Genomic DNA, 72089 nt, shown 5'->3' on the forward strand with positions numbered 1-72089 from the left:
CTCAATAAGTATTCCTTTCCACAATTTGAATTACATAGTATGTCAGTAAAGTACAATAAAAATTTTATATAATATTATATTTTATACAAATCATTAATAAATGTTTCTTTTATTAATTTTCATGAATAGTTTCCCAGATCTTACTAAATCTACGACTGTTAATATCTTAATATATATCAAATAAACCTACACAGAAAATAAAACGATAACATTTTAAGCATATTATTTTAGGTTTATCTCAAATTTTGTCACGAATATCTTATTCATAATTTGACCCTTTAAACGTATGAAACACGAATATCAAATGAGATATTCCTTAACAAATAATACCTGTAACATTTTTCAGAAAAAGCAATATTTTACGTTCACCTCGCAAGATAGAGCCTGTCACAGTCAGTACGGCCCACTCATTAGAATTCAGACAATGTAGGAAACTCCTAAAGGTTTCGAAAAGTTAAATTGAGACCACTTCTAGCTGTCGCCGACCTTTATCACTAGCTATTTCTAATTTATGAAAATTATTAAAATACTTCAAGTCTGTAACATTTTTTCAACGAGTAATGAAAATATTATAAATTATACAACTTAAAATTTATAGTATCCCTGATTAGAATTAAGAATTTGCTTAAAATCTATTCACTAATTTGACTGTGATTTAATGAACAATTGTATAATACACGCAATTTTAAGCGAAGGTTGCGGATTCAAACCTACACAGGCACTAAATTTTCATATGCTTAATATGTGTTTGTAATTCATCTCGTGTCTACAGTGAAGTAAACATCGTATACAAACTTACATATTAACGCAAATCTGCGACAAGTGTGTCTACCAACCCGAACCGGAGCAGCGTGATCATAGAAGCTCCAATCGTTCACCTCAAAAAGTGGTAAGTAGCCCAGTAGTGTTACTTTGTTTATTTAAACCTCTTAAGTTTCATGTTGGTTGAAAATTTCTTTTGTTAAATCGAGCTCACGTCACGATACCCGGTATTAAAACTATACAATGGGCCGTTGTATTGTTCGTCCGCTTGCAACATGCCAGTCATTTTATTGGTAATCAATAAGTTCACTATTCGTTTGTTGCCGAAGTACTTTATATCGTGTAACGACATCGCTATGGCAATTTACCTTTTTCAGTTATATTAAGCACTGCCAAATTGCGTCGACTATATTATTGTTCTCTGACGTAGTGACATTTTTTTTTCGATCGTTGCTTTATTTTTATATGTAAAATATTTAATAAAGTTATGGACATTTATACATAATTTGGAAAGCGAATTGTTCGTAAAATTGTATTTTAGCACAAGAGCTAATCATAGTAGACTACAGAGCCTCATTGGTCTGATGACCGGGGTTCGAATCAAGGTTTATTACAAGGTTTATTGTTATCGCATCTGGGTAGGTACCACCCGCTCATCATATGTTCTACCGCCAAAATAGCAATATTTTGGAGTAGTTTGTTCTCAAATGAGTGAATCAGAACGCAAAAACAAGGCACATAATATTTAACTTAATTTTAAATAGATACAAAAGATTAAATAGATACGAAAAATCTGGTCGTCATTTAAAAAACGTTTATGCCAGTTATTAAATTATTTTTTTATTCAAGTAAAAAATAAAATCATAGAATTTCGTTTAAGAAATAAACGTTTATAATAGTTCTTTTACGTGAGCTTGGCACTTAAACACACGTGAGTAGAAAGAGCAGCAGTGAATAGGGGGCATGACGGGGTAGGAGAGGTTTTACCCCCAAGGCGCGCCAAAAGATATTTCATATAAAAAAATACAATATACATAGCTCAGAATACAGACCTGGCATAGAGATGTCACAGTCGACTGTAATTATACATCAAAAATTACTTTACGAACATTATAAACAGTTTTCCTTCATTACTTTCTTAGTAGATAACGTCAAATTCAAGCTACTTACACAGCAGTTACCGACCACGGTTACATGCCTCAAAGAAAACTATAATTCTTATCTTGATAAAACGTATTTCAACCCACAAAAGCCGTAAACGCGATATCAGTTGAACATTTCATACTCAACCAAGTCGTAAGAGAATCGAGAGCGTTTCGAATACGATTCGTATTTGAATACGTAATATAAAACGTCTGGTGTTCGATGCATTGCTATGCATCCCATAGCCCGCAATCCTGATAAGCAAACACGAGAACCAAATGAAACAAATATATATTTGAAGTCGCATATTTACGGTAAAGTAAAATTTAAATTTATTTAGTTAAGGGATAGATCAAACTATATTCAAAAAGACCGCACTTCGTTGGTTGTCAATTCCACCAAAGATAAATCAGTAGTTACCCTGAGTGAAATGAATAATCAGCTTTATACAATTAAATGTAAATGTCCTCTTTATCCGCTGGAAGAACTCGTTTACCACGAGTTATGTAAGACTAACCGGCAACTACGAGTAAGTGCCAGAATACCCAGTACCCACTAATAACCATGGGCATCCTCTCCGTCACTTTGAAGGGTGCACGGGATCCCTTTTGAATACAACCATGTCCCGACGGTCGGCCTGTGGGTCTACAATCTAGAGTAGTTCCCGGAGTACAAAGAACCACTCTCGTCGCTTACGGCAATGGATGAAGGTGCGCATAACGCTGACGCCTTCGCTCCGGTCTTCTTCGATGGAGCGAGTCAGCAGAGTCACTCTTTCGACGCCGGTCCGCGTTCTCCTTCTGCAATATGTCGTTTACGCAAAGAAACCATCTCCTTCCAGCACCTCCTACGTCTGAGTATTCCATTTATAACGGTTGGCGGCGAGAGATCTCCGCCGATATTGGCCACCAGGGAATAGCGCTAGGGGTCCTAAGCATCACGATCCATCAGTGAGTGGTGCGCCCTGAAATGTGTGTTTTTTATTTTGAAATTAATGAATACGAACTCTACGCTTTTTATCATTTATCTAATCTTGTATTGTGTAAAAGGTATAAAAATCACAAATTACTATCGCTTTAATGAGTGAGCCGGTGTACAAAGGACAAAATATTATAAATAACGCTTCGACGGTATACGGAAGGTTTTATTTTCCTTTAGTCAATGTTACGGGCCATTTATTAGTCAGAATTTCTGGTATGAATATGAAAAAAACTGAAAATACACAACAAGAAAAGAAATAAAAAATAAAATTCTACAGAAAAGTACGTGATATTTTTCTATTTATTAACATTGTAACTACGTTTGTTATATAAAGCCTAAGAAAAAAATAACGGAAGCTTTGCTGAATTGCTCCTTAAAGGAGTCTTAATCCTTATAGAAAACATTTTTTTTTATTTTTTTATTTTCATACTTTTTTTTTTCACCGAGCGCCAGTGGCTCGTTATAAATAAAACCTATAATAATTTCAATATCATAAAGTATGTAATCGTATATTTTAGATAGCTTCGTGACAAAATGACTTTAACGCCAATTGCAATCAAGCTAATATAACTTCTATATACTTATCTTCGATTCAATCTAGTTGCCGATAATATGTACCATTAACATTACAAATAGCAGTTACATATCATGTCATATTACTGTATTATTATTAGCAGTATTGACGGATCGTCTCGTTTCCGTATCGTTACGTATAAAAGAAAAAACCATTTACTTATCATCCGTATTTATCAAATGGGCCGACGACACGCATACAAATTTCGGCCTTAGCGACTTTTTTTTTTAAAAAACAATGCTGAGACCCCTTGCTGATTCTTTGTAATAAAATTTGTTTGTAGAAATATTCATTAAGCAGGATTTGCAAAGTAATACTTTTGTACATTTTTTTTTTCATTGAAAGACAAATAAATTATAAATTGTTTACAGAATAAGATTTGTGTCATCGGTATTTCAATAGAATTAAACGATCAACACACAAATGACATGTCTAAGATACATACTAGAAAAAGCGATTTCGTGAGATTTTAGTTCATATTTAAAAACTATGAATTGATAAATTGTCAAGACATCATTGTATATTTTTCAAAACGGATATTGACGTTAAGTTTTCTTTCATTAATATTTGAAATGCCAAATGTGTACAAGGTACCGAATGGTACCATTTGATCGGATAGAATGGTAATAATTTGATATAATGAAAACTTTTTTTTAATTTGTTTTTTTTTATATTGCTTTTTATTCTTTTTCAGTTTTACTCTTGACATTAATTTTAAATTATGTTCTACCGATTGTCGCCTTAGCCGCTTCGCTCTCTGTTTAGGGGTTGGTCGTCATGTTTTAAGTATCAAAACTAGCCGATTCCTATTCCTTTGGGTTGAAACTTGCTTAATACTAAATTTCATCAAATTCACTTCAGTCATTTGGCCCAGAAAGCGTAACAGGTTTTGCTTTCGCATTTATAATATTAATATACATATATTTAATTATTTATATTTTTGTGGATATCAATAAAATCATGTAATTTAAAAAAGAATTTATTTATTTATTTATTTAGAACTACCAACAAAAGATACAATAATTCGTGTACAGCAGTAATTTTTAGTAATACATTTCAATTGTTCTTTTACTTACAGGCAATTACAGCATGCAATTTGTTATAGGTAATCATCGACTAACAGAGTTACATTAATAAAAATAATAGATATTAAATTGCGTAAAAAAACAAAAAAATCATGTTTACTATATATAGGATTTTTCTTAATTTATGTAAAAAATAAAAAATTTATTTCTAAAGGAGTAGATACTATCATGCAAGATGTTTAGTTCATTTATACATACATATTCATAGATACCAGTCGATAAATCGTTATACGTCCTAACTAGTCTGTTCATTGGTGAATTTTTTCCTAGGTTAGTTAGGTAGAATAATTAACTAATATGTATATTTAACGTAAAAGTCTAATTTTATTACATGATAACTTTTTATGTCGGTTTATAAAAATAAATAAATAATTGGTAAGAGATAACTTTCGCCAATAAATTGCTTATATTGCTGAAACTTAAAACCTCATTATACCAATAATATACTGCCAATCAAGAGCTATTATACTTTCTTTGTCTTAATGACATGTTGGCTGCCTCGGAGACCGACAGACAGAAACACAGATATACAAATTGATCACATGTACATACATTTGGTGCTAAATGAGAGATCAGTAGATGGTACTCCTCTCCCTTTGAATTAGGCCTGCACAAAGGTCTTCCTATGGTGAAAATGACACTATAATCTATCAAAATAATAATTGACAGTAGTCTATGTTCTCACAGTGCCGCGTCATCGCAATCCATTACATAGATATACTTGAAGCGAAGTAAGTAAGTGCCCGTCCTGAAAAATTTTTTTTAATATATATTTTTTGCATATAAATACAGTTAATTAATTCATTTAAATTATAACTATTTTATTTTGAATAATTATTATTTGTTTCGCATCGATCCCAATTAAAAAATATTTACACTTGTCCAGTTTATAATAACAATATAATCTTCATAAAGTTACAGGAGAAATAGTTTGCAATGAATATAAATAATGGACGAATTTTCTGATTAAACGAAACGAAATACAGATAAGTAAAGTTTTAATTGCGAACAGTTACATTTTTGTAAAATCTTTTTCTGATTACAGTACTTATAAACAGCAAGTGTTATACGGAAATATACAACTTGTAATCGTCGCCCGCTACTTCACTAGCATAGTAGTGATGGGTGATCAAGTGATCCAAAAAAAAGTAGCCTTTGTCTTTGGGGTTCAAGCTTGGTTCATATCGAATTTCATCAAATTCTGTTTATTGGTTTAGCCGTGATCTTTCAGAGCAACAAGCAGACAGACGGACAAAGTCACTTTCGCATTTACAATACTAGTACAGATAAGGTAATAAAATTATTTTTAATAAATAAAAATGAATGTAATCTGTATATGTGTCGTCCTTCACGTGTTGGAAACACAGTGTTGGAAACTATTACCGGATTATGACGAAATAAATAAGTTTCTTTTTTTTAAATTTATTTAAGTTTTGATTTTTCATTTTATCTATATATGCACAATATGTTTACATATAGTATTGATCCCTACATTTGACTATTGTAATTGACTAAGTTTATTTTTTATTTCATTACGTTTCGGTTTAAGTGATTGTTTATTTATGTGGAGGGTTTATGATAAAAGTATTTTTTTAACATAAACCCTCCACATGGGAATCCGGAGCGGGTAACAATAATATATATAAAAGATTTAAAAATACAATGAAAACAATAAAATGAAGTTAAACAAACCCCATACAAATAAACGATTGAAAATACAATCATTCCATTGCTCCTTTCCATAATCCGTCTTTGTCGTTGTACCGAGAATTTTGGTGCTGTCACCTCTCTGAACTGCCGGAAATTAAATGAATATATACAAATTCATTATCAATATATCAATATATCAATTACATGTGCTTAATTTTCTTTTTTTGACGACCTCCGTGGTCGAGTAGTGTGTACACCCGCTTTCATGGGTACGCCACTCCAAGTTCCCGGGTTCGATCCCCGGCCGAGTCGATGTAGAAAAAGTTCATTAGTTTTCTATGTTGTCTTGGGTCTGGGTGTTTGTGGTACCGTCGTTACTTCTGATTTCCATAACACAAGTGCTTTAGCTACTTACATTGGGATCAGAGTAATGTATGTGATGTTGTCCAATATTTATTTATTTATTTAAAAAAATTGTTTATAATTCATCTCGTGCTCGGCGGTGAAGGAAAACATCGTGAGGAAACCTGCATGTGTCTAATTTCAACGAAATTCTGCCACATGTGTATTCCACCAACCCGCATTGGAGCAGCGTGGTGGAATATGCTCCATACCTTCTCCTCAACGGGAGAGGAGGCCTTAGCCCAGCAGTGGGAAATTTACAAGCTGATTATTTATACAAATTCAAGTTAAAATTATGAGTACCTACACATCATGACCTCTTGGAAAAATAGCAAGAATGATAACCGTTGTTCTACAAATTAGATTTTCTAGACAAAGAAAGAATCACAGGCGGAAATAAAAGGCTATAGATATTAATAGATTACTTTTACTAATAATTGTCTGTAAAAAAGTACATTTTTTTTTTTGTTGACTAAGTATTTATTTTCCATAGTGGTGGTCACCACCACTTGCTTATATCATAAAAAAAGACTCGTCAGAACATGAAAATCACTCAGACGTAATTAAGACCGTAGAGGTTGTATATCGGATGAATGATTACACACATTTCCCCTCATTCTAACATTAGTAAGTAGGCGTTAGAAAGAAAAACACAGCACTGTGTTACTATACAAGTACTATTAAAGTAAGTAGCATTCTGTTTTGCTATACGTTTTACAAGTAAGAGGATTAAAATATTTATTAAATATATTTTACGATATATTTAAATTGAAGTGCGCTATTGGCCAGTAGCTTGCAATGATATTCGGTAGGTCGATGACCGCTTATGGACTTAACGTATTATATACGAGTATATTGACAATCACTACCTGTCGCGGCTTTAAATTATGCGACTTGGAATAACTAAAACAATATATTTCAGTGCTTTTGCATAACCCTAAAAATATTTTTAGGATGATCGACTACTGCTCAAAACCAACATTTCGTAAAATCCCTAAAATCTCATGAAACCCACTCAATGTGTCTTAGCATAACTATGCTGTTCGAATCTAGTCTTAAGTCTTTTACAGTAAGCTATACCTTGACAGCCTATTGATCAGGAGTGTGCCTTCTAAATGAATACATATTATATATTGTGAGATGAATTTTCGTAATCTGTGAGATTGCAACTACATTATAAAAACCGTTTTTAATACATTTGTTTCTGAAAAACCCTCTGCGATTATTTATGATTTATATTAGTTAAATAAATGTTAGACTTAAAATCGACTCTTATGAATTTTATCATGACATTGATATATAATAATAAATTACAAAATGATTTCTTGTAATCGGTCTCTTGAAAACGACTACAAAACCAATGTACATAAAATTTATAGGTACTAAACGATGCAACGCGTTACGGAGAAGGTTTTAGTATACAATGCTATTAAATAAGTAGCTCGCTTCAGTTTCACCCTCTGCACGTATATAGACTATTGACGTGATAAACATAAATTGAGCTAAAATTATATTTAGTGATTTTTAACAAGTTCACATGAATTCTTAAGACCCATTGTTATAAATTAACTTCACTAGCGCTTTAAAATTGATCTCATTAAAAGTTTGAAGGTTGGAATGAGTCACACGTATGCTGTAGGGTTATTTTTTACAGGCACAAGGAACATAACATCTTAGCTCCCAAGGTTCGTGGTACATTGGCGATGTCAGGAATGTTTAATTATTAATATTTTTTATAGCACCATTGTCTATGGGTAGTGATGACCACTTACTTCAAATGGCCCATTGGATCGTCCGCCTACTTATAACATAAAAAAAAAACACGTAACATATTACTCAGAAAGCTGCATACAATACAAAATCAGGCAAGCATTGCATCTTTAGATTTTGATACTGAGTACAATGAGTTTGTCTGTATTGTTAAACTGTTCCAACTCAAATTTAATTATGTACAAGTATTTTATCAACTTTAGCATTATCCAGATATCCAAGCTTATTATAATTAATTAATTTTATAAACCTTTTAAATTTACGATATGAATTGCAACAATAAATTTAGTTTTTAAGCGTTTTTATTCAAGATTTATTGCGTCAGCTATGAAACGAAGTTCGAAATTCAAATGGCCAATATATTTGCTATAATTAATTGTAGGTTTTCTTAGAAGATTTATCACCTTAGGCGTTGAAGTCACAGACATTTATTAACATGATTTGTCTCTCGTATATTTAGATCAGACAGAAGAATTGACGATGAGTCAGCTCTGACTATACCGATTACCACTATGAGATATTTATACATTCAATGTATTGTCAATTAGGCAACCACGTGATCTAAGATTTTAGACAGGCGATCATTTTAATAACTATCAAAACAATTCACTCAATATCGATAAATAAGGACTCATTATTTTTTTTATTGTGTAATAAAAACTAATTAAGTTCAATCCGATAGATTAGAGAGTAGTCAAGTTAGTAAAGATATTATATATTGTGAAAACATTTTCAAATCTGAAATATTTTAATCGATTTTTAGAACATGACATAATATTACCTTACCTTACGTTTATTAGTATAGATAATATATCTATCTATTTTATGTCGAAATATTACGAAAGTAAAATAGAATTTTCGTAACATTTTATACGATATTATTAAGCTTTTAACTTTTATATCAATTATAATAAATGATACATACATTTCAGGTATGTAAAATATGGAATTTTTCGCTTCAATTGAAAGCAAAATTTCAATTCATATCTTTCACAATGACATTCAATAATGGGGCCCACATTCACCATTGTAGACATGAAAATAGACTTGGTCGTTTTGTAGCTGCGAAGAGCTCGTTTCGGACTAATTCTTTTTAAATTTTCGAAATTTTCATTTCAAATTTCGAATGTGAAATTTTCGGTTGGAATTTTTACCAAGAATTTCGTTTGTTAATAATATTTTATAAACACGCTTACTTTTAATATACTTTTCAGAGATTTTCATTTCATTTTATTAATTAAATATTTAATTATCAGATTTTTTCTAGGTAACTATTAAGTTACATTTAATTACATTATATAGTTCAGCTTTAGTCGTTTTCATTACATAAAAAGTTATAAAGCAAAATCCTATACTGCTGGGCTAAGACCTCCTCTCTTATTTAGGAGAAGGTTTGAAGTTGAATCCAATGCGGAATCTTGGAACACCTGTATCAGATGTTTTCGATCACTGCAGAGCACGAGATGAATTCTACACACAGATTAACCACATGAAGTGGTGCTGGCCCAGGTTTATGCCTGCAGTTTTCGATTCACGTGTTCTATTTGCCATCTCAAATCGTGTATTTAAAATCGTTTCAATTCATTTAGAACCCTAAAAAATTTAAATATTTCTTTAAGGCTTTATTAAATGTTTGAGTAATAAATTGAGTAAAGGCATCTGATATAAGTATACCGTAATTGTAAGCGGTATGTTACATTATATTCTACCGTTACTATAAAAATTGTGTCACAACCTGCGGTAGGTTTTTCGGAGGTCTCAATTACAGGTGAACCGTTTACGAAAACAACATTATTAATGAAGATTTGTTTAAAAAGTTTATATCAGTGGAATAGGTCATTTAAGTTTAGTATGTGGTCAAATCTATCTTATCGAATATTCTAAGACCACACACCAACACTTATTATTATTGTCTATGGGTAGTGGTAACTACTTTACAAACCAGGTGGGCAAATCATAAAAAAATATGGTACCATACCATGGATTAATTTATTTTCAGTCACAAGGTGGGACTTAAGGTGGGCATAAATAATTCTGATCTACATAACATAATTATACTAGTAATCCGCTTCGACTTCGTATATGTGCAATTTATTTGTAAAATAATATTATATAAAAATAATTTATACCTTATAGTTCTTAAGAGTATTATAGCTTTCTACCGATGACATATTTTTTTAGAACGGGTCTATAGTTAGATAATCTTAAATACAAACAAACAAAATTTACTTCTTTATAGTATCGGTATAGATATATTGTATATATGTACCAATAGCCCCGAGATTGTGTTTCGTGACGAAACTTAGTAGCCAAAGACAATATTCAACTTCAACAATTCACGTGTTCTCTCGGAATATATCATGAAACAAAATACAGAACATAGTTGTATAATTTGTATTTATTTATTTGGTACCAAATATGCTTTGAAACATTTGGCTTAATATTTATGTCGCCTCGAATTAACCCTATGATAACAAATACGTTCGAATTGATCATAAAATATATTTCTCTCTAAATGTAAACGCAATACATCAAATTTATTGATAACATTTTGTAACGGGTAAAAGTGCGTACTTTTGTTTCAGATATTGGTTGCCCTGATTAATGTTAGTACATCATAGTCATAGCTTAATAAAATATATATTTTTTTATGATATAGGTAGGCGGACGAGCAAATGGGCCACCTGATGGTAAGTGGTCACCGCCGCCCATAGACAATGGCGTTGTAAGAAATATTAACCATTCCTTACATCACGTAAGATGTTACGTCCCTTGTGCCTATAGTTACACAACGATACTGAGTACAGCTGTTTGGCGGTAGAATATCTGATGAGTGGGTGGTACCTACCCAGACGGGCTTGCACAAAGCCCTACCACCAAGTAAATAATATAGTATAATAATAGTTACAGATCATTTCGTCTGGACAATGACGTCATAGTCAATTTAAGTAATTTATCGTAAGTTATATTTAGCAGTTTCTCTATAAGTGGGCTGTGGAGGGCAGTGGTCAAAATTCGACCATAACGGTAGTGAATAATGAAAATTTGAGTAAAATTTATTATATGCTTTTTTATTGATAGACCGAAAACGAAAAATAAAATCGAATATCGACTGACCTATAGAAGTAAAAGTTGGTGAACTAATTTGTCTTTGTTTATTTATATATTGACTAGCTGTCGCCCGCGGCTTTGCTCGCGTGGAAGTTGAATATATTTACAGATTAACTTAAAATATTACGTTAATTTAAGACCTCTTCGTATACCATATTTGTGTGTATTTCACCCCTAGGCTAGAATATCCAGAAACGCTTAAATACGTATTTTCTATTCTTTCTTCTTCTAACTTCCAAAATGACGTACTTCCATACAAACTTTCAATCCTTATTTCACCCCCTTAGGGGTAGAATTTTCAAAATTACTTCCTTAGTGGGTGATTACTCAATAAAACGTTCTTACTTACCACATTTCATAGCTCTGACTTTAATAGTTTACGCTCGGCGATGATAAGTCAGGACATTTTATTTTATAAGTCCTGATTTCAGTAACATTCATTTATTGATATATTTGTTCAACAGTATTATAAAAAAATGGGGATTACGTTTTTATTTATTCGATAGGTACTACCCTACCTACCTAATGTAGGTAGGGTAGGTAGGGTAGGGGGCAACGTGACTTCAACGGCGGCAACCCCTTGACAGCTTGATCGCCTTCCATTCCATGTTACATCCACACACGGGTCCCGGACAGGGGAAATAAATAGATATTTTATTACTTTACGCATTTCTCAACCCCGTTCCGGTGCCTGGAACGCTAGTGCGCCCTAACACACTGAATGCCCGCTAAAAATCTAGCGATACCCGATCCGTTTCTTCGAAGGGGCGTCACGGGATCGCTTCGCAAGTTTTGCGTTAAATCTGTCGGAGATATGATTCAACGTCATCATATATCATCAATGTTTATATTTTCGCTGTATTTTGCCTAACGTAGATATACACCACCAATTTTCTGTATAGGTATTGTTTTCTCAAGGTATTTTAATAAAAAATAGTCTTTAAAATTTTTGTATGTACTTTAACTTTTTACAGTTTTTTTCTATGTTTAAGTTATTGTATTTTTTAAAATATGTCATTATTGTTTTATATTTGGTTAATAAATAATAAAATAAAAAACAGTAGTTATTGACAGACCGTTGGTAATTAGAATAGAATAGGATTATTATATATTCATAATCGAGTCTTATCTTTCAATTTTTTTTATACTCAAAGAAGAGTTCCGCTGGCTCAGTGATTAATCTCTTCACCGAGAAAGCGCACGCACGTGTGATTCTACATCTGCTTAAATTATTTTTATAATTTATCTCATGTCTGGTGAAGCTAATCAGACGATGATTAGCTTCATAGCACCAACGCGTGTCGGATGAAAATTGCCACATTTGAATCCGCTCCATCCGCTTCAGTGCAACGTGGTCTCCACTGAGCTTCAAACCTCCACAAAAGACGAGATGGGCTTAGCACAGCAGTTACATTATTAGGCTAATAATATTAATATATCAAAGCCAATATATAATCCTGAAAAAACTGAAAACAAGAGATGCGACATCTATTTTTGCGTTTTTAATAGTTTTAAAAAAAGTTTCCAAACCTTTCGTAGAAGGTGCTTCTCTTTACAATAAGCAACCAAATTATAAGGGTATTTGTTTCATCATAGTCCAAATTTTCGTCGCTAGGTGGCGTTGAAATGTAATATTAAAATAATTAATACTGAACGAATATTTTTTCTATAAATACTACAATTATTACATGGAAATAAATATTGATGATGATCAATTCAATAATAGTAAGAGATATCCAGTGTATTTTAAATTCATAACACTCATCAGTGAAGGTACCATAAGAGGAATCACTATTTATTTAATCATAATTTAGTTTATACTGTATGGCCCTGTGACGGAAAAAAATCAGACTGTGTTGTGCAGAAATGTTCAAGCCAGAAACTAAGCCGATAAAAAATAACCGTTTTTTTTTTGTACAATTCTTGTATATTAAAAGAGAATATTGTAATCGGACAGTCACTAAAACATTTAAATAATTATCAACGGACACTGATTATATCTAAGTTTCAGTTATATATGAACAAAATATTATGAAATTCATCGAGAATGCAACTGACAGTTACAAACTTGTTACCACCGTGACAACCCAAGATAGATGCCCCTTTCTTTTACTATATCTCAAAGGTGACGTCACATCCTTTACCAGGTCATTCGGTTTTCGTTCCTGCAAGCCCCCCGGTGTTGCAGATGTCCATGGGCGGTGGTAGTCACTTTCCATCAGGTGAGCCTCCTGCTCGTTTGCCTACTATAAAAAAAAAGGTGGTAGGGCTTTGTGCAAGCCCGTCTGGGTAGGTACCACCCACTCGTCAGATATTCTACCGCCAAACAGCTGCACTCAGTATTGTTGTGTTCCGGTTTGAAGGGTGAGTGAGCCAGTGTAACTACAGGCACAAGGGACATAACATCTTAGTTCCCGAGGTTGGTGGCGCATTGGTGATGTAAGGGTTAATATTTGTTACATCGCCATTGTTTATGGGCGGTAGTGACCACTTACCAACAGATGGCCTATTTGGTCGTCCGCCTACCGATATCATAACAAAAAACAACTTCACTCCCTATTTCCATTGAATCTTAAACCAATGATCATCTTTTCGAAATCCGGTGAATATCACAGAATTTTCACGTGCTTAATTTGTTTTCTTAATGAATCTCGAGTTTGATCGTAACCTACAGGTGTCGTATGTAAATCTAGAAACTGTTTCCATCAAACGATATTGGGGCAGCGAAGTTGAATAAGCTCCCTTCCTTCTTCTTAAAATGGGAGTAGCCCAGTCGTGGAACATTTACAAACTCATACAATATAAATTTTAATCCTATTAATAAAAAAAATGATGTATTGTGTACATTATTTAAAAAAAGAACTAAGATTAAAATAAAACAATCTTTATATAAAAATCACAGTCGTTTATTATTATTTTTAAATACTGGTAATTAAGATTGACATAGAGAATAATTACCAAAATCTTTAGCATAATGAAAGGTATTTTAAAATTTCTAATTAAAAACTAGAATGTAAATTGAGTAGATATGTACGCCCGCCAACACATTGCTATCTGTCAAAATTACATTAGAATATTACATCGAAATATTACAACTCAAAAATATAATAATACGATAAATAACTATGAAACCATATTTAATTATCTTCACCAAAAACTTTGAGATCATCAATCATCACCACCTGTATTATGCTTAATAGTAACAGCAATTGTACCCCTCACACTAGCCCAGCCTAATCTATTGAAGTCTAGAACCTTCTATAAGCAAATCTATAACCTTCATTCTCCTTTTATACAAAATAAAATATTTTTAATTATGAAAAAATATTGCAATACTTTCAATTAAAAACAAATATAGAAAAATAATAAATTCAACTGGACGTTGTCGATTTTACCAAAATCATTTTTTTGATATATTATATTAACCTATATTATATGACCACACAGAATCCAAACATCATATCACCACCAGCAACAAAACGCAATTTTGACAGATAAGCAAGTGACACACCATCGAATTATCACAAGCGTACGGATACGAGTAGAAAAGCCTACATTGTGATGTCAAAAATACAAATTAAATCAAGGTAATATCATTAAGTAACTTAAAATTAAGTCATGGGCCCGATCTAGAAAAATCTTAACCTAAATTTACGTACAAACACTAAAATCGACTGAGTCGAACCGCGTCCTATAAAGCTATATAATTCGAAAACTATATTAAATCTACTTTAACAACTAGACATTTGCGCCGGCGCGTAAAACTTCAACAATCGACGAAGCTAATAGATCCTAATACTTCGAGACAATCTTCCAACTTCGGTAACGCCAAACAGAACACGTCGGGCCGTCGCTAACCGCGGGTAAATGGAAAATAATTCATATCACCGACAAAATATAAGCGCGATTTGTGCCGCCCTACTGCATCATCTTCAATTTGAACCTTAGAACTAGATAGGAGATCACTCGGATGAATACGAAGAAAGCGCTCAATGCGCCGACGTCGACCCAGAAGTTGGAGTGGTCCATCGTCATCTCCTTGAGGAACAGGCTCGGGGTCCGGAAGTGGCAGTAGGCCTCCGAGCAGTGTAGCTTCTCTCTGCCGAAGCCGTACACCGACAGCATGGCACCCTCGAAGCCGTAGCGCACGTAGCTGAGGTACGTCAACCACTGCAAGTAGCTGGGGATTGCGTTGAAGTTGACGAAGAAACCAGAGAACAGCACGACGGGAATGGTGGTAACGGGCCCCAGGTATACGCCCGTCTCGATCTTCATGGCGGCGCCGATGAGCAGCCCCAGGGACTGCGCCACCAGCGCCGTCAGGATGTTAATGGTCGTGAACATTAGCACCCGGTCCGTCTGCATCGGTTGGCCCGTCATGAAGTACACTATTATCACGTACACCCCGCTGAAGACTATCTGTTGAAAAAAAAATGTATCTATCTTATATCTTAAACTTTTTTCCAGCTGAACATAAATACGTGCATAAACTTAGGTACTCTATTCGAACAGTAGATATCATGTAATTTACAGTATATAGTTACAATTTTTATATATAAAACCATCTTTACGTCAAAGATCGCGCGAGTAATATATAAAAAGAAAACATTTTGCAAACCGTGCACCGCCATATCTATAGGTATAGGTTGTATGGTAACAATATTTTTAAGTCGTTTGATTTAAGGTTAAGTAAAGGTTTCCTCCAAATCTTTTTGTCTTATACTATAAGATGTGAGTCGATATTCAGTCAAACATCACAATGCTATAATTAAAAGGAAGACGGGTAAATGATCCACGTTCAACAGTCCTCAAATAGACATGGCATTACAAGAAATATTAACTATTCTAAAACACCGTGGAATAACTAATGAGTGGTCTGACACCGGTAAAAATATCGCAAAACGTAAGCAATGGCGTGTCAATGTTGCTACAGAAGGTCACTTCCTCTTCTAGTCAAGACCGACACTGGTATCGATACTTCCTTTCAGCCTTTTAACGATAAGCAAGATAGTTTAGATTCAAAAAGAGAATTCCGAGTAATTTTCCCAGATTTAAACAGCAATCCTTTGATCGATCGGCTGTTTTATCTCAATTGTTTTATTAAAACCTACTAATTAAAATTGTGAAATTAAATAATAAACGTATATTTCGATGCTTATAACCCAATCGCACAAAAACGGCTAGACGGATTTGGAAGAAATTGGGAATAAAGATATCTTTGACCTTGACTTTACATACATAATACATATAACTGGTCTAAAATGCAAGCGAAATACCAGTCGAGTGCTAGTAAACGAAATAAAAAATACCTGAAACGGTAGATCCGCCATAGTCTTCGCAAAATAGAACGCTTTCAACGAGTACCAATAATTTAAATGCTCTCTCACAAACACACTCATCTCAGTTGGGACTGAAACAAAACAGATATATTAAGGTAAAAAAAAAACATATTATACATATAAGTGTCATTATTTTGTCATGTCATGTCAAAGACCAACAAATTGTTATTAAACATTGCATAAAATAAGCGTAACATTGCATAAAAGCTTGGTGGTAATTAATTCGGTACCCGCAAAACAGGCTTGCCTAGCGCGGGGGCCACGGAATGTTTTGTGACTATGTTAATTTTTCATGTCAATAAATTTATTTTTATTTATTTTAATACACTTAAACCAAATGTTACTAATATTTACACTAACGATTAGAAGTAATCTGTCGTGCCAGTGGCGCATAAGTATTGATTCATTATAAATTTGTATAGTAGTTGTTTTTTAGTAACAAATATTTTCAAATTTTATAACTTACATGTAAGAATTGTAGGCATCATAGCCGTGAACATAGTGAACATCACAGTAAAGAATATACATCCAGCGTTACTCATAACTTTAGCAGCATCTTGTCCAATATCGTAGTACAGAAATCCAATCAACAAGCCAACAACAGTATGCGAACATAACCTTAAATGCGTCAACATTTGATCTCGTAAAATACTTCGGAAAGTTCTTTTCAATAAGATCCAAAATTGCTTCCATCCTGACGTCGGAAAGCCGGTATTTTGTGGCTTCTTCGTGAAACTCTCGCTTGAATCGAGGAGAGAAGTAGTACAAGTGACGGGCGCTAAGTTCGTTGAATTCGGTAGAGCATTTTGTTTCTCAGTGTTGAGGGTCGGTTCTGACATATCTATCACAGTGCACGTTGGTTTGTCTGAAAGTATTAAGAATAAGTTATCAGTTACCTACACGTTCAAATTTCGATCATTATCTGAATAAAGTATAGATATCACCACACCAAAAAGCTGAGTAGTTTTCTATCATATCTAAATGTGTATAAATCAAATAATACAGATTACACGCCTTTCTATCCGAGATTTTCTGGCTTCCTTCTATTGACGTTGCATTTTCCATAGTAAAATTTCACTTAGTATCAAAATTCCTTTATGACAAAGCTGGTTACAATGAATATCCCTTACCAATAACTATCTCAAGTGCTTCCTTCTTAATATTGTTCTTGCTTTGATTGTTATAGTTGCAGTTCTGAGGCACGGAGGATGAGGAAGAAGACGTCGATGACTGTCCTCTGCCACAGTTGCCCTTATTCACAGCCATCACCAGTTTGTGCACCCAGTCGCCGTGTTCACCCGTTGCTACTTCCATCACTAAGCAGATGAGATAAAAACTTAATACCACTTTGTATCTATATTTGTTCCATATATATATCTGATATGAATAATTTCAGATGACATTTTTTATGTATTTTAGCAATTTATCTTCTTTAGTGTAATTTTATTCGAACTCTTTAAGCAAAAAAATGAAGCTAATAATAGCCTTGGAACTTAACGATAAAACCTTTAAAGGTATGGTTAGTGTCATTTAACTTAAGATACGGTACAAATTTAATCCACCTAATCAGCTTAGGGATCGAATTGCATAAACTCCTAAGTGTTCAGGAAACCCTTTTCTCCCTTGGATCAAATGTCGACTTAATAATAATACAAAAGAGAAATACTCACCATAGTCAGCAGGATTGTGGTAACTTGGACAATGTAATCCCATAGATGATAAAAACGGCACTAAGCTAGTCACTGAACCTTGATATATACATTGACCTTCAGCCAATGTGTATAGAAAGTCAAACATTTCGAAGAGCCTCGCGGACGGTTGATGGATGGTACATATGATTGTTCTTCCACCTCTTGCAAGAGATTTTAACAGAGATATACATTGAAAACATGATGAACTATCCAATCCAGATGTGGGCTCGTCGAAAAACATGACTGGCGGGTTGTTAACTAGCTCTAAAGCTATAGACAGACGTTTCTTTTGTCCTCCTGATAGATTTATTGTTCGCGTGTCACCAGCTTCTACAAGACTCAGCATTTCTAATATTTCGTTGATGACTATTTTCTTTGCGGTAACAGTCATATCTTTACCGAGTTTTAAATTTGCTGAGACATTCATCGCTTCCTTCACGGTGAGATGTGGTAGGAGACAGTCGTCTTGCATTATGTAACAAGACAATTTGCGAAACCGTCTGAGATTCCTCTCTTTGCCATTTATAAGTATTGAACCGCTGACGTTTGACGTTCTGAAAAATGTATTAAAATTAATTGATTGATTTGTTTATTTATAATATATTATTTTCTTTTTCATTTTTGTAGAAATATCTATTACATATAATAAAATTTGAGTCTATGTTTGTAATATTAAATTAACCGCTTTTTACTAAATGCATATTTTACTAATGTATGTATACACATTACATATACCAAAATAACATATTTAAAAAAATATATCTGTCGGTCTGTTTGTTCCGGAATTCCGTTTGGAACGGCTGTACCGATTTTGACAGGTCTTTCACTGGCAGATAGCCGATGTAATAAGGAGTAACTTAGGCTACAACAATAACTTTTTTGTTAAATTCAAACGAAATTAAATTCTTATTATTAGCCAACACTTGATCCGTCTTTTTAGTTCCGATTACTACAACTATGATTACAATAGAACAGACTATTTACCAGCAGATGGATATTTACTTTATTCAAAGTTTATAATTTCAGTTTATTATTTTGTTTTATTAAAAACGTTATTTAAAAAGTATTATACGTTTTTGTGAAACGATATATAACTATAGCAAAAAAAGGCCAACTGTACTATAATATTTAAAATTGAATCCATCCAGTAAGATTTTGTAAAATCATATATCTGGAATTTTTCTTAAATGTAGATACGACTTATCTGCTAGGACATAATATTTTAATTTACTTTTAAAACTTATTAAATATTAAATGAACTTATATTATAATAAGATTCGTTTTTTATATAACCTTCAAGTAAAAATTTAACCTTTAAATATACATTTCGTGACAAAAGGTTATTATATAAATTCTTACAAAATCTGTCCATTACATTTCTGCTGAATAGCGACAGCGTTTGCGTTTACGAATTGGAGTAACCCTTAGTCGAATATACCTCATTAAATAATATTTCAGATTGGCATCAGTCCAAATATTTTACATTCCGTTATAGTTCGTGAGTAAATATTTCAGGGCATGCTTTGAATGATTTAGATATTTTTCATTGAATTGCGGGCTTATGAATTATTAATCTGAAGATCGTGGGCTCAAATAACCAGATATATGCATTGAGCAACACGCACTAGATCGGCGCGGTGAAATAAGCTTCTTAAAAAAGGAGGACTTTGGGTTTGGATCATTTTCACGTTACTTTACTTATGTACATATGAGTTACATTTGACTTTATTTAATTATGTATTCTTAATTCTATCTACAAATTAATATTGGATAAATAAATAATTATTCCTCTAAAAACTAACCAAATCTTTTAGTGAATTACCACAAAAATATAATAACCCATTTTAAAGTTACCAAAAAATATGCGAAACGGCAAAGAGGCACTACTTCATTGTAACGATCTCTGAACGTAATATTCGGCGGAATAAATTTTCAGAAGGCATTTTGTGGAGTATGGAAAAATATCGTACTAAATGTAACTACGCCAATATAAAGTTGAAAGCCTTTTGTGTTCAAACCATTGTAAGAACGGAATGCAGTTCATGCGTTGATAAAAATGCAAATATTTGTTAAGTGGTATACTGTCTCATTTTCAAATTATGGCAACTTCGGACAACATTAAAGCATAGCCAACTGTGAGAGAATGTTTAGAGTGTGTGTACTCTTTAATTCTTTACCATTTCCATCCGATGAAGATTCCAATCGGTGTGAAAAGGAAGTGTAATTAAGAATATATCAAATAAACACGAACTTCATTTTTTTTTAATTTTCGAACCAGTAAATTTGTATGATATTTATACATAAACGAAGATGCCAGGACATTTACTGGAGATCTGTTGCCGAGGCATTTGGCAACAAGACTACCGTTGTGGAATAAACACTAAATTGAACGGGTTTTTAAGCAACAGTGGGATATTAACTTCGGGCTTTTAATTTAATTCAACTAACTTAATAATAAGCTTTATGGAATGAAATAGAAAATTACTGTAGGAACTTATTCAATTTGGAATTTCAACATAAGTATTTATCTTTAAATAACGTAAACTGTGAGAAGTTAATAGTTTCTCGCGTGGTAGTCTTATAATTAAAATTGTTTTAAAGCACTGGAATTAATTCACCGTTAAAGCGCATAAATGTACTGTTGGATAAAATATTATATAAAATATTTGTGATGGTTAGAACTCGTACCTTTACCGTTATTTACTAATTATTATAAAGATTTTGTCAATTTGACAGATATAGACGTTAAAAGAGCATTAAGTATAAATGGCATACGTATCCTTTAACGAGATTTCTTCCATAACACCAAAGAAGGCCAAAATTGTCGGATAAATAAAAATATAAGCGCGTATAATCATATAAAATTAAATTAATCCTGTGTGCCAGTAATTTTAAGTGGGTAGTGGGCACCGTCCTTAATTGGACACATTAAACAACTATTAATTTCAGAAGATTTTACATTATTTACGTTTGTTTCGAAATGTTTATTACTCATTCTTAAATTCTCAAGGATTAATAGATACTACTATAGCCCGTCACTGTAGACGGATTAATAGATACTAACTGTAATATTATGGACATCTTATGAATTTAAATTAACATTGCCACTTACTTGTATCCAGCTAATATATTCATGAGGGTACTCTTGCCAGCACCAGATGGCCCCATGATGGCCGTCAACTCACTCGAGCGGAAAGTACCATTGATGCACTTTAATAAGGCTTTGTACCCTCTCTTTCTGCCCTCACTGACGGAATATGATAAATCTGAAAACTCGATGTCTACCGGCGGACGTTTCGGTAAATGAGTGAGGGATGCCATTGGTTTCTTCTGATCTCCATAGCCATTAGGTATCTTTGGTACCAATCCAGTCATGGCAGCTCCAGCGCCGCCGTTGCACAGATTTATTTGAGATCCTCTGCAAATAAAAAAATACCGAATTATTTTTTGCTTATAACAATAACTTAGGAGGACTGCAAACAAATTTCATAACGGCTATTATCAAGCTAGTCTCCAGCTACTTGCAACACAGCACAGCACAAGTGCATAAACAAACACCGGTGCACTCTCTGTTGGAAAGAGTTCGGGCTATTTTTCTACTATAAAAGACGTGAAATTCTCTTGAAAACCAATCCTACAATAAAAACAATATATAATTTAATATAGTTATTTATTCCTGTTCAATAAATGTTTGACATAAAATTTTCAACGTTTAAGCTTACAGGATATAAATAATTCAACTAACCTATGCTAAATGCGAATATATATTGTAAAACAGTAATTTCTAAAGGAAAATAGATTTACCTAATGGTGATGGGTTATGAGGACCGAGATAGCCTATAGATAATAGAACATAAATACTAGAACACTTGAATCTTAGCCGAAGAATGCGGGTTAAAGTTCGGGCAAGCACCACTGACTTTTAATTTTTGTTTACAATTCATGGCGCTCGGCGGTGAAGGAAAATATTCATGAGTCGGATTAAAATCTGAGTATGTTCTACGGTAATGGATCAATAAATGTCGAAGGTTTTTAATCTCAAACAGATATAAAATGTAGACTTACGTAGACCAAAATATCTATCTATCTAGATATTGTGAAATAAATTCGCATGTATATGTCTGTCTGAAAACTATAAAGCCAAACACTACCGAATGGTTTTTATAGGGTTTAAGGAGGGCTCATGCCGTAATGACTGAGTATAAGTGCTGAATGCTATTCTATGTAATATAAAAAACTTCCAAGAATTTACATGCCGAGCCGGGCCGGGCCGTTATTTTTACATAAGATTATTTGCATGCTGTTACATAAGAATAACACAGTCAAGTTCAAGGGCGAGTGCCGGAACGTGACATTTGTTTTGTTTTCAGACTATGTTATCGTTAGGGCACTCCACAAACGTTATTACCAAATTAATTTTAAAACTCAGTATGCGTGCTCACGTGCATAATTCATACGTAATTTATAATTATAATGAGAATCCCTGTCACACCGCCCGGGTCATATCACTACGACCTTTTTTGGGTCTCGGGCTTTATTGAAAATGTCATTGCGAAACGTAATTTAATTTTCTTTAATCAGAAATTGTTTTAATAACCATTAATTTAGATGTTTCACATCCACCGGTCTTCCTATGATTTCGGCCTTTTATCTTTTTTCAATTTTTGTTTTTTTGGGCACATCCGTCCGGGGAGATTACCCTTTCATCAGGCATACTATTCCCAAAGAGTAATTATTTGTATTGCTTTCTTAATTTAGGGTAAGTTACCCAATTACAGACCATGAACCTTTCTTGCAACAGGCAACCAATTCTATCAAAATCTAAACGGAAACATTATAGTTCTGCCGATTCTAACACAACGATACAGACGCAATTCGGTCGAAGTTGGATCGGTACCGTATTACTGATATAAATAAGTTTAATTGGTCCTCAGTTACCATTAAGCTGATTTTCATTTTTATGAAGATACGTCGAAGTTGGATCAGAACAAAATAGGGAACACATCTTAACATTAGAAGTTACTGGAATTGGCCCCAAAAAATATGTTAGTAAAAAGTAAGGAATCGCTAATATAACAATGAGTATGTGTAAATACTACAGCCGGTGGTCACCAACGTTATTAATAATAAATTATCATAATCTAATTGAAGCTTAAATATATTTCAGAATTTAGATTGTTTTTAATCTCACTGATTTTATTTATCATTATAAGACCTTGATTGGTTCTCAGGATTGTTTAAGTGTTATTATCGTTTGGTCTATATTTCATAAATTGGTATTACATCTTATAGATATTCTGTGATTCTTTGCATTTGAGTTGTACGTATTATATACGGGTTGCGAGTTATAATATTGTTGTTGCTGATAAATATGTTGTTTAAGATAAGTTGTTGTTTTAGAATTAGTTTTGCTCAACATAAACATTATAACGTCATATCTTTGCTACGCGTCAATTAGAATATAATATAAAAAGTTCGCGTCATATAACTTTGCCGCTCTAGATCTTGTTTGTGAAGGACACTCTCTTATATATTTCGCAAAATTAAAGACTTAAGACCATATGTAATCACAGGCACAAGGGACATAACATCTTAGTTCCCAAAGTTGGTGGCGCATAGGTTAATATTTCTTACAGCGCCTTGGCCTGTGGGCGGTGGTGACCACTTACCATCAGGTGGCCCAAAAAAAACATTGATAAATAAGTTAGTTATATTCTATAATACAAGATTATATTAATGACAAAGATTCGTAGAATAAAGACTTAATATTTGATGATTTCCACACACTGTATATGAAAATGTAATTGTACTCTATTGACATAAACTATTTGAGCAAATTGGAGGAAAATAGTAACTACTGAGATTCTTGCCGGTTCTTCTCGGTAGAATCTACTTTCCGAAACGGCGTAACTTACTGTTACTTTACTGAAACATGGTGATTTAAAAGTGCAGAGATAGATAACGAATAGTTTGATCTTCATAATAAAATTAGCAGAGCGAACATTAATTTCGAACATGATTTATTCATAAGATGTTTTTTGTTGTTTTCTACCCCTGGTGACCCCACTTTTCATTATTACCGGAGTAAATGTTATCTGACCCGTGGAGGTAGTTGAATTTTCATTCGCAACTAGGCTGCGACCTAGTCATAATGAAACTCACCAAAGCGTTACTTTGCGAATATCTAGGACACACCGAAGCAAATAACATTTTTTAACATATATTTAACTGTTATTAGATCAGTAGGTCACAGATAACCTTAAATTATTTACTTTTTACCTGTAAAATTATTTATGTATTTCATATTTTTGATTGTTATTTTTCTTTCAAAAGTAAAATATTCTATTACGTCCGGGACATTTTCGAGAAGTGTGTTTCACGTAAAACTTCCTGATCAAATACAGGTTTATAAGGCCGTAAATCCTGAGGCCCTAGATTATCCGTAAATCCAGGGTCTAGACATTAAAAAAATATTGGATTTTTCTAACAGTCAGATCCTCAGTAACAGCCCAGAGTCTGGTTACTAACAGAGTTAACACTCCCTTGTCTGCATGCATTGCTTTAAGAGTGAAAGAAAAAAGTATGCACTATTGGTGGAATCTCTTGGGATTGGTCGGAGCGGTCGTAATCAGTTCAAATCAGAAATCAGGACAATGGTTTGACTAACTGGATTATTAAATTAAAAATTGTCACGGAAAAATTGATTCACTTACAGTTTTATTGTCTATGTCAAATATCTTACTATTTATTAATATTGGTGGGGCTTTTGTGCAAATACGACCAATTTATCAGATATTCTACCGCCATACAGCATATTAGTTAGTAAAGGATTGTTAATTAAGGAATATTTAATATTTACAGCGATTATATCCATAGTGACTATCAGGTACATTTGACATACCTACGTATATTAAATATTTAAAAAAAAAACATAGTGGCAGTTTTGGTACTTTTAATTCAAACGCATTATTTTTTATCGCAGCTGGCTGAACACTTCAAAACTGCAGGCTGCTACTGAGAAATTGACAAAAAAAAACAAATAACTTTTTACTGTCCCAATTCGGATTTGGAACAGGACGGGATCCGAATCATATTAAAAAGAAAATGAATCTCATCCGCATGGTTACTTCATGCCGAATCAGTAGTTTATATTTTCCCTTCTGCTTGTATATTGTTTAAGACTTTTTGCGTGTTTTTTGCTCTTTTAATCAATTGTTTGTTTTTGAAAACTTTATTGTTTTTATCTATTTGCTTTTTCAATTTAATTTATTTTATTATATATATTATATACACATACAGGGTTATTGGTAATTCATATAACTAACCCATATGCATTATGCAAAAGTGAACAATTTTTGAGTTATCGCGTTTTTTAGATTTTTTCAAAATAAGTCAAAAATGCAACTTCAAAAATTTATTAAAAAAAAATATCTAAGTATAGTAGCAGTTTTCATCTATCGACTATTGCATCAAAAATTCGATTAATATGTAACGCTATATGCTTAGTTTTTATTTATATTTCATAATTGCTCATCTAAATTAAAATTCTGGAAATAATTATGTTGAATTTACCAAAAAAACGTGGTTTAATAGTCAAATAGCAAATACTTATCTTTTAAAAATATCTTAAGAGAAGATTGTTATTTTCCGTTATAAATTATATAAAGCTGTTTTAATGTTTTATCGCTTATATATTAATTCGGTCAAGAAAATATAAATAAATAATTAAAAGTATATTTGAGTTAATTAAAGCGGTTTTTTTAAATAATAAATATAAAAACCGCTACCAAACATTTTCCTTCTTATACACTAGAAAAAACTCAAAATAGTATTTAAATATTTGTTTAAAAATAATCAGTTATTTTTGAAGTCGGTGTTAATATCTAAGTAGATTTGCCTTGCTTTGATTTGCATCGCATCTATTGTATTTTCTTTTCTAATTTAATGGGACGGTGCAATGTTATTAAAAGAATTCTTTACAACCAGCGAAGATTTTAAGTAGGAAATATAAGACCATGAAGGAAAAATAACATAAAGATAAATGTTAAGAAAGCAATATACTCAAGAAACAACAAGAGATTGGATTGGAATGAGGAAAGAAATTTAATCACTTTTAGAAGGAATAGCCAAGACGAAAAGTGTAACTTATAATGAATAGGGATAATGAATTATATAATTCATATATGTACATATATATTAACCCAATTACTTTCCCCGGTTGATGTTTTGTTATTTCATACACGAGAGCTAATGGTGGGAATTCATTTGCATATAATAATGCTCCTTAGCACAGGAGTATAAAGACTATTATTGCGTGAACACAACTATACTAAAGGCCCTTTGATAAATTGATTCAAGGGCGTCGCTTATTTTAGCAGTGCGTCACCGAGTAAGGTTTAAATTAATATATCAATTATGTACACTAACGCCTTAGTTATATATACATATATAGGCTATGCGCCAGCAACCTTGGGAGCGAAGGTGTTATGTTTCTTGTGCCTGTAGTAACATTAATTCAGTCACCCTTGTAACCGGAATACAATAATTCTATAAGTATTGCTGTTTGGCGGTAGAGTATCTGATGAGAGAGTGGAACCTACCCAGACAAGCTTGCACATAAGCATATGTAAATAGATAATATATAAGAGACCAGTTGAATTAATTCAAATTAAGTTGTGTTTTTGTTTTACTATTTATAGTTTAACTTCTGACGTTAATTGTTACAGAGACATAGTTTTTACTATAACGAAATAGTTTTGTTTAGATCTTTTAATTATACGGAAGGAAACCTGTCTAGAAATATTATCTCAGACTACATCTATACCTAAATATAAAATGTATTTAAAGAAACAATATATTTTTGTCGTGATGATGATGACAATTGTTTAGAATTTTTTTATTATTATAATTGAAAAAAAAGTATTTCATTAAATAAACTATTATTTTTAAGGTCTTATTATTTAAAGAATGATATTTATTACAAAAAAAAGTATATATTTATTATAAAAAAAAAAAAGTAAAATAAAATTAGGTCAATGACGTCATCAAAATCGATCGATACTTTGCTGACCGTATGTAAGATATTTTATTACTTCTTCGGAACCAAAAATACGATTCAAGTTCACGTGCAAACGAACTTTTGAAAATTAATCGAACATCAAATTTATCTATTAGAAAAAATTCCAAGCTAAATAATACTAGTACTAACTATTTGATTCAAGATCAATGTCTACTTACGTCACCATCGCGTATAATCAAAGTGTAATCCATTTACAAACGGACAATATGAATGACAATGGCTCGCATGACGCATTTGAAATAAAATACCGTTTTGTAACGGTAACATAAAATATGTTAATTTAATTTGATCAATCATCAACTGAAACAGAATGATGGATATCATTTTTTTACGTAGATGTAAGTATTTGGACGGTGAATATGTTTTTATTATTTAGTCCGCCTTTTATACGATATAAATATAAATATTTAAAAGTATTTTTGCAATTATAATATAAAATAGAGGGCAAAGATTAATAACATGGTAACTCATTTAACGTATTTATAATGATTACGATACTTCAAATACTATTCCGATCAAACTTCGATGAAAACGAAATCACTGTGTTTTAGAACGGGAACGGCCTAACAGCAACTATAGCGTTTCAACTCCTTGATTGTCGTCCCCTCTCCTAACACAAACCTCAAACGGAGGGGTAAATACTAATATTAGTAATTCCTTATAATGGAGAGTTGCTATCTTTGAAACAAAAACAAATACATTTCAAATTTTTAAGAGACCTCTGACACGGTTAGTCGTATGTTGTTACTCAAAATGTTAATAGATCATCCATATAGGTACTCTAAAACATTAACTTAAATCCCTAATTGCACAATTTGCCTAATTTGGTATGACATTCGATTACTTTCGTGTATAAACAAACCTTGAGATGAAATAAAGTTACGTATGTACTCAAATTATTATTAAGGGAACACAACACACGTATAGTATAGAAAAACTAAGGAAATTGTTCTATTTGTTTGAACGCGGTAATCTTTGGAAGTAACAGTCGGATTTGAAAATAAATTATGCATTTGGTGGATGAATTTAAGAGGATCGTTACATTGAAAATCTATGACTCATGTGAGCGGAGCAGGAGTGAATTGCGGGTGAAACGGTTATTTAAAATAATCGAGTTCTTAGATTATAAAGCTATTCCATTACATACGTTATAGCAACCGACCAAAGTTCATTGCTTTCATCCTTCTTTACAGGCTCATTATTACCTCGTTACGCAGGATGAGTGGGTGCAAAAACTTGGGCTCCGCGCTTTAGAGGGGGCGCCTTGCCGACAATGGTCAATTCTGAGACCATCTGTCAGGCCTGGTGCCTGGTCTATGGTTTCTTATAAAAAAAAATCGGTGGGAAGGGAGATTGCCAGAGCACTGCTTGCACCCGGGCGTTTGTGGTGCTTAAAACGGGGCTGCTTGTTTAGTACTTATTTTATAAAAATCAATAACTTACCCTAACAACTGTCCATTATTGAGCTGTTCTGGAGGTGACTTCACCTGTGAGAACATGACCTTGTCGTTCAGCTCCCCGCGGCTGCCGCGTCCCATTAGCGGGAGATGAATTTGTGTGCTCTTCGACTCCATATTCTTACCGGACGTCATCGCTGCGTGACCATCCTGATGAAAACCCTGGAAACGATAATGTTTAAATTAATAAAGGATATTGTTTAGATATCAAATAATAGAAGACGCGATTAAGTTTTTTTTTTCAAAATAGTTTGATCCGAATTCCGAAACAACTTATTAATGTTCGGTACGAAACCCTGGTTTATTTGTTATTTAAAATTTATGGCAACATTAATTGCGATTCGGGTCATTTATTTTATATCAATATATATAGGAAACATTAATTGGGTTACTTAGTTTATACTGTCAAGTTGCGCAATAACTGCTCCTTGATACGTAAAAGTGATTGTTAAATACAATGAACTAACGATTTCAGTTTGAATCTGTTTTGAAATTCCTAAACCTAATAAAAAAATAACCCTTAGTTTTGCTGCCGTTTTTAAGCTGTATACTAAGCATATTTGACCTTGGGAATATGTAGGTGTTTGCTGCGGGCGTGGGAGGCTCACGTCAGAGAGTGTCATCCCTACATATTACAGTCTACGAAACTGAAACCGTTTTTAACTGTATCATTTTTTGTTACTTCCTTACGTCATACTCACAGCAAACGTTTTATTTATGAGATATACAAATCTTTTAAACTGTTATCTTAAAATTCGATCACATAGTGTTGTGAATAATGAGAATTATAAAAATACGCAGAATTCATAGTCATAGAGGTGTGTCAGTTCATAAAACAATATGTGGAAACAATCAGACAATAACGACGACAACCGTCATTCGTTTATGATTTCTTAGAGTGTTTATGTGTATGGGCATGGTGACTACTCGCCATCAGGTGGATAATTTACCTGTCCACCTACCTAGGCTATATCTTTTACACTAGTTCACTCATATATGTGAGATTTTCCAATTGTGTTATATTTACATTAGCAGCCTGTCAATTTCCTACTGTTGGCCTAAAGCCTCCTCTCCCTTTGAGGAGAAGGTTTTGGAGCATATTCCACCACGCTGCTCCAATGCGGCTTGATGGAACACACATATAGCAGAATTTCGTTGAAATTAGACACATGCAGGTTTCCTCGCTATGTTTTCCTTCACCGCCAAGCACGAGAAGAATTATAAACATAAATTAAGCACATGAATTCAGTGGTGCCTGCCTGGGTTTGAACCCGAAATCATCGGTTAAGATGCACGCGTTCTAACCACTGGGCCATCTCGACTTATATACTCAAACACAAAATGTTAATAATATATATAATTCAAACAAATGAAGTCAAAACGAAATATTATATCAATGGCAGTTTATTGTGATATAGACCGAATATAATTTTAAAAGAGAACCAATGTCTATTAACCTAATTAAAACTGGAATCATTAACTCCAGCTATCCAATTATAATTTTAATATCGTTTAATTTATTTCGTTTCATGTTGCGTACATATTAGCCGAGATGAATCATTTCATATCTCGCATGTGTTAAAAGCTTATTAAAATTCTCACTGACCTACTGACGGTATGACAAACAAAGCAGAGCCTGAAACAACCGCAGTATATATCACAAGGCGTATACATATTAAGAAATAAAAATCCTGTGACATTTACATACTAATATTATAAATACGAAAAGTCTGTCTGTCTATTACATTTTCAGTACTACTTAAGTTACTTTTCTTACCCTTCGAGGGAGTAAAGTTGTAGATTAAGGATACAATTTCTTGGTGGATTTTTAGCACCAATTGTGAATTCTTCGCGAGCGATGTCGCGGGTTGGGCTAGTATTTAACTAAATATTTAGCATCATTTTCATTCATATTTAATATTTGTACATAATAGTCATTTTATAATAGACACTTGATAGTTTTTTTCGTATCTTTTAAATGTTTAATTATTTATTTTATGATAAATGTATGTCTTCCTCAATAATAAATTTACTTGGTGGTAGGGCTTTGTGCAAGCCCGTCTGGGTAGGTACCACCCACTCATCAGATATTCTACCGCCAAATAACAGTACACTGTATTGTTGTGTTCCGGTTAGAAGGGTGAGTGAGCCAGTGTAATCACAGGCACAAGGGACATAACATCTTAGGTTGGTGGCGCATAGGTGATGTAAGGAATGGTTAATATTTCTTACAACGCCTTTGTCTATGGGCGGTAGTGACCACTTACCATCAGGTGGCCAACCAAAGTCATGAAAAAAAAAAAAAAAATCAATGATGTCTTCAATAAAGGAAAACATTGTCTTAAAAATGCGAGATGGAAAAAGATATTATTTAAAAAAAAAAAAAATTTTTTCCACAAAAATGCCTTAAAAACAAAAACAATCGTTATGAAACTTGTCCTGCAGATTATTTTAAAAGCATAACCGTTTTATCAGCTCTCCAAAAATGTATAACAACTAGTATCTTATTTCAAAACAACCGAAATAAAATGACCACAAAAGACGCTGGCAGAAATTTGTATTCGAACAAAACTTAAATTCGCTCTTTGAATGTCTCGCAAAAAAGTTTAATACATACCTAACCAATGCAAGATTATTCGCGTCGGTTTCCTCTTCACCGGCTTACGTTTGAAAGGAACGGAACGTTTTTAAAGTTTAAATTGCCAGTAAAACTGTCGAACCCAGTTTAGAAATATTTTTTTATTATATATACTAGCTGCTCCGCGCAGTTTTACCCGCATGCACCGTTACTGCCTCTTTCTCATGGGTCGTAATATATACTGAATATTTTTTTTATTATTTTTTTTTTATGGCATTGGTTGGCGGACGAGCATATGGGCCACCTGATGGTAAGTGGTCACCACCGCCCATAGGCAAAGGCGCTGTAAGAAATATTAACCATTCCTTACATCACCTATGCGCCACAAACCGTGGGAATTAAGATGTTATGTCCCTTGTGCCTGTGATTACACTGGCTCACTCACCCTTCTAGCCGGAACACAACAATACAGTGTACTGTTATTTGGCGGTAGAATATCATATTTAACAATTTTTCTCAATAATGGACTAAATTTTTTTTTTTTTCAAGTCTTTAATAATCGATTATTGTAATTAAGATTATTGTGCTCAAACAAACAGACCTGTCAAATCTTATAATATTAGTAACCGTTAGTAAATTTAAATTTACTTTGTAAGGACCAACACGAATAGATTATATTACCATTTGAATAAAGTAAATATTAATAAAAACAGTGTTCATTGTTCTATAAACTAAATGACAACAGTTATGATAGCAATTTGCAATATTAAGGTAATTCCTGTTTACTTTAACTTAGCCCTTGTGTATTTGACATATATTAGTTTTTTTCAGTAAATACGGTATCCTCCATGTTTATTTATGGAGGATATCCCGATTTGTCTGAGGTCAATATAAAATTACAATTGTATTTTTTAGTGCATTGCTCATTCTTGAAGTTGGTTCAATTTTTAATTTTTTTCCAACCGAGGGGGCCCTCTGGTTAGAATGCGCGCAGCTTAACCGATGTTGCAGGTTCGACCCAGGCAAGCACAACCGAATTTTCAATTTGTGTTTATAATTCTCGTGCTCGGCGGTGAAAGAAAACATTGCGAGGAAACCTGTATGTATATAATTTAAACGAAATTCTGCCATATGAGTAACCAACCAGCATTGGAGCAGCGTGTTGAAAAAAGATCCAAAACCTTCTCTTCAAAGGGAGAGGGGATTTTAGCCCAGCAGTGGGACATACTTGGACGATAATTCATATTTCACTGACGTAAATTATATTCATTTCTTAATTAAAAAATTAATAATATCAATTTATATTTTGAATTATATACCTAATTAAAGTTTTTTACATAGGTATACTACACAGTCCTGTGTATTTATTTTTAAGATCGTGTGAAATTATCGAGCGTTGAGTCATTGTTACGTTCTCTTTTGTTGCGATTTATCATTATATATAACCGTTTATTTTATAACAAAGCAATATTTCGTAAACCAGGTCGATGACCTTCTTATTGAAAGTTGCATTTAGTCTTCGTTTGACTTTGTAAGGCTTAAATATCGTATCGGTCTTAGCAGCATTAAACTATTATTTCTTGGTCTGTTCTTCAGATCAACGTACTCCGTTGACCTAAAGACTAGACCATTTCCTTATAAAGTTAATTTAATCTAGATGTTGATTTTTTCTATAAATCTTCAAGATTACTAGATTGGCTAGCGTAAGAATCTGCAACATCTGCGCGAGAGATTATCTAATATTTAGACAACGAATTCTCAGTAGTAAGCTGGCATTAGGAAGTTTTTTGTAGTTACGAGTACACTTCTGTGTCTAGGAACGCACGAACATAGCCAAAAACACAAAATAAAAACGTTAAAATTGTTACAAATTTTTTTTTTTTTACACAAACGGACATACAACAAGCATTTTCAAAACGCCATTTAATTTTGGAGATATCGTGCGCCCACACAACAAGTATAACAACCTATTCAATCTAGAACAATCGTTCGAGGGTTATCATTTCAAATGGTGATACCTCTCTTGGGTTTACAGTTGAGCAAATTAATTACTATGACGTAGCAATAGAACACGAATTCCATAATTTAACGATAAGATTAATTGTCGCAATCGTTGATATTAATGATAAGTATTTAAATTTACTTTAAAAAACAATTCGATTAGTGAAACATTTCATTCGCAATTATATAATATATTATTTATAGATGGCGAGAGATGTACTGCACAAGTTGTGTGCACAGGTGCAGGTTCTTACCGCAGTCATAATCCGACAGAACGGCAATCTGACACGAACGGAAACAGTACACGCGTAGGATCGATGGCTTTACGTATTTACTGAATCACGCAAGTGTAATACAGCCTAATCCAGACTGTTAACATACGGCGGCAAAAAAATAATATTGTAATTGATAGCTAAGGTGCTAAAAGGTACAAAATACCTAATTACGAAAAAGATCGTTGTATTATTTTTTCCATTTAAAAAAATTAATCGAGGAGGCAATACGATAAAGTAATTTTTTTTTATTTTTTTCGAAAACAGGTTTTAATGCGACTTACGTGATTTAGTCGTATCCAAGATTTTATAGAAATAATATTGACAGAAACGAGTAACCAATGATTTTCAATTACACGAAGCAATAGTTCTCCTTGAACACCGAAAAGGTTTTATTTTAACTGTACATAGATATCTGTTTTATTAGATTCGAATTCGATATCTAAAATCTCTAAAATCTCAAAAAATATATAAACGAAATAATCCAAGAAGATAAATTAAAAAATAAAATAAAAGAACGCATTCAAATTTTTCATTATTAAATGAATTTATTAAAACAGCCAGCACACCTACGTCACTTACCAGTACTTCCTTTTAGGGCGTTAATACTTTCTCATATTACCTTCCTTCGCTGTTGATTTTCATTATTTCCTACTGGTAATACCACCTACCCAACTATTATTGAATCGCCAAGCAATGCTTTATTATATATCGGTTTAATGATTTGGAGAGAGATTTACTGGTCATAATATTCATGTCTTAGAGTGCAATGACGTAAAACGAACTAGAGATTACACGGCTATTTTTAAATTGACCTTTTAAAAATTTAAAGCTTATTTATCAATGTCACAAAGACATTGATATTGATTGATATTATTCAATACAAGATTATAATAATGATAAAATATTGGTGGATTTCTAGACAGGATATGTATAAATTAAATTGTACTTTACTGACAAAATTAACTGCTGCATTTCTTTCCGGTTCTTCTCGGTAGAATCTACTTTCCGAATCGGTGGTAAAAGTACATTTAATTCAACCGTGTAACATGAAGATTCAAAAGTGCTTATGTGAGTGTACTCGTATAAAGAATATTTAGATTTTGTTATAACACAAAGTAACATAAAATGAATGAAATAGCTATTCGTAATAATAATATCAGCTTTATTTAGTAAATAATATTAAGTAACAAATGAACGTTTAAGAATCGAAACAAAGATCAATAACAACCTTTCAAGGAAGAGAATTGGCAACTAACTTTCTGGGTCAAGGACGTCGTAAATATAGAAAACAACACCAGAATACATGGGCCTGCAGCCAACAAATATTAAGAGAGTTTAATTAAAATTTTTATAGTCAACAGTATTTTTAATATTTAAATTATGATGCTGTCTCGTTAAAGAAACAAGATAAACCAACGATACGTACGTCAAAACATTGGAAAAGATGCACAGAATATTTAAGATATTATAACAAAAGCTAAAAAAATACCGTGATGACCCAGTGAATATTAACTCGAGCACAACTGAATTTATGATTAATTCGTGTTCATAATTCATCTCGTGCTGAAGTGGAGGTCGACATAGTGAGGATATCAGCATGTGTCTTATTTCAATGTAAGTTTGACAAATGTGTAGCCAATAACCCGGATTTGCTCTTAGCTTTCTCCTCGAAAACAAGAGAAGGCCGTTGCCCAGTAGAACATTAACAGGCTGTTACTATACCATACATATTTGCACAATAATAGTACTGAAACCTAATTTTCATCTGAATTATAAAAAAATGTTTAAATAGTACTACAATATAGTTTTTTTCTATTACATATGTTCTTGTACTGGGTCTTGAATATATTTAAATTGGAAACTGTAAAAATATTTGGGTAGTTTTATTTTATATACTTATCGCCCTGCCAAATACGGACTTTTTACTGCTTTTCATTTAAATCGTACCAGATTTAGCCTTGACTGTTTCAAAAGTATTTATTAACTCCATATTGGAGATAAATGAAACTACTATTACTAAAGAGTAATTTTTCGTGGTCAGTCAATTGTTCCGATTCCGTATTTTTTCTTAAGTGTGTATTCAGTCAAATTTACATGTTTAAACCAAACTGTTCCATTTAAGCGAGATCGTCAAAGAGTTAGAACACGTGAATCTTAACGGAAGTTTACGAAAACAAATCTGGGTACGTACAAAATATTGTATGAAAACATTCATGTGTCAGGTGACATTCAGTCACATGTGTATTTAACAAATCGCATTGGAACAGCATGTTATGAAAAACTTGAATCTACTCGGGGAATGAGAAGGGAGAGGAGGCCCCATATCACGAGCATAATAATTATACACCGCACTTCCAACGAAATATTTGTTCTGAGACCGTAAAATTCTGTATTACTTCATGAATCGGCATCAAGTATTTACCGTTCGTGTCATTGGCCGGTACACGGAAATGCTAAATTTACCGACATTCGTTATGTAACTTTACTTAGAACATATTTAAATTTAAATTGTGACGATACTGCTGTTATTTTTTTGTAAATAAATTATTTAAAAAATATATGTAATTATAATTATTAGAAGTAAAAAAAAATAATAACACCAGCGTTAATTTTGTATTTATATTATACTTTATTTTTTATGTCGCCATACGCTTTTACTTTGTTTTGCTTGTTATCTCTCTAATAATAAAACCTTATTAAAAAGATAACAAAGAATGAGGACAAGATCTTGAACAACAAAGAGAAATGAATACGGAAAGAAAATCTTTCAAAAACCGGTCTTATTTCGTAAACCAGAGAACAAACTGTAAATATCGTATCATAGGTCAAAGAACTTTAACGTTGCATGAAAATGATTGTATATATGATAATCGTATGAAATGTTAACGATTATGAATATCAAGAAAATATTCATTATAATCAAAATCAAAATATATTTTTGAATAAATTAATTTTCAAGAATTAATCAGGTATAGATTCTACCGAGAACAACCGACAAGAAGTTCAGTAGTTTGTACATATTAGCCAATAGATAATAGTTTTAGAACACTATGAATTAAATTAGCGGAAGAAACACGCCACCGATAAGGTTATCAATAATAGTATTCAACAGTAGCGACCTAATATAAATTAATTCTAATATCATCCAAACTTAACATTAAAAAAGCACGACCAGTCGACCAGCTTAAAATAAAACGGTCATCTATGTGTCTGATATTTAAACCCTTTTAAATACCATCTAAATTTGACAACGTAATAGAATTTGCTATTTGTTACAAAATTAGCAATCCGATAATTTACGAAAGAGCATGCACACAGTCACAACAATACTTTTATTTAAATGTCACGTATCAATACGACATTTTTCATTACCATAATAACGTTAAGTAGACTAAACAACAAAAACTAGTCTTGTATTTGTTACTATCCATAATACGATTTAAACATTTCTTCTCTACATACATACTATAGAATATTTTTCAATGTCTACAGTAAAATATTGAAAATATCCACATTATTATCTGGTGCCATGTGAAGTTCAAAGTACTCGCACTAAAATAAAATCATTAAATATGCTTATTTATTTATCGAAAGAATAAGATATAATCTCAATTCGACGATATTTTAATCAATTAATTCGCAATATATAAAACGTTTGACGTTACCAAACTAATATCATCAATAATATCAATAATCAATGTTGTTTACACCTTTAAAGACGTATCACTTTGTATGTTACCCAAGTCAGATATTAATTTTAAGTGCTTAGTGATACGTTAATGGTGTAACTTTTCCAATAAATAAATAAATAAAAAAAAATATACATATATAAAACGAGCAAACGAGCGATTCGACACACGTGCTAACCAAACTAATATTGAAACGTTTAATTTGATACTATTACATAAACCTATTACTAAAAATCTTATCACGCACTATTTTCACTAATGATCAAAATTGATCAACTAACTTTAAATAATATTTTTGTAATCGTGCAATTAAAACAATGTTTCCATACCTGGACCAAAGTTCCGCTCAAGTTCGCCAACATCACGGCGAGGCGACCAGCGATAGCCTGTATAATACTGATACTGATTAACACAATAATTTAACGACAAATCATGACGTCGATTTTGTAATTATCAGTGCCTACTTACGATGCGAGCTAGCAACAAATCAATGAAAAAATAAATGATAAGTTACGCATTGATTTGAATAGACTTATTGCGTCCGGGTCACTCCTAACGATACTTATATTTATGGCAAAAAAAGCGTTTGATTATATTTAGCACGTTTACGATGAAATGGATAGAAAAAGCGACGAATGATTATGAGTTATTATCCCATAAAAAGACCTCAACATTCAGAACATCAAAAATAATATACAGTAATACCTATCTATAGGAGCCGAGATGGCCCAGTGGTTAGAACGCGTGCATCTTAAACGATGATTTCGGGTTCAAACCCAGGCAGGCACCACTAAATTTACATGTGCTTAATTTGTTTATAATTCATCTCGTGCTCGGCGGTGAAGGAAAACATCGTGAGGAAACCTGCATGTGTCTAATTTCAACGAAATTCTGCCACATGTGTATTCCACCAACCCGCATTGGAGCAGCGTGGTGGAATATGCTCCATACCTTCTCCTCAACGGGAGAGGAGGCCTTAGCCCAGCAGTGGGAAATTTACAGGCTGATTATGTTTTACCTACCTATTAATATAATTATTATTATATTAAATTCTCATAAAGATAACGTTGCTAGTATGGAAATTAAAATTACGATTAATATATTTAATATACCGATAAAAAAATCGTAAGGCTTTAATTGAAAGTTATCTAACAATATATTTTTATTGTTAGTTTTGAAAAGTTAGGTTAACTAAATGCTACTCGATTGTAAATGGGTACTGTTGCTCACAGACCAACCCTCACATCACCAATGCGGTACCAACCTTGAGAAATAAGATGTATCTTGTAACTGGAATTAAACTGGCTCACTCAGAAAAATATCTAATAAAGAAATCTCGTTCTCTTATAGAATTTCATTTCAATTATCAGAGCATTTGTGATAATACGAATTTTAATAATCATGAAATGTGCAAGTTTTAAAATCGAACTTACATGAATTATTAGTTTCCATAGAAAACTATTAATTGAAATAGTTTTGTCGATAATCTCATCAAGGCAATTTGATTCCTTTGATATTATAAGTTTATTTCGAGGTTTTATGTTACTTCGTTATAATCACGCAAACCAAAGAAAACCTTTTACCTTTGGCGTTATCGAGACATAATCACAGCAATTCACTGTGGAATTAATACGGTCAGCTAAATATTAACGGAGTCTAAAAACGAAAACAGAGGTTCAAATTTAAATATTAAAACAATGTTGACTATACAGTTTACCAAAATTTCCTTTCAATCTTTTTTTTATATATTATGACCATATTTTATCTTGTCTTTGGGACCGGTATTATTACTTTATTTATTTACCTAGCGATCATCATCGTCGTTAACTTCCCACGACGCTTGATTTATTTCTGTTCGAAATCAGACTAAATATTTTTCTCTTTCCTACATCTCTTTCTCTAGACATGTTCTCAGTCACTCTTTCCTGACACATGTCATCTTTCCATTTTCAGTCATTTTCTTGGCCTCTCTCATGTTCATAGATCGATCGTCTTTCCATACATCCTTGGCCCTTGCACGGTCATTAATATTTTTAACGGAAATGACCTTAATAAATGAGGACGAATTAATTTTTCGAACAATAAAATTCAAAGAGAATTAGACTCATAATGTGCGCTAAATCTGGATGTATTTCGTCCTAGATTCGTTTAACCACCTAATCTATACCGCTCGAACTAGGTTAGGTCGGTGTTAAACCCCCGTAAAATATGTTTACCTTTATTACTTCCAATGCTAATACAATACTAAGCTATGAATTAAACTCATGATTAGTGGTTAAGTGTTCTGAAATACGTTAAAAATATATATAATATGAACAGCGGACAGCAACGTCTGCTAGTAATCTACGTTTAGTTTCAGCTCACAATGATAATAAATTGAGTTCGTATATGCTAAAATTAATTTATTATAATTACATAATGACTCTCTCAAAAATATTCATACAGTAATCTCGCTTGATGCATTTACAAAATGTCATAACTACAGAAATTCATAAATAAAATACACATTGCCGATTCCTTTTATTTTTGAGTATATTTATCCAAACATCGATATATACGTTAACAAAAAGTAACAAACAATACATTAACCAAACTACGTATTCAAATGAGGAGCGAGGCAAATAAATAGCGATTGAAAATACTGAGTTAGCGACTACAAATACCGCATGAGCGATGATTAAACAACGTTTATTTCATCATAGGCTAAATTTTTAAGAAAAATCTGTTCTAGATCTACCTTTAAACCTTCTGGACCTCTAAGGTAGAAAAATGCACTTTGATTTTGAAAAATATCAATCGTTGATTATAATGTTGGAACTTAGCAATAAGTTAAATCAATTTATAATATTGTTCGCGGTTATTCCAAGTGCGAGGAGAGGTTAGGTAGATTTTTCCGGGATGAAAAGTGTTAGTCCACTTTACCGATCTCAGTGCCAAATTTCATTCAAGATCTTTTCTGCTGCTGCTGAATGACATTCTATTCAAACTTTCGCATTTATAATAATAATAAGATATAGTATTCAGTCGATCAGTTTCGGGAATTGTTGCCGCTTATTTAATACCTCAATAATTCGTATCCATTCTTTTAACCTTGAGTTTCGAATTTCAACCACTCGTTAATCTAAGAACATTCAAATTTCCGAACGTATGTCAAGTTTAATCAATCGATGATATGATGATATGATATCGATGATATGATGATAAAGATTATATTTTTACGTCACAATGTCTTTAATTACAATTTCTTACTGATAAAAATGATACAATGATGTAATCAAAGTAATTACTCCGTCGTATGTGCCAGTGATAGTAATCACCGTATTATCGTATTCGAAGGATTTATATTATTATTTAATAGCTAATCATCCTATATTTACCCGAGTCGAATAAAACCACGTAAAACGTAGGTATCCTAATACGTATAATAATATTGGTATAAGGAGTCTGCCCAGTATACCATTTTGTACCATTATTGTGGTATGAACGTATCATATTGGGTTTTCCAGTGGATCGATTCTCAGTAACAACAAGTCTGGCAGTTAGAAGTGAGTACCCGTGTACACGTTTGAACGAGAACCATTAATGGAACGTTAAGTTCGTTGATACTGCGTCTGAACTCTTTTCAGTCGGATTATTAGTGCGAGAGTTTACCTGTATTTGCAACATCTCCTGCGTCTCCTTGAGAGACTGCGGTGGCGAAATCAGTCTTGACGATATCGTCACATACATAATGATGAAGGGCTACCCGCTGTATATATAAAGTGATGTTAGTATCAATATGTTTAAGATGAACCGATCATAATAAAAGTTGGTACATTTTTTATTATGGAGACTCACCACTTAATGGCGCTAAAGCAGCTTCTATACTGATCAATCAATCTCTATGTTGAAATATTTGTATATACGTAGGTACATAAATAGAAACACGAGGTCAGTCAGATTTTTCAGGTAATCTACGAAATTTATAATGAAATTCTGTTGTGTGTGTGTGTGTTAAAGTTATATAAAATTTTATGAGCTATTATTTTTTATTTCTTTTTATCAAGCAAATAGTCAATAAATTACAATTTTAATGCTGTATACGTTAATGATTACCGCAGTTATTATTTTTAACGCTTTATATTACGAGATGCATTTCCTAGAGAAAGTCTGATTTGTGTTTTCACTGGTATAAATTCGACTTCCAGTTTTAAAAATTTAAGGAATATATTTATATTCATTTGCATGATTTAAAAATGTGTTTTCTACTAAATTTACAATTAGTTCTTATTAGTAATACTAATCGTAGTAAATAACAACCAAAAAAACTCGATTGACAAACAGATGTGAAAAATTTTATATATAGAATATATTCCCCAATCAAAAACGTTACCTCCTTGTCCAAAGTCCAAACGGATTTATTAATAGTCTTCACTCATTAAAAATAAACGAATTCTCCGCAGCGATACTCTGCATTATTCTCAGAAGGGTTTTTAGAGATTTGTATACATATTCAACGAACAAATAGGGTACAGCAAAGCTTGTGTTCTGAGTATAAACAACCCGTATATGCGGGCTGTGAGTAGCAAATACCGCACAGGATAAAATGCTCTTTTGATCTGATCACACATACTAAAGTAAATAAATAAATAAATATTGAACAACATCACATACATTACTCTGATCACAATGTAAGTAGCTAAAGCACTTGTGTTATGGAAAATCACAAGTAACGACGGTACCACAAACACCCAGACCCAAGAGAACATCGAAAACTAATTACTTTTTCTACATCGACTCGGCCGGGAATCGAACCCAGGACTCGGAGTGGCGTACCCATAAAAACCGGTGTACACACTACTCGACTACGGAGGTCGTCGAGGAGGGAGTAGCATACGACGTTCACGTAATTCGTTTGCCTCTACCAATATACAATTTATTATGTAAAAATGACACTTAAATACAAGATTACGTTGGCTTTAGCTATAAATATTGTTTGAGAGTATCATTAAAATAATACTGTCTTCTTCTTTCTAATCTCAATTCAATCATGACAGAGAGAGGAAAAACATTGTTTAACAAAACAACGAAAACCTCGCAGCAACAGTTCGATATTGCCTTTGTTTGTGATGTTTTTTTAAGTAATAATTTAGTAAGTTTATTTTAATATGTATCATATAGTATAGTAATCGTTACTAAAGACTTCGATTTTACTCGTTTATTCAGTCAAAAAATATATGACCAATAAATATTATATGCGACATTATCCATTCACGCAATAAACAAAAACAAAGTCTACATAGAATCGACACTACTTTTATTAAATATTTAATAAAGTTATTATATTTTTTTTATAAAAACAAATGAACTGATTTTAAATATTTATCCGAGTTCTCGACACGTTCCTCCTGAAATACTAAGATTAAAGTCGGGAAGAAAACGTCTGTGATGTGACATAGCTCTACTTTGAGACGTGATTAGTGATTACCCGTCCTAAAGATGTCAAGGATATCTCGATCCCAAATGAACCGGAATCTCAAATGATAATATTTTAAAATTTTATACTTCATACGTCACGTGACAGTTGACAGCTATTGAACATAGAATCTTTCCGTGTTTCTTAATATACATAATTACGTACATACGAGTACGACGTGGTTTCCGCTGTTTACGCTAAACCGGCGATAATGATACTAACAGCATATCGCTTTGTCTTGGTTTGATAATGTATTACATTTTCCGGAAGTTTATTTTTTTTCTGAAATGGTGGTATTTTTTACGCGTAACAAAGTTGTTACTGATTGTGGGAGATTATTTTTGAAAAAGAACGGAAGTGTGTAATAATAACCGGGAAGCGCGCGCTATTTGATTCGACCAATGAGCGTGCGCGGTGCTCAAAAGAGGATATTATGTTAATGTTGTCTATTAACAAGGTGACAACATATGTGCTTTTTTCCCTTTTCACGATCAAATAAGATATAACGCTTCTATATTCAATATATTTGTTTATACTTAATTCTGAAGCAGTCGTTCCCGAGATCTTATTTTGTAACCAGATTGAGTCACTAAGAAGTTATACGGGTTCTGTTAAATTTTTTTCAGAAAACACGAATAGCCTTCGTAGAGTAATTTCTCTCTAATGGTGATGAATAGAAGATGTGAGTGGAAGATAGACAACAAATTAGAAACCTGTCTCTGCTATCCTTGTTGACTAATAAAATGATTGACTCCCAGGCGTATATTACATAAATATTATATAATTGTATTTAACTAACACGACTTTGTATTTTTAAATGTTGAAATATAGTAACTAGTGTTTCTTGCCGATTCTTCTCGGTAATCTGCTTTCCGAACCGGTGGTAGCTTCACTTAATATAGTTTGTTAAACGACGATTCAAAAGTACTTACAAAAGACTACTTGAATAAAGTATATTTTGATTTTGATTGAATATTTTTTATCAATATACTTTATTTTTTTCACAGGCTAGTCGCGGATATTGGCCGACGAAGACGATACTAAGCTAGAGTACATGATGATCAAAATTCAAATAAATTGACATAATATTGACAATTTCAATGGACGTCTTCTATACATTCCACATTTTTTTTTCCATTATAAAGTCAGTTGTTTCGAACAGACAATTCCAAGTGTCTGGGGAAATTACTCATCGTATGGACATTGGAATGAAAATGAATGAACTTTGTGATATCGATGCGACAATACCGCTGATAAATTAATTTTATTACCGACTTATATTAATTAAAAATCTTATACAACATTATATAACACAGTTTTGTTTAATAATTAGTCTCGTCGAAAGAATATAAATGTAAAGGTTATCTTCCCAGAAACAGAACAGAATTCAAGGAGTATTTTCTTGATGACATACATATCTCTTGTCTCTTTATTTAGACTGTCTTGCTGTTCAATACACAAGACGTTTAAACTAGGTAAAGTGGTAAACAGCCTTTAAATAGACGTTTAAACTAGTTAAAGTAACAGCATTTAAATATCTCTCTGCTGGGTTAAGTCCTCTGCTTTTTAGAAGATTTTGAAGCTAATTTCACCATGGTGCTCTAATGCGCGTAGGTGGAAAGCATATGTGCTAGAATTTTATAGAAATTAGACACATACTGATTTCCCCAAAATGTTTTCCTTCACCGTCGAGTACGAGATGAATTAATATAATTATAAACACAAAATAAATAACATTGAAATTCAATGTCGTAATGCTTGGTCCCGTGTTTGCCAGTGGGCTTTCCTATTTCCGTTTGGCGGAGCCTACTAGGATAGTGGAATACGTGCATATACCAAGATCTTTTATATATTTTTTAATATATTTTTCACCCAATAGATAGAAAGATATATTTCAAAAACCAGTATGTTAATAACATAAAACAAACAAAATATTCATTTTCAGTTTACATAATAAACTCCGACCTGACGTTGCGCTAGGTCGGAGTTTGCTGGAAAGTAATCCTTACGTAGACTCTATGTAACTTGAAATAAAGTCGACAATGTTGTATTGTTTTGTAAAAACTTGGATCAATACGATACAAAACACGTACTGAGAATTCCGATTCGAAAGTCATTCCACTGTTATTAAAACTAAAGCCTTTGCTTGAGTTCTCTTTGTGTTGTTATAAAAATGTAGTTTGAATTAAAGAAACCTATTTCTTTGAGAAATAGAACAATTTTTTCTATTAGAAATAAAAATAAATTCGACTGAAACTGATATGAGCTCCATTGATTATTTAATAAAAAAAAAATCACTATATTCAAATAAATATCTATTTAAATTAGGAATATTTTTTCAAAATCGAAGCCTTTGCAATGTTATGCCATGACCAAGTCTTAGCGATTAATTTGAGTTCTTTACTGGATTTATTCGATAAAATTTACATTACGATTATACTCGTAGCGAACATTCTTGCCACCATTCAACGCGGTCAAGATTTATACAGTAACTATTTTAAATTCATATTTGTATATATTTAAGGACTTAATGTTAATAATTGTTATGTAAATAAATAGTGGTAGATTGATTACATATAATTATAGCTTTATATATAATATAGCGCTTAGAATGAATTTCTGCAAACCTCGGAAGTAAAAAATTCAATCCCGGAACATCAATATTGTATAAGTATTGTTTTATCCCGGTTTAAAGGGTGAATGATCCAGTATAACTACAGGCACAAGGCACAAAACATCTTAGCTTCCAAGGTTGGTGGCGCATTGGTTGATAAAGGAATGTTTAATATTTCAATGTCTATGGGCTGTGGCCGCTTACTATCATGACTCAACACCGATTTACATGTTTCTAACTTAAGAAACGACTTACTTCTTCTATAGTATATTTTTTACCCTGTTTAATAATATTTCTCACTAGCAATGCCCGCGACTATGCGTTTGAATTTTTTACAAAAAAAGTTATTGTTGTAACCTAAGTTACTCCTAATTTCATCAGCTTTCTGCCAATGAAAATCCCATCAAAATCGGTCCAGCCGTTCTAGAAATTTGCCGGAAAAAACAAACAGACAGACAGACAGACAGAAATTGAAAAAAATGTTAGTTGGGTATATATATGTACATGCATTTAGAAAAAAATCGTTTCTTAGTGGTCACTTTTGATCCATACCATGTTGCTATCCACGACGTACTTGACTTAAAAATAAACAAACACAATCACTGACCACAAAGTCATTGACTCAATGCTACGTAACCTTCGACAGACTGTATTGGTGTGTATCATTGCCATTAAACACCAGGAAGATGATTTTAATGTAGAGTCGGTAACACGATATCACAATGTAATTCGTTTGATCGCGTCCCATCTATTCGAGGTCATTGTGTTTCTTGCGACGAAGTCCTTTTATGCGGCTTGCAATAGTGTACTGACAGAAGTCGTCACGTAAGGAGAAAGCGTTAATTGTCTCCAGGTGAACTTTTCTTCTCTTTCTCTACATGACTGTCTTTTTCTTTTATGTACGGTTTTATTAAAAAAAAAAAACTTGTCATTTAATTATTCACAAAGGTTGTCAATTTATTTCATGATGTTTTTCATTTAATCTATAATAATATTCCGAGCCAAAATGGTCCAGTGGTTAGAACGCGTGCATCTTAACCGATGATTTCGGGTTCAAACCCAGGCAGGAACCACTGAATTTTCATGTGCTTAATTTGTGTTTGTAATTCATCTCGTGCTCGACGGTGAAGGAAAACATCGTGAGGAAACCTGCCTGTGTATAATTTCAACGAAATCCTGCCACATGTGTATTCCACCAATGCAGGTGCATTGGAGCAGCGTGGTGGATTATGCTCCAAAGCTTAAATTCGAAAGTAACTCTGCCTGTTACTCCTTTACGACCAAACAACTTAACAAGATTTTTTTTTAGAATTGAATCTTATTTTCGCAACTTATCCCTTATATATCAACAAATAAATTTTACCTCTTCATAATATTAGTATAGAATATTCAGATGAAACTCTCAGAAAATATAGACATCGGGTTAAGTAGATTTATATCGTATTTGATATAGTGAAGGCGTAAAAATTGAACAAACAGACAGACGAATAAAACAATCATCTCTTTATAATATTAGTACATATTGAGATGAGAATCTCAGAATTTATAGACAGGATAACGTGTTTATTATTAGATTCGAGTGAAAATTGTCCAGCAAGACAAACGAGTTTAATCAAACAGTTACTGTTTCAATTGATAACGTTATCTAAGACCTTAAGTACAATCATTCAATAGTAAGGTAGCAATTACACGATAACAGTTTAATGTAATGTGATTTTTGATAACGTTGTCATGTAAAGATAATACCGACGCGCAGTATTTACAGAGTTATCGAAATAAGATACCAATAAAATAATTTATCTTCTTAGGCATGTTTTACTCGAAAGGTCTATAGTGATGTTTAATGTCTGTTAAGATCCATTGGATTTATGAAAAGATTAATTCGTTTGAAAAATTCGGAAAAGTTCTTCGCTGATACAGGTATATCGATGACAATGTTTTGAATAGTTCGAAAGTCGTTGAAATATTCAAATTTAGAAACAGTTGGACTATTTAAATTTCGATCAAGCAACGTTTTTTGTATTCATTCAATTTAGCGCATATTAATAGAAGAAAATACACGACGAAAGGAAATATAGTCACACAAACTCACACACGTACATTGTCTAAAACCATATCTTTTTCATAACTATTATATACGAGTACTCGTATATATATAATAGAAACTACACATAACAGTAACGCGTAAAAAATCAAATAAGTTTGCTTGGATATTTTTATATACATTGAAACCGATCGTAACATATCTTACACACTCAAATCCATTAAAGCCACGACTTCACTAAATAAACATCAACATAAGATCTCTTTTTACCAACTGAAGCTATAACATGTATAAGGTAAAACTTCTTAAGAACAAAGCTGACAAGAAACATGAAATAGTTACACATTCGAGTTCAACGATAAAACACAAAGTCGTGTATTGTGAAGCAACAAGGATGCTGACGACATTAAGCCAAGGAACAATGTCGAGCCTTTGAAAGATAACCTCGGACAATAACGGTATCACACGCTAAGTTATCTTTATCACGTTTCATTTTAAATAGACATTGTTTATTTATTTCAAGTTTGTCACACTCAAAGAAACGCATTTTTTTGTCATAATTTAGTTGCAACGCAGTAAAGTTATTAATATTAGATTAATACAGCCTAACGGTATGTCTGGATAGGTACCACCCACTGATCGGATATCCTACCGCTAAACAACAGTACTCAGTATTGTTGTGGCTTTTTCTGGACTCAATGATTTAAAGCTGCTGCAGTAATGTTTTTTATATATATTATTAACTTACGAACTTCACCCAAAATATCCCAGTCCAAATATATGAAGAAATATTAACTAACAACCATACCGATGAGTAAGTTACTAAGCTTAGTTAGCTATTAAATATATATATAACTACTTTTAGTAACCTTTTTTAGACACCACCTTGTCTCGGCGAAACGCAAAGGTCATAAGGGTTAGATAAATAACAGTATTATGTCAAAGTCGACGTAACATTTTCAAATCGATAATAACAATAGACGATTATTCTGAATGGAATCGGATCTTCTATCGGAAGCGAATTACAATCGAATAAACATGGATGACTAAATTAAAATTCAAACAATTTTAGCTACAAACAAACCTTATACAGATATTATTATTCAGAGGTAAGAAAAATAAGAGTAAAAATAAGACCACCTCATTTAAACGACTAATCTGATTACGATGCAACTTTGGTATTATAACTGCTTAAAGCAAGCATAGTTACAAGACATGTATAATATTCTTGATTTGGTTTTTGAGATATAGGTCACGTAGTCGAAGAGATAATGATTATAGAACCAGTCCGTGTTTCTATGTGTTTGTGAGCCTATTGGACGTGTGTATGTAGTGAACTCTTCCTTTACGCCTGAAACAATTCCAATTAATATATTGTGTGTATTCGAGTGGATCAAGAATATTTTAAATTGTATTATACAAAATAATTAGACATTTTTTTAGTAACGATTTTTGTTGAAACAATATTCGCATGCTTAATACATTATAAATAGATAAGACAAATTATCGACTTTCATTATAGGAAGGAATATCCTTGACACGAATCTTAAATAATTGAAGACTACTAGAAGCCTAGACGAATCGATACTACAAACTCGTGTTTCACAGTGGCTAAGGTATTTCCTGAGTCTCAGTAATGAAACGGTGAAAAACTCATAGAAAAGTATGTCTTTTGTAAAATTGTGCAATAGTGCAAATATTAATTAGTATTCCTTGATTTCCTGCATTTTTTTAATGGCATGTAGAGTTGATACAAAATTTTAAAGTTATTTAGGGAAATATTAACCATTTTTTTTCTGCATAGATATGTCACCAGTCTTTGGAACTACGATGTTATGTACCAAGTCCAATGACACCTTATATTATAACACAGATTCAATCACCATTAGAACCAAAACTAAACAATACTAAGGAACTGACGGTAGAATATGATCGATGAACGAGCTTGAACAAGTTCTTACCACGAAGTCAATTAATAATTACATAATATATATTATATAATTTACATATATACATTTATTTGAATATTGAAAAATGACGGTTCATAAAATATACGGAGGATTATTGAATAAAGTATATTTCGATTCATTCGATAATCTCGTCAACACAATTACAATTTTCAATAGCAGCCTGTAAATTTCCCGCTGCTGGGCTAAGGTCTCCTCTCCCTTTCAGGAGAAGGTTTTTGGAGCATATTCCACCACGCTGCTCCAATGCGGGTTTGTGTAATACACATGTGGCAGAATATCGTTGAAATTAGATAGAATTATAAACACAAATTAAGCACATGAATATTCAGTGGCGCTTGCCTGGGCTTGAACCCGAAATCATCGGTTAAGATGCACGCGTTCTAACCACTGGGCCATCTCGGCTCACAATAATAAAAGATAAATACAAATAATTCAATTAAATATGTATTTCACTGAAATTAATATAATTCACACATCCACCCCCGTAGAAACCCTACTATACTTGTTTTGCATATAGTCACAGATGCAGACTTTTATTGGCTTCTAAGCATTCACTTTGAAAATTCTACCAGGAACACATAAAGGTCGACACGCCTTGTTTAAAATACAAAGGTAATTCCGGTATAACCTAAAAGCATTTAGGTATGTGATTCGAAAAGAAAATTGCATATATTATTTATAATTAAACATTTATTAAAAGGTCATTGACCTTTGATCGTTGATATATCTTAGCAATTAAAATTACTAACATTATCTAGATGATTTAATGACTCATTTGGGTTTTTCTGAGGGATATGAAATTATCTTTATTGTAAGATAAATATTTCAATGGAAATTAAACTAGACTTTATAAAGATCATTCAAAGCTGACACGCAGTCATTTCTCTTCAATGAGAGAAGGTCTCCTTAAGAATGTTACTAAAACTGACTCATTATATGTTTGTGTTTTATGTATAAAGTTTATTGCACACATACATAATACATAACCATAATACTGGATGTACAACAGGTTAAAGGCGTGCAAACACAGCCTTATCTCTTAAGCGATCTTTTCCAAGCAATCTTTGTAACATAAAATTAAATATGAGAATTAAAAAATAATTATAAATTTTGTAATTCGATATAATTTCGTGGCTTAGAAATAATGGAACAGAGAAAAAGATCAGATTTATAAAATAAATCATCGTTTTTCCATAATGATTCCAAGAATTCTTAGATATATATATATATATTTTAATTTTTATAAATTTATGTCTTAAATGAAGGTAATATGACATAAAATAGAATTTTAACAAAATGTTACATATCACCTTCATTACAGTACTTGTATTCGTCCAATTCAGAATTAATTATTTCCCTTCTTAGCTCTATAATTATATTGAAGTTAGTTATTAGTGAATCATTATTGTTACATGTAAAAACAATAAAATTATGTTGTACGAGATAAGGTTAAAAATCAAGATAAAAATATAATTAAATTACTTAAGCATTTTTTTAAAAATTCGTGTTTTACATTTGTTCGTAACATAATTACAATAATAATTATGGTTACGTTTAATGCTCCAAAGATAATTAATATGTCTTTGATGGAGATGTTATATAACAAAATATAAATAGATTTATACAAGAGATAATTATTTGTTGCGGGGATATCCCTAAATATTAATTAGCGAAAAATTTCCAAAAGTTGCACGAATCAATATATAAAATCGAATTTGTTTAATTTACAATATTCAAATAATTTTGAATTTTACACAAAAAATTTAAACCGATGTCTCGGTATGTTGTGGACCACCTCTTAAACGTTTAAGCTCATTATAAAATATTTTTGTATTTGAATAATTATTATGAAAACACGTAAAATCAAAAACGATTTTATTAACGAAATTAGTCCTAAAAACGAATACACGATACAATAATTATTGACTATTGCTATTACACTGATATTATACCTATGTCTTTTAAGCAATTGTCTAACGACTACGCTAGCATATTAAGCATTCGTGTACTCCTACGCAAAGACAAATGGTTTGTTCTTTTCCTTGCTTGAGTAGCTATTGGTAAGCTTTAATCTTTGTTTATTTATATAACTTATCTCATAGTATAACTTTAAAACCATATTATTCATAAATTAAATTATGCCAACCCTTGTAGAGTTTTGTTGTTGTATTTAAATTATATTTTATGTTTTGTTCAATTATCTATAGTTTTTTTTTTTTTTTTTATTTTTAGTAAAGATATAATTAGGTTAGTATAGTCTTATCTTAAGGTCAATGTTGTTTACACCTGTAATGATTTATTCACCTAGATTTAATACCCTGTATCTACTGCTAAGTGAATGTGTTAGTGATAAATAAATGGTGTAACTATTTCCAATAAATAAATAAATAAATAAATAAATAAATAAATAAATAAAAAATAAAATAAATAACTAGATAGACTGTCAAAGCTAAGAACGTGACAAAAATAGTAGCCAACTGTTATCAACTAAGTACACGCACACAAGTAAAGTAAAAATGTTTTTAACATCATACAAAGAACGTCTATTCTGAAACCATAAACGAACATCTTGAACAGCTTCGTTCGCGTTTTAGAGATTTCTTTTTCACACAATTTCTAAATTCGGTCCAATGGTTTGCACATGAAAGAACAACAGACAGACAGACATAATTACTTTAGTATTTATATTGGTATGGTTGAAACCCTAATACATATAAGACAGTTTGAAAATAATGCGACTCGACAAACATCGTGCTTATCCCTGACTTCTTTATTTGGTAACCGGTATTTTGAAGGTCAGCCATATAACTTCGCGATGCACTGAACATCGACCATGACTCATAGTGATTAAACGATTTTTTTTGTTATATATGACGAAAATACGAGTTTATATATTCGATTTTCGATAGTATGACTGATGCGTAAGACTTGGGACGTTTCTTTTTTTTATAAATTATTCTTTATGGACAGGTACACGAACTGTTCTTAATATAACTTGCATTTTTTTATCCGAATTAAGAATTCATAAAAATAAACAGATGATAGAGAACGTTTTTCAACCATTTACCATCAGGTGGTACCTTTTTCCGCCTGCCTGTCCAATTCACCAAAAAAAGGTTACCAGACTTAATAAGATTGTCAATCCATAGACCCCATCGAGAAGAGCTATAATAACTTCAAGGCTGAAATGTAATTCATATTTCGTATACAATAGTTGATTTAATTTCTGGCGATCAAGGGTGAAAAGGTTTTTAATTGTTTCAAATACATTAAAACGAATTCATCTTAGATTCAAAAAAGAAGGAACAACTTTTCTTTGCAGACGAACTATCGCACTAAAACCCTCCACGGTTTTATTTAATTTAATTAATATTATATTTAATTAATAATATTTAATTTAAAGAAAAATATGACAATTTAAAAAAGTATTAAACATTACGAAGTTCGTTATCGAGATATTTCTTACTTAATTTGATGATGTAACCAGATTACTTATATTAAAATAAAACGACTATACACAACGGTCTCAGACCAAACCCATTCTATTCTTATTTTGTTGAGATATATTTAGGTACCTTTATAAATTTATTCCCACATGTATCACTACAACTATTCTAGCAATTAATTTAGGTATTATATATATCAACGCTTGACCTTGATTCGGTAGATTTATAGCTACAATATGGCACTTTTTTACACTTGGGCACGTTTTCATTTTGTTTAACGTTTTCTCACGTGAACATTACTTGATCTCTAATAATAGTATCTTCGTTAGCCAAAATTAAGGTCTAGTCGCAGACACATTGACATGCAGACACATTTGGTGAATAAATACACAGACAGTGATGCATTCTCTAATCTCAGAATGATCATGAATAATGCGTTTTTCAGAATAGAAGCGTAACACTGAAATTTTCTTAATGAAATGACACGATGAAAAAATACATTTATTGTACCAACCAGAGCATAAAATCCACGAACTATTGGACTCTACAAAAAACGAAGTATCAAAAAACGAAACTAGAACATTATTTATGAAGTCCATAAAAAACTGGTTAGTCCACACATTTAATTGACCTTTTGTACTCTTGGAGAAAATATTCAGTATCGTCTAAACCACCATTCTAATTAATGTATTCCTGATACTTTTTTGGCATTTTGCCTTTTACGCCTTTGCAACACCAGTCGATTTAATGATGTGGTTAACACATTTTGCAATGGATAGTCAATACAATAATATTCACAATATCGTCAAAGTAAACGCATTAGGACGTAAAAGCACTAAAAGGCATTTCTTTTTTATGAAGAAGTATCTTCTGATTTGCATTAATATAAAACTTAGTTATTTGTCTTACGCTTACGCGTCAAATGCGAGTTACTTAGAGACGAATTAGCAAATACCGATCAAAGAACACAACTGTTCATTTCATGCCTATTGGCCTTTGTTGCATCGATGAAACACGTGCAAACTTTGGCTCGGTATGACTGGTATTTCTTACTGTCACCTCTGCCAATCGCCACGAGTATTGTGATTTTATTTATGATACCTATAGCCTCTAAGACATTAATATATTATGCATCTGAATGTCTCCTTGGTCTAGGTGCTGGATTATAAATCCCCGAGGTACCAGGTTTAATTTGTAAGTATCATATATATTATTCAGATAACATAAAATTGGTACTATCGAGTTAATCTTATGGTGGAAACTGAAGATACATTATACGTTCAAGAATTATTAAAGATTTATTCATGTTGTATTGATAGTATAATTATAGATTTTTGAAAAGCTTATATTTATGAGGTGACAAAAATTCTAGCTAGTACATCTTCATTTACCAATCATTATTCTGAAATTTCCGACCCAAAAAAAAATCATAGATTCGGATAACACGTAAACGATCAAAGATTTATATTGTTAATTGTAGCAAGAAGAAAAAAAAATTATCGTCCTATATATATACATACTCGGTTATGTTATATATTCTTTATTATTTAATAAAAATACTATAACACTACCAGTTTACCAATCTCAAATATGTACGGATTATACGGAAACTACTACCATAAATCATAATATGTACATATCATCGACGTTACGAAACTAGTCTTTTATGATATAGAAATGGTCATAATAAAGCCTGCCCAACATCTCCGCTACGTTAGCAAAATTGATTTTAGAGACAATAGAATCTATGTCACAAGTACGTCAAGCGGTGTGACTAATACGGTATTCACAAAGATATTTAACGAGAACCTCACAACATATTCAAACGTAAAAAATCCTTTAACCATTTAATCTGATTTTACAAATTACTTTATTAAGTGTTTTTTTCAAAGAGTACCAAGGATATAGATGGACGGATAGATCAGTGCCTTCGGAGAGGGATGAGATTTTTCACAAGATTTTATTCGCCTTATTATAAATGTTTGTTTGTTAACTTGCTTAGGCCAAATCTTGCTATCTGAATTAGTAGCACTTACTCTTACCCCACGGAGTATAATTTTTTTTTTATATTGGTTCAGTTCCGTCAGTAGTTTAATGATAAGCATGCTCCGATTCTACACCTAGAATTGGATTCAGACGAAGGAACTCTTAAATAAAATCAACCGCCACGAAATGTGTGTGAGTTTTCTTTAAAAATATTTTCATTAAATTATTATTTATAACGGAAACAGGGACGATGGGAATGAAGCGTGTAGATTAATTATATTTTAATTACGTATATTAAAACGAAATACTATCTATGATAAAATTCGTTTTATAACTATTCTATCATAGATATGAATACGTCAATCCTATTCATAGATCGGATGATAAATATTAATTGATAGCGCTTGGAATGTTGTCACGTGACCTATGCTTAATGCGATTCATAGACGATGCGTAAAAAGGTCATATAGTAAATAAAATTAATAGTAATTTGTGATAGAAGTCGGAACCTTTAATCCTTTTTGTATGGGACATTCAATGCTGTATTTGCAATATTGCGTCACACGAACAACTTTACGTTTTATAACAAGACAAGACAGCGAAGACGCTTTGGGAACACTGGCACTATTAATGGTGACTACTAAAAATATTCTGGGTTACAACCTAAAAAGGTAAGCCATAGTAGGGATGATAGGATTATGAATAGGCTGGCCGAACAACATTCGGACCGTCTAAGGGATCCTGAGTCCGACGAAGACCTTTATTAAAGACATAAGTATTCCGTGTTAATGAAGATGTCGTCTGGACTATACGACTTGTAATGCAGATTCAGAAGATGAAGCGCGTTGCGGAGAATCCATGTCAACAACGTCTGATGACGGTTTCATAATAAGCTCTTGGCATGTCGCAAGGAATAGCTACTGCCCTGAAGATGCCATTCTAAAGGAATATGTGCAAACATAAATGGACTCTGTTTTCACGAGTATCTAACCTAATAGCCTGAAGGAGATCGCTACGCTAAAGTATTTAAGTGTTACGGAGTGTGTCACTACCATTATCCTAAGCCGGAGTGTTATTGAGAGCTGACATGACAACTTACAATAAGAAAACAATATAATATTATAATAAAATAAACGAAATTTATAATTATTGACCGAAACCAAAAACTTGGTGCAGATCCATTTGTACACTCTCTAAACTAAACCAATGTTACAGATCTGAAACTTTCTATCCTTTTTACATCAACGTAATAGAAAGAGATAGCAATTTATTCCTTACAGATTAATCTAGACTTTGTGTACAACAGTATCGGCGCCATTGTCTGCGGTATTTCGTCATGGTAACAGCTTATACGTGAACTAGTTAAATATAATATGATAGGTGTACCTAAATAATCAAAGAATTCTATATTTCCAATTTGTAAGGTTATATGTAAAGCTTCGTCTTCACGAATTGAATATTGGCAAATTTGAACGGCTACGATTTTATTGTTTTATAATTTGATACATCATTCGAACAACCTTAATTTTTGTTTTGTTTTTAGTTTTCGTATACATACGTAATATTCGATCAATATACCTAATTATTTACCTACATATATAATTATCCACCTGATATTAAAACTTAAAAAAGTTAAACGTTTTAAATATGTCATAAAGAACAAATCGTCCTTCACGTGTTTATAAAGTCATGGAATATTTATTACAAAACAAGTGGAATCCCTTTAATGTATTTCCTAGATTATGCTTAAGGTGATATATAGAAAGAACATTCAAAGCAAACATGGTATTTTTACAAATGATTTGTCTTTGTACAATTTACTTTGGACTTTTTCATTTCAATGCCTTGCTTAAACTTCAGCAATGGCATGGAGAACACGCTTATGGAAAACACTGGGTTAGAAGGACAAACTAAAATAATTTCAAATATGGTAAATATCAATCAGAAAATTGAATGGAAATTATTTTTCAATTAAATTGATTAAATTGAATCAAGATTGGGAGAAAAGTGCAAATAGTATGAAATTCTTCTGGCGCGGGAAATTATACACAATTTAAGTGCCCAAATCAGTACACTATTTCCTCATTCGTAATCAGATAGAACAACTAGATAGTCAAATATATACACTCTATAGAGGTATAATAAGATAAAAAAACTGGTAACAAAAAAAAAATTACGCGAGATTTTGTTACCAGTTTTATTTTTACCGAATAAGCATAGCAAACTCGAAGACGAATGTAATTGTTTAAATTTAATACACTAATGTACATATAACAACTATATGTAAACTAATTATTTACATGTAACGTAGATCGAAACGCCAATTCATTCTTGTAACAAATAGTATTCATAATTCCCTTACTTCGTATACATACATATATTCAAATTGAAACACTACAATTTAATTTAAATTAAGAATGTTCGATTCGATTTGGTCATGTAACGTTACATGCGTTCTCAGAAAACATTCGGTGAAATATTAAATTAATATTAATAAAAATATGAACAAAAGATATCCAACGTACCTTAATGTAATTTACGAGATTTAACTTAGTCCTTATTAAAACGAAACCAGTTATTGCAGCAAGTGATTGCGCCTTTGTGATATACAAACTTATTATATATGTATGGTATATTATCATAAAACAAATCCAATGCACTAGACATGTGAATGAAAATCAGCAAATAATTATACGTGATTAATGATTATAAAAAAAATCGTACGAAAAATTATCGTATTATGAATTCAATTGTGATACATATGTGGCCGTATATGAATTTCATGCATTTATCATATTCTGAATCCCCATTAATTTAACTTTATAATTAGTGTTGTGCCACAGACTTAAAACGACAGTATTAACTGTGTTGCAGTCTAAAACTGCGGCGTTATCTTCATCACAAAACATCAATTTAAATATTAAAACCAAAACTGCATTACATTTTCGCTAAGAATAAAAACAATGAGTTGAATAAAATTACGATCAAATATCAATCGAAATGACTATATACACTGAAAATATTGAAATAAATCAATGGATTCAATGAAAAACCCGTCCCATACATTTTCTGCGAAAAATTATGAATGTCGTTTAACGAAAAATATACACAATTTTAACACGAATGTACACGTAAACATTCCTTCATTTTCAGAGGCACCTAAAATTAAAAATACTACGAAATTAAATATTACCTGATTCGATCACAAATCCAATTGAACTGATTTATATCACTAACAGCACAGCTTGACACAATTCTTATTTCAATGAGTACAAAAAAAATACACTGGAAGCCCTGGATAAATTTTATTGTTATTCAACGGACGGGCGACAACACAACCACCCTTGTCAAGTTTTTATATTCTACTGATTGAACATCGGTCTGTCTGCACTCTGCGGACTGCCGTGACGATGCCGGCCCGTGGTGCGAGAGTCGAGAACTGCGAGACAACGAGCTCGACTCGAATACCGTCTGTACTCTATAGAGCTAGTAGCTGTTTTGTGTGGCTATGTATGCATGCTGTTAGTACGTCCCTGGCTCCGAACAAAGGCGACGACGCCCGAATCGAGACAGCTGTTTAATGTTTATGAAGCTAACACTTCTCGATCGCGAATCGATATATATTTTTTAATGTGACTTTTTTTTTTAATTTTTTTTAGAGTTCTCCTTATATTAAAAATATATTCAACTGAGTTTAGAACTAAACAGAACCATACGTTAACATAAAATCAACGGCACAAGGATTACTGGCCAAATTAACTCCATTATTAAATGCAAATTGGACTCATACAATTTAATATTCAATTCTATAAATAACTAAACTTTATATTCACAAATTTAATTATTTGTTTTTAGGAGATTTTTATTTGTTTCATCAACTCATACTACTACGTGTTGAAACAGGGAAAACCTACAACAGAGCGTATACGTGCATGTAATCTATTTTTTCCACTTCATAGAAATGTCGGAAGAAATTCCTCTATAATTTATCATTAACATGATTACATATGTTTGCGGATTTTGCTTTCAGATTCAAATAGTGTGAATCATTCAGTATTTTTTACACAATCGTGAATAAATAATAACAATCTGTTATTTTGTATAATTTATAAACATCATAATAATTAATAATTATATATATTAATTAAATATTAACATAATTTAAATAAAAACATATTTTACGAATTAAAAACAAGACATGCTTATTATGAAAATAAAATGAAATATTTAAATATTAATAATTTATTAATTGGGTGGGTTCTTCTTGTGTATTTTGTATAAAAGAAATTTGATATCAAATATGATAAATAATTATATACGCACTTCCTCTAAAAACAATTACGTTACGTGAATGCAAATACGCGACCGATTGATAAGCGTTGGTGCACCGAGTACACGTGTACTGGCAAAGAGGGAGATAACGAACATCAGGCCATTTCATTCTAACATCGATTTCGGTCGTGCTTTCTCTACCCCTCTAACGTACGCCTATCTCGCTCGCACACACTGCGCTGCAGACATAGAATAACTTTAGCATAGAGTATTAACCTATTTAAAGAGTAAAGAGAACAGTATAATTTTATAAACCAATAAATAAATAACCTAAAAGACATCCGATGATTGTGACATTTTAAAAGCGAGTCTTTTCCTAATGATTTAATTAATGTATTTACATATTTTATTTTGCATTATCTTGCGGCAATGTGTCATAGTTTTATGTCATGATTCGTTAATGAATTAAGTAGGTAAGTTCTTTGTTTAGAAACAAATTAGATTTCGGTCTCTTGACTGTATAAAAACACCATGTATACTAATTTCATGTAAAGAAATATGTTTCAATAGGCATTCGTGCCCTTGGATTTGAAGATACGATTATTTGAATATTTAATATGAATTCTTTTTTCCGAGAAAAAGTATCAAGAATGTTGATTCGCGATATAAGCTGCCTACATTGCTTGTTTCATTCAAACACATCCAATGTTTTCATTTGTTTTACCCATTTTATAAAAAACTAGATCCGCGTACCGACTTCGAATGACTTATTAGTTTTATTCAAAGTTTTTTATTGTATATATTCATGATATCTTTAAACAAATAATATGAAGCAAGGTACCACCCGCTCAACATAAATATTAAACCACCGAACAACTATATTTACTATTTCTGTGTTCCGGTATGAAGGGTGAGTGAGTCAGAGTACACACACAAAGTACACACACACAAGCACAAAGAAATAACAACTTTGTACCCAAGGTTGGTGGCACATTGGCGATCTAAAGGTTGGTTAATATCACAGTGCCAATGTCTATGAGTGGTGTGGTTCACTTACCATAAGGTGGCCCATTTATTTTTAAATAATAAGGACATCAGTACCTACTAGTTTGTATCGGAATTAAAAAAATAGGCGAAATCTATAATGAAAATAAAATATATACGCAAAAAAAATATTTGGTTATTAGCAGAAGTAATATTTGCAATTAGAACCTGATAAAACCGTGCAATCAGAGCTTCCTAAGCCATGCAATAAAATGTGTAAAAAGTAAGACAAAGAGTCATGATGTGGTTGACGTCGTGTCTCGGAATGTCGAACACTTATAACCTGTTATTATTTTCTGTTTAAATCGCCAGATTTCATATCTCCACAATGTGTCAAATATGTCCGAACGATGACACAAAAACATGGTCAATTTTATAGAACTTCTTTTATAAGTTGTACTATGTCAAAGTTAAATGTCGAATCGTAAAAGAATAACCAAAAAATCTACAATGTTAAAACAAGACAGAACAATAAAACTTCGTTTAAATATAGGGTTTCGTCAGATTTACTTTAACTGCCCTGGTCTACTTTAACGTATAGTTTATACAGCTGTAGATCTCGAGGTCACGACTTCACATTCGAATTTGGCCAATAAAAAAATATTCACTGGATCTGTCCAGAAATTATAAGCGAAAGTTAATACTTCCATGAACAGCGTTTGATACATCACCTATTTTTCAGAGCACTGACGTCTTTTTGGACTATAAGTCTAAAGGAAAATAAAAAAATGCATATGTGTTAAAACACACACACTAGTGAAATATAAAATGTCATTAATATGTGGCTACATTATCACTGATCAGGAGGTAATTATTATTGTAAAATGCAAATGGCGCAGCATTCTATACATATCATACCAGAAACAATACTCTAATTTGCATAAATCGTAATCAGTATTACGAATCGATTTTTATACGAGTTCATAACTAAATAAATTTGTTCTAGCTTTGTCTAGAGTCGCCTCCAAAATTACTGATCAATTATTTTTATTATTTAAATAACCGGTCCAGTCAAGAGAGAAGCCACGCGCAGAATATATAAAAGTCACAAGTTAGTCCGAAAATACAGGTACATTCTCTATTTCTTAATTCTCATAATCTTATGGGACTGCAATTCAAAGAAGATCGGAAAGGAGGTTGACGTTGGAGCTGGCACGTAAATGTACGTGAGGTGTCAGCGCTATTTAGAAGAACAAAGTTATTCTAACTTCAAAAGCAACAATATTTAAAGAGTTCTATAAAAGAAGAAAACAAATGGATCCGAATCGATAACCTATATTTTGAAGTTGGCTAAAAATAAAGTAACATACTCTACTTTATACTTATCTTCGGACGTGTATCTATGGACGATCGTGTATCGAAGCAGTTTGCGTGTTTGGACGATTTCATACTTTAACTTTTGATAAATTTAACAAAAGACGTATGAAGTTGCATTTGATGTACAAAGTTGTGTAGTAATTATTGCTTGAATATAAAAAAAAAACGATAAACAAACGAATACTATCTTTTTTTTAACGTGTGAAGTGGAAACCTTACATAGGGTTACACGGGCCCCGGGAGTAATCGGATTACGTGGGTTTTTCCCCACTGAAAAAACTGCGATAGCCATCTTAAGCACGGATTGGAGACTGCGGGAGCGTATGGATATAAGGCATCCGCGACCCCGGTGCTGTGCTACGCTCGAGCTTCAGCGGAACTCTCCACGGAGGGTCAACTTTGAGAACTAAAATCTTATGTTCCTTGTACTTGTAGTTGGCTGGCTCTGATACTGGCTCACACATAAGGCATATGGCACACAACAATGCTAACTATTGCTGTTTGGTGACTGGGTGGTAACCTAGCCAGTACCAGTAACCTAGGTGGTAGGGCTTCCACAAAGCCCTACCGCCAAGTAGAACTGACTCAATTTTAGATACGACAACTCTGTGCAAATTATTAGTTGTGTTTTGGAAAGCTACGGCGCCGAATCAAAAGCGGGTAATCAATATAAATCATTTTTAAAAATTTTAGAACATTATTACATGAAAACTCATATGTTAAATATACACATGAATGATTGATCCATCAAAATAAATATTTAAAAAGAAGAACAGCGTTACATGTTAAAAAATAATTTGAATTAAATGGTACTATCCTTCACCAGCCAGTCTTACGTCAATTGAAGTCAATGTATTTGTTCCTTCTTTATTTGAAACGGACTAGATAGTAAATTTTCTTCTTAAAAGTTGTATAATCATAAACAGGCAACACAAGTCATTCATATATCGTTAGTAAAGATTAATACACGTCAAGTGGCACTCGAGGTTATCTGAACTGCCAGACTGAGAGACGCCGTGTTCGTTGAATAGCTTCTTTTAATTTATTATCTGGCAACTTTTACTCTAATACATGACACATTCATTTAATATTAAAACATGCATAAAATATTGCTTAATAAATTGACACTTAATTTATTTTTTTATTTAGAGCAACTTACATAATAAATCTTGACAAGTTATAAGTGAGCAAAATTTCAGGCTGAAAAGAATAAGTACTGAATTTCATGTCGGTTATTCTCATTAAAATCTGCATTTAATAGATTAGGTAACACTGCGATTCAAAAGTGCTTTAATGTGTTTACTTGAATAAAGATTTTTTTTTTTAATTATTAAACATAAGATATAGAGTCGAAGTCTCTCACTCAAATAAGAAGTTTCAACGACTCGCACTTCCCTGAGTCGAAAATTGTAATATAAATATTTGAAGTTGCTAGCGTTATTTAAAAAACAATCCGTTCGGTTTTTAAAATATTAGATATTGTCTATGAATCAATCTTCTACATTTCGTTTATATTATTTGATTGAGGCTTGATAGGCACAGAGATCATACGATAGATCTTTTTATTTACGCCGCATAGTTCTATGAAAAATCGTTATCCTACAACAATTGTTGTTGAGCTTGATGCAGCTATAAATTCGGTATTTTATAAAGGGTCTTAATTTAATTAACAATATCTTTGATATAATCTTCGTTTACTTTAGATTTCACAATAACATCTAACCTAAAATAACAAAATCGTTTTCGCAAACAAAAGCAAAATCTATGTCAAAGTACTTATTATATTTGATACGGTTTTTTTCTAATAAATTTTATTTACTTAAGCACGACTTAACATTAATGCCTTATTAAAAATAGTTACTGTACATGATCGCACGGGATGTTGGCAAGAATGCTAGCAGACTTGGGACTGGGATATTATAAAGAATCTTACTGAGGTACTAAAGTTTTTTATGAAGCTACACTTGATCTGTCATATGATAACGCATGCATTTCCCTTGCAATTCCTTTGATATCACTATTAAATAGGAAGCTGCAAACTAGAGACGAAACTGAAAGCGAAATAATGAGAAACATGAAAACACGATTTCATGAATCAATGAATCGAAGATTTGCATACGTCAAAGGACATCCTGCACTAATAACTGCAACATTACTGGATCCCAAATTTAAAGGCACATATTTTAATTCTGATGAAGTTGACATTGCCACCTTAGAAATAGAAAACTATTTGAGGATTTACACGGACGATGTTAGTTATACAATAAGTGAAAACTGACATTCTGAAGAATCACAGCCATCTTGTTGATCAAGAATATCGTCTCCCGAAAAAGCGTGAGGGCTTTGGGACGCCCAAGATAAATCTACTTGTAATTTAATAGGAACATCTGGTGTGGGGAACAGTGATTGTTTATCCCAAATTAAGATAACCATTCAAGCATACTTGTCAGAACCTAGGTTACAGAGAAGTGCAGTTTATTCTTACTGGAATTCTAGTCCATTTCCATTTTTGAGAAAGATCGCACTGAAATTCTTATCAGCTCCACCGACGAGTAGACGACAAATTTATTCAGATAGAAGGAGTAATCTGCGAGGCGAAAATGTTAATAAACTATTGTTTCCTACCTACTATATAAGATTGATTGAAATTTAGATTTAAGACATAAAAAATACAGATTGCCGCTTGAGAATATTAGAATCAAGTCACGCGTTTTGAAATATTACGATTAGTTTATAATTTAGTAGTTTAGCTATAGTTTTTTGTTGAAGTGTCATACAAAATGATGAATTAAGTTTAGGAGTTAATTTGTTTTAAAGATAAATGTGATTTATATTGTTTTATTTATTACTTAAATATTAAGTACTAACCTATAACTCTTGTGATATTAGGTAACAACTTAAATAAGTATTTAAGTTATTATTTAACGCATTTTTAAAACTATGTGAATTTAAGAAAAAAATTAAAAAAGACTGATTATTATCTTTATGTTTCTCTATTTTCCCTCTAAACATGATTCCTGTAAAAAAAATTCGATTTCGGTCGTAAAAACCAGTTTCGGTCGGACACTACTTTTAAGCTTATATTTAAAAAAAAACATACATGAACATGACATATTATTCAATAATGATTACGACTGGTTTATTCGTGTAAGGAAACACGTGTATTTTATTTATTATATTTAAATACGTATAATTTGAATTTTGGATAAAGACGTAATTCATTTGTGTATATCTAATATCCAATCATATACATTAATAGCGTAAGCCGATTTTTGTCCCAGTGTTTATGGGACGATAGCTCCACATAAAAAATCGGTTTTGGCCCCATTTTGAAGAGCCGTAGATGTACAGAAAATAAAAAAAAAATCTTGATTGCAATTTACTAAATTATTACGATTTAACAAAGAATTCATTTAGAGAATGGAAATAAGCAAATAAAAATCGTACGAAACGTCTACAACATACTGTAAGCCTATAAATTATTTATAAATAATAATCATTAAAAGTTATATAGCTTCTAGCTATTGAGTTATATTCAAGCACAGAATTATAATATAAATGTAATGAATACTTTTTGGTTTGACATTTGTATAAATAAAAGTAGAAGAAGAATATTTTTGAATTGGATTTGTTAATCTGGGTTGAAAAACGGAAGTTAATGGATGATTGTAACAAAAACTGGAAAAATAAATATTGTAAACCATATTATATAATATAATATAATATATTGTTAATTATTTGACGTGCCTGATTACTTGAAGCTGGGTCTTCAATACGCTGTTCTATGTTTTAATAAAAAATATTTAATAACTTTAAACTACCATAGGTTTCGAAATTCCGCGAAGTTTCGCTTACGAGCCACTATACTAAAAGAGGTAACATTTTATTTCCATAATTTTGTCCATGTTAGAAAGCTGCACAATTCTTTAGTACTATAGTGTAAAAATTTATATTTATATCATATCATTATTTATTTATAAATTGCATCAAAAGCCAAAGCGGGTCGCTAGTATCCCATTTTTTTTTTCAAATAAACTTTACAAAATAGCATTCAATAATTCAATTCTACCAACACAGTTTATTCATTGTACAGTGTATTATTTGTTTATTGTCAGTACTGCACTGATAATCAGTATTAATTGTCAATCATTAATATTATCCGTTTGTCTATTTGAATCATACCAATTTTGCAGACACTATATTAAATTAGTTAAATGTAATTTTGTTTTGAGTTAATTTGTGTTTTTTTTTTTTGTTTAAATATACACTTTTTTTAACACTAACCGTATACCCAATAATCTCATCGGATACATTGTACAGAAACCCTTCGAATTTTCGTAAGCAATATTTTTGGTAAACTTCTTTGTCTATATGCCAATGGTTTCGTCGAAAATGACGAATTTCTTTACATAATTTCAACTTCAGGATTAGATATCCTCTTGAGGAATTATTATTGTAAACCATTTCCCTTGGGTGATGAATTTTAAATAATATTTTCTTGATGTTCATTGACGTTCCATAAAGAATTCCTGTGCATAATTTCGTCCCGTTAAACCCACTGGCTTAGGCTGTGAGTTGTTAGTCAAAAAAATATAAAATTTTAATAAGTAGATTTGCTAAGCATATACTTAACTATTTAATTCTGTTTTTTGTATTTTAGACATTTTTTTTTTTATTTTTACCTTGTAACCTTTTTTTGTAAACCTTGAACGCAACGTGTACAGTTTCGGATGTGTTTCTTTCTCAAAATCATATTTGTTTAAAAATAAAACTATGAATTTCAGTCGGAAATCACTATACGCACTTTTAAACAATACAGACTCCTGAAATTGCAAGTGGATGTCTGCCGCCAGCGTCTATCGTCTGAGTGGTCTCGCAGGTAATGATGATTGCGACGCACTTTTCAGAGTTCTGTAGGAAAAATTGGTAATAATCATAACAGCACTCAGTCAGTCTATTGTATATAAATAAAATAATAATAAAATACACATCAAATCAATTTTATTGATTCAATATAGAAGTATTACTTATTGACAGACAAATGAAACACAACCAAGGTTTGGTAAAGAATATACTATGACCTGAGAACCTTCGAAAGAAACTCAGCGTGTTTTTTTTGAGTCAATTAATGATTGTTAAAATAAATTCAATATCAACGAGAATGACATCACTGATTTTATAATAATTTTTGTACATTTTTTTTTATTTGACGATAGAGGCAATTTGATCGCTTTCTGTGATCCTGTTATATAACCTTATAAGTTGCCTCACAAAAGTTACTGACTCGATGCAGTCGTGTAACAGGAGTAATAAGTTTGTATTGTTTCCTTCCACCAATATTATGAGTATCTCATTTTCTCACAAGAAAATCAACAGTTAATATCTTGATTTCTACTATTTACATATAAACATTATTTATATTTTACAAGATATTTTAGGATAAAAATGAACAGCCGATTTATCGCAATAAAAACATTTTGTCATGATCGCGGAGAGAGTTCATAATAAATCTTTATCGACTATATTTAATTGATTAACTTGTGATAAAATAGTTATATATTTAAATTGTTATGTTGAATTTTTTTCAATATATAATATATTGAAAAAAATTCATACGTTTTACGTAAACATGTAATGGATCCGATGACGTTGCCATGATGCTGAGAACGATGGATAAACATTTGCTTATTATAATTTTATAAGAGCATATACAGACTATTTGCAAATCATAACAAAGGCATACGCGAAATCTGTTTTAAAGATTTATTATAAAACAGTTTTAAATTAAATATTCGTTGTAAATTTGAAGTGTTTTCGCGATCGTATAGGTGTTTTTCCTGGATAAAAAATTATGGTAATACGTCCACTAATATTACTGTTAATGACAATTACCTTCGTAGGTCGCTAATGAACTGTATATAGGCAAATAAACATGACGATATTTTTATAAAAAACTATTTTTTTTTTTATTATTAATCATTTTTATATTTTTATCTTAGTAAGCCCTGAGTTCTGAAATAGTGTGAACCGTGCATCAGAAATAAATTCCTCTTCATTCGATTTATTATTTAGTCTTATTAAAATGGGTTTACTCTTTTTGAACTAAATTTAACAGTTCATTGTGTGCATCGCCACGTGTATATATGTGTGTGTGTGTGTGTGTGTGTGTGTAAGTGAGAATTGATGGGTAGGTGTTATATCTAAGAATGAGAGTGATATCTATGCCTTTAATTTGACGGTTAATAAGTTTCTGATTTTCACAATGAAGCTGATTTCAGTGTCTAGTCTGGTTTGAATCACGATCATCGGTTAAGATCCATGTGTTTTATTTAATGGGCTATTTGGAGAAACATATTTACAACTCTAACAATTGATTCCGTGACCATGAAGGTTGTAAAACTTCGATAATAACTCGGAATCTCATACTTACAATACAATAACTTGTTTTTAATGATGCTGAGTCTAATTTAATCACCCATCCGAATAGTATGGAACGAAGTAAATCTGCGTACAACGGACTTTAGAAATAATAAATTATAATAACAATATATAGTTAATAATTATTATCAGTATACTACCACCGTTCAGATGGTCCGTATATCCGTCCGCCAATTACGTAAAAAATACTTATAAACTTCTTGGAAGACTTTCGGAAAAATGGAAACAACTAGGAAATAAACTTACAGTGGATATTATTTATTCTTAATACCACTGATTGTTTTGATGTTGAGAATATAATATAATCACTGACATGCATCTTTATTCAAGGCCGGCATGACAAAGAATCTTTGTTTAGTTCGCAGTCATTTTTAATACAAAAAGCGTTATATAAATAAATGCGTTTATTACCTATTATTAATTTGATTACATAGTACGTATTTTTTCTGAATTAGAGTAGGATTTTATTGAAGATGGCTGAGCAACCAGACCATAATGTTAAGCACGATCAGTGGTCCCATTTCTCTATATGCGCATTTTGAATACCATGCAAATATTGGTAATATTGATAAATTTAAAACGTTGTTGTGATGATGTTTGACGATGACGTCCTGACCGATTTCTGAAACGACGGCCAGTGTCAAGGTAGACCAGCGGACTACGCAGAATATATTCTAGTGCACAGTGTCTATGCACCTGTGGTGCGCTCTCTATTCCCTCAGAGCGAAAACTGAGAATTTTTGTAAAAGAAAATCCCAGTCTTATATATTAGTAGCGTAAGCCGATTTTTGTTCCAGTGATTGTAGGACGATAGCTGCACATAAAAAAACGGTTATCGTCTCATTTTGAAGAGCCCCAGCCGTAGATGTGCAAAAAAAGAGAATTCTTGATTGAAATTTATTAAATGAAAAAAACATAGAATTCATTTTAGAGAGCGGAAAAATGTTACTGGCTGTATAAAAAAAAAACAAATGTAAATCGAACGAACAGACGCCGTCAGTTTACAATGAAATTAAATGAAAAAAAACCTGTCATAGGTTTCGAAATTTGTAAAAATCTATTGAATAAGCGAGAAGTTTTGCGTGCGACCCACTAGTAAATCTTTATCAGCCCGAACTAGGGGGATAGAACCTCGGGATCTGTGATATATTAATCTAATAATATGAAATTGACAATTATGTTTCAAATATATTTTGTATTGCAAGGTTGTATACACCCTTAAAGCTATTCTAGAAGAAAAAACGATTGGCGCTCGTCGCTCGAATCTCATAAAACATTGGAAATCTACTTACAATTATAAACTTTGATGATTTTATTCTCTGCATATTAATATTATCGTAAATAATATCGAATATCACTTTTGATATTTCACGATCAACTGCTATGTTGAGTTCAAGTTTTTTTGTAGTGAACACTTCATCCTCAGTCAGGTGCAAAGCCAACAAATAAACCTCGATATTATACAATTGCTTGAAGACCTTTGTAAATATAATCAGTGTTTGTTATCAAACGTCAGTACTAATATGTCAATGACCCAGTTTTTTATTTTGTTTGATAATGACGTACGACGATGTTGCCACGAAAATCGACAATATTAAAAAAATCTGTTATCGAAAATCGGTTCAAGTTTATACAAGATCTGACAATATTTTGAGTATTATTTGAAAGGTTTGAAAGAGCGCAGTTTGCAATAAATCGGTTCCCAAGTTTGGTGGCGCATTCTTGTTGTATGGGATGGTTAATATTTCTCTATGGAGCTAAGATATGCCTGCGGTCACACTGAAGTCCTTCAAATCGGAACAAAACAATACTAAGCATATCTAGTTGGCGGTAAAATATCTGATAAGTGGATGATACCCATACGGGTTCGCACAAAGCCCTTACATCGAGTAAAAATAAAATATTGTTACAAATTAATTTTATTTCCAATAATTTATAAAAAGACATTTATCACATGTCATTTATGATAAAATTTACGATTGGTGATGGAAGGAATAAAAGATAAATATCAACTTAAGTTAAAACAAAGTTGCAACTTAAAAACTCTTAAAAAAATTACAAGATATATTATTAATAAAGTTACATTGTAGTTTTTACTGTCATAACTTACGACGCAACTAACAAAGGCAGACCTTTGGACTCTGCACGTGAGGCTGTGTAATTTAGTTAAGAGTAGGTATGGCTCTATTCTATGTTAGGATATATTTACTAATATAATTAAACTCAGGATTATCTTTAGCCTTTCTTGCGTTGTTGTTTCTTACTGAATATGCTAAATTGTATTTATTTTTATCAAACTAATTCGTTTTTACTTTTAAGACTAATTGCCATCGTAATATATATGTTGCCTTAAAATTGTATATTCCGGTAGATTATGATCCATCTCGCGAGATTGTAAATTTTCGGTACAGACATAGAGATTCTTCGTTCCATCTAACAGAACAGCGTATCTTTTTTATCTTTTTTATAACTAGATCAATATAATTACAAAGTTTTTTATTATTATTTTCTATGATTATTCATTTCCCTCTAACATGTTTAAGGATATTTCTGAAACTTTCAGACAAGATTTCAAAGATTATTTCGAATTATTGCTTATATAACAAAATATTACTTTATGAGTACTAACAAATTGTTTTTCTATTGAGCCGAGATGGCCCACTTAAGACCCTTGATGGCAGATTTGCCAAACCTTCTCCTCAAAAAGGAGAGGAGGCCTTAGCCCTGCAGTGGGAAATTTACAGGCTATTAATGCAAAAATGTAATGTAAGCCGAGATGGCCCAGTGGTTAGAACGCGTGCATCTTAACCGATGATTTCGGGTTCAAACCCAGGCAGGCACCACTGAATTTTCATGTGCTTAATTTGTGTTTATAATTCATCTCGTGCTCGGCGGTGAAGAAAAACATCATGAGGAAACCTGCATGTGTCTAATTTCAACGAAATTCTGCCACAGGTGAATCCACCAACCGGCACTGAAACAGCGTGGTGGAATATCCTCCTCATCTTCTCCTCAAAAGGGAGAGGAGGCCTTAGCCCAGCAGCGGGAAATTTACATGCTGTACATGATGTTGTTTTTCCATTATAAAGTTAAGCCAAATACAACCCCAATTTTTCATCGTCACTTAACTCCACGAAGTGTTGATTGAGAACACTCTGAAGTGTTCTCAATCTTTCATAGTAACAGCGACGGTACGTAATTGATTTTGGACGTTTTGTTGTCGTACAATTCTAATGGTCGAGTGAATGTCCAGAGTCTTCTTTAATTTATCGTAATCATGAACAGTAATCAAAAATGAATTATAACCATTATATGACAAATGTTATGGATTGCAAAACGTGTTTTTTTTTAAGTGTGCGTGTGTTAGTTTGTGTTAAAACCATTTTCGTCACATCATTTTATCAGCTCACATACGAATAAACTAATAATATCAATCACTTCTGTACAATAGATTCATGGTATTCAAAACTATGTCTGATTCTGATATCGCTTTATGACAAACATTTATTTGATAAACGTGAAGAATAATTAAACACATCAATCGAAATTGAATCGAAGCCTTTCGCTGTGTATGTACACATTTGTGTGGTGTGAGTTCTTGCACGCGTGTGTGTGTGTGTTATCATTGCTAAAAAATATATCTCATACATTAAAATGATGTCATAAGTCATATTTGTACGCGGCCGTTACAAATTATATCAATTGACGTTCGTTAACATGTTTTACATTACCTACTTAACGGCAATCAGATAAATTGATATGCATCTAACTGAAGCACCGAGGCTCGGTGATCATTTATCAGTTATTGAAACGTATGTCTGTGTAACTGTAAAATAATCATTGTATCGAATTTGTGATGCAATGTATAATTTTCACGTGACTGAAATGATAATTGGTACTAAAGTGACATTTATAA

The 72089-nt window shown here is 32.1% G+C and overlaps 1 protein-coding gene across 1 annotated transcript; it reads right to left on the bottom strand.

Annotated features, from left to right (window-relative positions):
• Positions 1-14362: 14362 nt before the first annotated feature.
• Positions 14363-58525, bottom strand: LOC113404059 (ATP-binding cassette sub-family G member 4). The gene is made up of 9 exons (XM_026644843.2): positions 58296-58525; positions 37917-37973; positions 29031-29206; positions 21621-21926; positions 18488-19062; positions 17948-18133; positions 17284-17682; positions 16788-16888; positions 14363-15897 (listed from the first exon to the last, which is right to left on the bottom strand). Exons 2-9 carry the CDS (start codon positions 37947-37949, stop codon positions 15397-15399), a joined length of 2277 nt encoding a protein of 758 aa, XP_026500628.1. The 5' UTR covers positions 37950-37973; positions 58296-58525; the 3' UTR covers positions 14363-15396.
• Between the last annotated feature and the right edge of the window lie 13564 nt (positions 58526-72089).

This window comes from Vanessa tameamea, chromosome 10, assembly GCF_037043105.1.
Source record: "Vanessa tameamea isolate UH-Manoa-2023 chromosome 10, ilVanTame1 primary haplotype, whole genome shotgun sequence".
Taxonomy (NCBI): domain Eukaryota; kingdom Metazoa; phylum Arthropoda; class Insecta; order Lepidoptera; family Nymphalidae; genus Vanessa; species Vanessa tameamea.

Excerpts from the sequence above, each read along its gene's own strand:
- LOC113404059 (XM_026644843.2), bottom strand. The coding sequence starts at position 37,949 with ATGTTGGCGAACTTGAGCGGAACTTTGGTCCAG. Across the intron at positions 29,207-37,916 it reads TGAGCGGAACTTTGGTCCAG|GGTTTTCATCAGGATGGTCA; the intron begins GTATGGAAACAT and ends TATCGTTTCCAG. Across the intron at positions 17,683-17,947 it reads AGCACTTGAGATAGTTATTG|ACAAACCAACGTGCACTGTG; the intron begins GTAAGGGATATT and ends TAATACTTTCAG.